Here is a 72,089-nt window from a genome sequence, read left to right as displayed (position 1 = left end):
TGTTAAGGTTTCTTTGCATCCACTGCTCTTTCATAGCATTATAGAAAAGTAGGTTTTTTTCCCCTTGTTGCTACATTCAGAAATAGTGGTCCTTTGCATTATTCACATCCTAACCAGAAACAGAACTCCAAAACAATTTTCCAATTTTAAACTTTGGCTGGGGTCAATTGTGTGATTTATAATGTTTGCATTAAAGAAATCCCTTAAATATTAAGCAGAGAGTAGAAGGGTATTGGATATGCAATTGGAATTTCTGAAGCACCAATCTACCACTTACTAGTTTTGTGATTCTCTGCATGTTTTTCTAAAGGGAGAAAGTGATTGACAGTGATATATGAAGAGACCCAGGCAAAGAACACAAATAACTTTAAAGTAAAAGATAAAGGACTTAGCCACATAGTGGTGGCTATACTAGGCTAGACACTCCACAGCACTCTTCCCTCTGGAGGAGCAGCTTCCATGGCCTTCAGCACCTAGGACTGTGATTCTCCACCAAGGACATGGCCTGTCTGTGGAGAGGATATTCTTAGTCAGGTTCTTTAGGGCAGTCAACCCGGGTCCAAGGCCATTCTGCCCCTATGAACTTTATTTTCCTGTGACTGTACAGAGAAGCACCTGTCATTCTCCCTGTGTTACGTGCTCTGGAGAAGGCAGGGAAAAACAAGTGAGCCCTTCTGGTTGTCTGGGGATGTGATGTCCATCTTTTATCACTTCACTTCTAGCCCCGTCCTGGGAACATACAGTGCACTGTAACAAATCAAAGACCACTTCTATCACCCCAGGATCTGATCATCACGTATGGAAATGGGCTTCAGGTCTTTCTTAAGCTGCACCTTAACACACATGTAAGATATTTAAACTCTCTCAGCATCTAATTGTATATATGAAATGTGAGCAGGTTTTTTGTATATCTGTTATACCTCAAGAAAGCTGTAAAAAATAAACTCAGCATCAAGTGTCTCACAAATAGAGTGGGCTTGATAATAATAATACTTAACTCACTGCTGGCAAAGGTAAAAGGTGTGAGCTTTGTTTGAAAAATGTGGACCACATCATATTGAGATGTAAGGGGATAGAGCTTTCACAGGGCTCTGGTTTGAAGGTGACACAATGATTTTATTACCCATTTGCAAACAGTATTATGACAATGAAGACTTTTGATAATACTATTAACAGATTTGACTATTGCAGGTTCTTAGATTTCAGAGGCAGTTCCTTTCCATTTATGAGAAGACATTCAATATGAGGGTTGTAGAAGTAAATGCAAAGAGATAAAGGGGAGAAATTTGATCTGCTCTAGATTTGGTCAAAGTTTTTAGTATGGTAAGATAGTTTACTTTATGCCTTTTTTTTTTTTTTTTTTGAGACAGAGTCTTGCTCTGTTGCCCAGGCTGGAGTGCAGTGGCACACTGCAAGCTCCGCCTCCCAGGTTCATGCCATTCTCCTGCCTCAGCCTCCCTAGTAGCTGGGACTACAGGCACCCGCCCCCATGCCTGGCTAATTTTTTGTACTTTTTTAGTAGAGATGGGGTTTCACTGTGTTAGCCAGGATGGTACTTTATGCTTTATGTACAGTAGTCCCCCCTTATCGGCAGGGGATATGTTCCAAGACCCTCAGTGGATGCCTGAAACCAAGCCCTATATGCGCTATGTTTTTCCAGTATATACATATATACATACCTATGATAGGGTTTAATTTCTAAATTAGGCACAGTAAGAGATTAACAACAATAATTAATAACAAAATAGAACAATTAAGGAAAATAAAGGTTACTTGAACACAAGTACTGCAGTACCATGCTGGTTGATCTGATAACTGAGAGGTCTCCTAAGTGACTAATGGGTGGGTTGAGAATTCCACATGGATACTCTGGGCAAGAGATGATTCACATCCCAGTAAGATGGAGCAGGACAGTGTGAAATTTCAGCACCCTGCCCTACCCAGAACAGATGCAATTTAAAATTTATGAATTGTTTATTTCTAGAACTTTCCACGTAATATTTTCAGACCATGATTGACTGCTGGTAGCCGAAACCATGGAAAGTAAAACCTTGGATAAGGGAAGGACTGCTATAATTGGAAACTATTGAAGGATTTTAAGACAGGAGTTTCCTATTCTCTATCTTTTTTCCTAAGACAGAAATATTTTTATTTGTCATGATTCTGTGTCACACCTATTCTTTCTGCATCTCGCAGCAACAACATTTTAGAGTTAAATTAACTAAGTTTAAATTGTATTTCATATTGACAAAAGTTTGATATTGCTATTTCTTGAGGTTTGTACATTTACCTAACTATTGTAATACCTCTCTAAAAATCATTTTGTAAGGTTACATTGAAGTACGTTTATTTTGCAATCTGCTTTTCAACATGTAATATTATAGGGAAAAGTGTAGAGACACCCATTCACCATGCTGCCTGAGGAAGTATTTCATGTCCTCCAGCTTCAAATAAGTTAAACTCTGAAATGTAAACTGAAATAGATTCAGGCACTGAAGATATTAATATCTAAGTGTTGATTCACAGATGCAAGTACATGCTTCTGTAGAGAGATCATTGTTAGATGCTGTTGGTTTTTAGATTAGTCCCTCTTCTCCAGGAGGTTACAATCTATTAGAGAGTGGTGATGATGTAACCAGGGTGGAAACACAAGTGGATCCCAGAGGCTGTTAAATTTTGCTGAATCACAAGTGGGTCCCAGAGGCTATTAAATTTTGCTGCAAATGAATCCCAGTATATCTTTGTTCTTTTGCATATAGATATCAATGCAAAAATTGCACAGGATAAAATCAAGTAAGCAAGGAAGTCTTTATTCAAAGCTATTGCAATGGGAGAGAGGCCAGAACTAAAATCTGAATTTAACTCCCCTGAAACAAAGAGTAGGAGAGTTTTTCAGAGTTGAAGTGTAGGAGGATCACAGGCCATCGGTATTTGTTCACTGGTCTTAGCCAAAGGAAAAGTGAATTTTCTCTAATATTCATGATAGGAGGTAGTTTTACAACTTGGAGCAAAGTGCCCAGGGAAGTTAGACTCCTACCCTCTCACAGAAACTGGAGATAGGGGTGCTGTCTCCCTTGATGTTTACATTTCAAAGAGACGGCTCCTGGGTCCTTGCAGAATGTATTCCTGGGTTATAGAAACAGGCTTTTAAAGAGATTTACATGTTAAAGAGGCAGAGAAGAAACTTGCCCAACTGCAAGTTTTCTAAAGAAAATCCTCTAAAAAAAGGGAAGTCAGTGCCTCAAGAAGAAGCCTGTGTAATGTTTAATCAAGCTGAGGAAAACCTTTAGGACCTCTTGGTCATACTCATGCTTGAAAGTTTTTCATAAACCATGTTATGGTCACATTTTATGTTAATTCAATAATAAAATACTAACAATACCACCACTCAGTAGAACTTAACAGTTTGCAAAGCATTTTCCTCTAGGCCATTTCTTTATGTCTTCACAGCTGCCCACTGAATAATACAGGCTGAGTATTCCTTATCCAAAATGTTTGGGACCAGAAGTATTTCAGACTTCAAATTATTTTGGATTTCAGAATATTTGCATTTTACTGGTTGAGTATCCTGATCCAAAACTCCAAAATGCTTCAATGAGCATTTCCTTTGAGTGTCATATTAGCACTCAGAAAGTTTCAGATTTCGGAGCACTTTGGATTTTGAGTTTTTGGATTAGAGATGCTCAACCTATATATAATTATTATATTGAACATATATATGAAAAACGTGATTCTGAGAAATGTTGAATGAATTAACAGAATCACGTAGCTGGTAAATGGTAGAGGATGTGTTTTCAGGTCACCTTACTCCTATGCCCTTTCCAACCTGCGCTTTTTTTTTTTTTTTTTTTTTTTTTTTGAGGCAGAGTCTCGCTTTGTCACCTAGGCTGGAGTGCAGTGGCGTGATCTTGGCTCAGTGCAGCCTCGGCCTCCTGGGTTCAAGCAATTCTCTGCCTCAGCCTTCTGAGTAGCTGGGATTACAGACACCCATCATCGTGCCCAGCTAATTTTTTTGTATTTTTAGTAGAGACGGGGTTTCACCACCTTGGCCAGGCTGGTCTTGAACTCCTGACCTTGTGATCCACCAGCCTCAGTTTCCCAAAGTACTGGGATTACAGGCATGAGCCACCATGCCCAGCCTCCAACCCGCACTTTTTATTTAAGGGAAATAGGTGGTAGATTATTCTGAAACAATGGGAAAAAATTGCTCTATCATTGTGTTTTGTGAATCTAGATTTCTATATTTTGTTTGTTTGTTTGTTTGTTAGTTTTCTTTTTTTGAGACGGAGTTTTGCTCTTGTTGTCCAGGCTGGAGGGCAATGGTGTGATCTCAGCACATCGCAACCTCTGCCTCCTGGATTCAAGCGATTCTCCTGCCTCAGCCTCCTGAGTAGCTGGGATTACAGGCATGCGCCACCATGCCCGGCTTATATTTTGGTTTTTTTAATTTTATTAACGTAGTAGATAAGCAATATAGATAACTTTGGAAGATAATAAGTAGAGAGATAGGAATGTCAATTCTCTGTAAGATATCAGCCTAATGAACCAGTTACCTTAGAAAAGGTAACTCATAATAACCAATTTTTATTTATTATAAATATCTAATAGCTCAATTATTTCTTCTCATGCTTACTAAAAATATTTCCTAGAGTTTTTGAAGTTTCTAGGGCAAAAATCTCCTATAGCATATGCCCTACAATTTAGCACACATAAAGGAAGGTGGGGATTTTTAATTCAGAATTGAGTTTTAATTTCATGAGCTACTTAACAGTTTCCAAATGGAATTTCTCTACAGCCAGAATCAAAGACAAAGATTTTCTTCGCCATTATTTCTAGTTAACTTGAAAATAATTTGAATGAAAGAGAGAAGGGCTTGTCTAAACACTAATGCCTGGAACCACTTGAAATATTTTCACCAGCTTTCCAAGTGTTCCCTGGTTCACCTGCAGACAGCCCAAGGTCATTCCCTACGCAGAACTGTCACGGCCTGAACTGCTCTCTTCCTTTATATGTGCTGAGCATCTTCTCACTGGAGATTTTCTACCATTTCTCCTTCATCATTCTTCTTTCTTAAAATTTATTGCAGTTTTGATTTCCTGCCATGGTAATGGGTTATCTTTTATGACTGTGCAGATGGGCGCTTTCATTTGGGGAAACTCTACACCATTCCTGTCGGCCTCTGGATAGCAGCTTAGAAGCTCTATTCATCGAGTTTCTTAGCTGTGTCACTAGTTTAGAACACCTTGTCATCTATTTTACAGGGTCTGAAGATGTTTTCCATTCGTAGCCAGCACAGGTTTGGAATGTTACCGAGTTAAACAGCTCAGCAAGTTTTACAACTGGGCACAGAAGAGGATGGCATCTATAATTATAGACTATAATTATAAGGTTCTTGAAAAGGTGGGATGAGACAGCTTCAGTACACAATGTTGTCATATTCTGGTATCAGAACATATTTGGTGCTTGACCTGGATGGAGTTGGAGACCGTTATTCTAAGTGAAGTAACTCAGAAATGGAAAACCAAACATCATATGCTCTCATTTATAAGTGGGAGCTAAGCTATGAGGAAGCAAAGGCATAAGAATGATACAATGAACTTTGAACTTGGAGAGGAAAGGTGGGAAGGGGGTTGAGGGATAAAAGACTACACATTGGGTACAGTGTACACTGCTCGGGTGACAGGTGCATGGAAATCTCAGAAATCACCACAAAGGAACTCATCCCCAAAACTACTGACATAAAATAAAATTTGGTGCCGGAAGTTATTCTCTAGTGACTCTAGTCACAGTGGTTCTCAACTACGAGTGATTTTTTTTCCATGGTAATGGTAAGTGGTAAATATAAATGGTAAATATCTCCAAAGATATTTGGCAATGTCTTGAGACATTTTGTGTGGCCACTGGAGGGGACACAGTGCTGGCATCTAGTGGGTAAAGACCAGGGAGGCTGCAAAACATCCTCCTATGCACAAACAAACCCTCCATGACAGAGAATTATCTACTCTAAAATGTCAATAGTTCCAAGGTTGAGAAACCTCAAAGATCAGCTATATTTCCATACCAGTATTTTATTACAATATTATAAATAGTACACTTCATAGCACTTTTCAGTATCTGATATTGTGTTCAGCTGTTCTTGCATTTCTATAAAGAAATACCTGAGACTGGATCATTTATAAGAAAAGAGGTTTCATTGGCTCAGAGGTCTGCAGGCTGTGCAGGAAGCATAGTGGCATCTGCTTCTGGGGAGGCCTCAGGAAGCTTTTACTGATGGTGGAAGGCAAAGGGGAAATAGGTACTTCACATGGCAAAAGCAGGAGCAAGAGCGAGAACTCTGTGAACACAGAGCGAGATCTCACTCATCACCAAAGGGATGGCCCAAGCCATGCATGAGGGATCTGTCCCCATGATCAAAACACCTCCCACCAAGCCCCACCTTCAACATTGGAGATTACAATTCAACACTAGATTTGGGCAGGGACAAATATCCAAACTATGTAAGAGATTTTTCTTGTTTATTTTTCTTTGTATTTTTCCCCACTTTGCCTGAATTAGTCACTTCCATTTTTTCATCACACTGAACTGTGTGCTCAATAAGAATTGTTTTAATGTTATTAGTTCCACTACTGTTGTTTTAAATAGGAAATAGGAATATTTCTATTTTTAATAGGAAAGAAACTGAAGTCAAAAGTGGGCCAAAAGGTTACAGTACAACATGGTGGCGAGTCATACTGAGATCGTGGTGTCTTAATATAAAAGTCAGTGTCTCATTCTTGCTGGTGTTTTGAATCACTTTAGGAAGGGCAATTTGGAACACTGGTTTGTTTTTAAACATCCAAGTGAACAAGCCATCTTTTCTTCTGTATTCCCCATGTTTCAAGAGACCATTATATTTCTTGACAATATTTTCCTAATAGCATTAAATTAGATGCCTGGTATAAAAGAACTATACCCAATTCTCCAGTTTAGTTCTCAGGAACATAATATGTCCTGTGGTCGTAGAAAAAAATAACCATGCAAATTAAGACTTCAAAACAATCATCGAGTATGTAAATGTTTATTCTCATATATCATTGGTAATTTGCTCTAAGAAATTTGTAGACAAGGTTTATGCATCTCATCATTCTTTTTGTCTTTTTTCATTTTAATCAAGCATCCTCTCTGCTAATGAACCTCAGTTTAACCTTGAATTTTGGTGACACCTACTAGATGGTGAATTTTTCCTGGAATCTTACTAAAGTTTATCCTGATTGAAATTCTTAGAAAAGGCTTTTTTTTTCTTTCCATGTGATATATGTAATTAGAAGGGTTAGTAGCCAGTAATGGACCATGTCTTCTTGAATCAGACAGTAAGGTACAGTTTAACATCTTCACTGTGGAACGAGCCAGTAGGATACAACTTTCTAAAAACTGAGCAGAAGCACCATGGGATCCAACCACCATTTTGGATAAAACTTCCTGTTTTAATTTACACATATATTTCATATTGCATTTGCTTAATGTTTTGTGACTTACAAAGCATTTTTATTCTTAATCTGTATGACACCCCTTTCAGGTACATAGGGAAATATATTCCTAATCCAGCGTACTTCTGTATCATGTAAATTTATCTCTGAATGGCCCCCAGTCAAAATGTCAGCTTTTGTAAGGCTGGCAGAACATTTTATACTTCTTTGCATCATATCAATGCCTTTAACAGGAAAAAGTAAATGTGTTTTTGTTGATTTATCCATTGTAAAAATTTAATACAGGAGAACTCAAACTACCTAGACAGCACGCCAGATTTGGCAAACTCTTTTAGGATTAAGCAAATTCTAAATTTTAAGGACCTCAATTAATCAATTCTCAATATATGTTTAAAGATGTAAAATCCAGAGAGTTGATATTATTAAATATAAGTCTCTCTATGCCTGGTTAAAATTCAACTTTGTTTCAATTCTTGAATTTGGTCTGTTCCTTATAATGTCAAGAGTAAAATTATAGAGAAAGCTCCCTGTTATTTACAAACATAAGAAAAAGCAAGAATTGGCTGCCATCTAGTCTCTCCAGGAATTGCTTTATTATGTCTTTTTAAAATTTTATAAGAACATATAAATGTATAAAGAGATAGTCAATCTGGAAACAACAAGCAAAGAACCAATGCTGTTAGTTTTTCTATTATCAACTAGTGTTTTTTAATAGAAACAATTTTTAACTGCTTAAAATATTTTGCCACATTTGAGAGACAGCACAGTGTCAAAGGCCATTGTGTTGGAGTAAAATGACATGGATCTGAGCCCTATTTGGTATATTAAGCATTTGTCTCTGTCTCAGGGATTCATGACAATTATACTTCTTCACATGATATTTATAAAAATCAAATGAGATAATCTATATGATTGTACTTTATCAACTGTAAGAGTATTTTAAAATGTTAGCTATTATCACTTGGAAATTTGGAGAAATTGTAAAAAAAAAATGCTTTTCATAGATTTTTCCAGTTACTACTGTTGTGTAATAAATTACTCTAAAATTTAGTGGTGTAAACCAACCACTATTTTATTTATCCGCACTTCTGTGGTTCAGGAATTTGGAAATAGCCTCACTAGGCAGCTCTCGTTTGGGATCTCTTATGCAGTTGCAATCAGATGCTGGTTGTGGCTTGCAGTCATCTAAAAGCTTGACTGCATGAGCTGTACAAGATGTGATTATTCACATGACTGGGAGTTAAGCTGGTAATAAGCTAGAACCGTGGCTAGGGCTACAGGTAAGAATTTCTTCTTGTACATTCTCCAGTATAGGGATCTCAGGGTAGTCATTTATTAGATGAAGGCTAAATTCCTCTAGAGTGAGGATCCCAAGAGAACCAGATAGAAAGTGCATCTTCTTTCCTCCCTTAGCCTTTGAAATCACTCAACACCACCTCCCCTGCATCCTAACTGGTTACAAGCAAGTCACTAATATCCAAGGGGTGAAAGGAGAGACTCCCATCTTTTGATGGGAGGGCTATCAATGATATTGCAGACGTATTTTAAAACCACCTCTTGTCATTAAGAAATTCACAGTAGACAGAGAAATAAAAGAGGGTATGTTTTGGAAAGTGAGTTAGACCACATATTGACCAACTATAGTAGGAATATTTTTCTGTTTTTAATGATATTCTGTACCAACATCACTATTTTGGTGGTTTGGTGATAGTTGAGGGACATTCCAAATTTTTGCAAAGATCCATCGGACTCTACATGGAAATTCCCTATTCTATTATTTGAGAGGTGACCTTTCCCTAAGTATATTTTTTCCCACCCAACAGGATTCACAATATCTTCCTGTAGACTTACATTTTTTTAATTTATTTGAACTTTGATGGCTTTTCATCGTCAGGAATTCCCTAATCCATAGTCAAATATTCCTAACCTTTTAAGAGTTTAATAAGCTAGTGACTTGATTCTACTATTAGCATGTATCCCTTTCAGAGGCCAATTAACCCAGTAGATGATTAGGTGTTATCTCAGGCAGCCCAGGTGGGGATTTTCCCAGTCTGCTTTGTGGCAGTTCCCCAGGTACCTCACAATCACATCTTCTCCATCTGGCACGCCTAGAGCTGACTTCCAGGTGCAGCTTGCTCTTCCAGAGAAGGATTAGCTTATTTGCATCCATATGTGCTTTGTCATGTAGAAGGACTGGCAGGGAAAATTGCTAGTGATACAATTTCCTGCCCCCAGGTGAAGCCAAACCTCTCACTGTGAAGTCCAGTGGGCATCTTTTGAGTAGGGAGCCTGCCAGACAGAAAGCTCTTCTGCTGCAATGTTCCCAGCAAAAAAACAAAAGCATGTCTTTCCTGTAAGAGCCTCAAATTTTCCAGAATTGCATTAAGGAAGTTGATGGAACTGATAGTCCTTGGAAGAAAATATGTCGATATGTATGTTTCATAGAAGACCCAAGAGAATACAGGGAGTATGTCTCCTAGTGAAATGAGATCTGGGGAGTAATGTTTTTGTGGTTGCTGTTGCTGTTGTTGTTGTTGTTGTTGTTGTTGTTGTTGTTGTTGTTTGTTGTTGTTTTAAATCCAGATCGGCGCGATCTTGGCTTACTGCAACCACCACTTCCTGGGTTCAAGCGATTCTCATGCCTCAGCCTCCCAAGTAACTGGGATTACAGACATCCATCACCACGCCCGGCTAATTTTTGTATTTTAGTACAGAGGGGGTTTCACCATGTTGGCCAGGCTGGTCTCAAACTCCTGACCTCAACTGATCTGCCTACCTCGGCCTCCCAAAGTGCTGGGATTACAGGTGTGAGCCACTGTGCCTGGCCGCTAAATCCAGATCCTTTAGTCAGCCCCTTGTTAGAGCTTTCCTGACTCTTCAGAGCCCGTTCTCCTGGCATCCATGTTGTCGGCTCTCATGGCATTTCTGAAAACACATATCTACTACCAAAAACTGGCTGGGCAAACTTCCACAATGTCTGGCAAAGACTAAGAATGCTGATGCTGTCACAAAACATTGTATAGTGTTGGTATACGAATGGTATACAACTATACCGTTGTATAGTTGGTTGGTGCAGTGGTTGCTTGGTATAGCGTTACCTTACGTTGATTATCAAAAATGATCATAATGATCACTCTGCAACATTACTTACTAGCTATGGTAAAAAAGTCAGTTAATGTGGCAGGAAGGGTTGGGGGTTTGGACATTAACACGGTATCTGATTTGATTCCAAATTCCCATCCTTCCTGGCTGTGAAACCTGGGACAAGTCATGCTACATCTCTAAGCCTTGATGTCCTCAAATATAAACTGAAGATTATATTAAATGATTGATGGAATCATGTCAACATTCAGTGATGTGCTCTATGTGAGGTACAGAGCCCCGTGGTTAAATGGATGCAGGTCAATCAGCCAATCACATGATCACATGATTCCTGATTGTGTCAGAGGATGAAGCATGTTTGGAAATGACCACAATTATCTAACTTAGTAGGAACATTAATTGTCACCATAGTTGTTTGAGTTAAATAAAATTTACAGTTTCACATTTTAAACATCATAGCAGTTGATCTGAGGATAATTTTTATTCCTTACTCAATTGGTTGAAATTTAGTTAAGAGAATGGAAATCACAGTAGGTATTTCAAGCTGAATAGGAATTAAATAGGGAATTAAAGGCTTTCAAAATGAATGAAGGGGTCAAAGGAGAAAATATCTCTAGTAAGTTCAGGAATTTTAAGGCACCTCTGCCAGCAAATCCGTTTGCCTACATTCCTGAAGCTGACGATACGCGGGAGAACATTCTGAAATCCTGGCAAATTGTCAGGTCTGCCATTTGCTAAAACCCTCACTCTGTCCACTATTGCTACATGAGAATTATTGGCTCTGTTTCTTTTCCACCTTCCATGTCTCTGTGGAATGCCCCTCACTTAGATCCAAAGGACAAATAAATTGATAAGCATTCTTTGGAAAAACATGTATATGTGAATTGGTATCAGTTTAAAAACAAGTTTGCAGACTTGGACATGCTGTATTATAGATATTTTGCTAAAAATTAGAGTCCTCCTTTGCACCACAAGTTTCCTTCTTCAGAAAAATTCAATAGGGAAAGAGCAGACTGAATTTTTTTAACATAGGTAGACACATTGATTTTTTTATTACATATTCTTCAAATTATTGCTTTGTAGTTAACAGAGAGCTGCTACCAAAAGCTTTGCTCTGAGTGGGGTGGCTGAGGAAACACAGCACTCTCACAAAGCAGTATTCTGCTGGCCTTTCTGAAGGAGAGATTCTCGGAATCTATAGCTCCTGGGCTTTGCTTTCACTGAAAAAATTGTTAGATAATCAGCCTTGAGCTAACAACTCAAATCCAGCAGGCATATGAGAACTGCATCTCAATCCATGTTGATAGTTTGATAAACTGACAATACGGTGCCTTTTAATTTATAAGACAGTGAGAGCAATTCATTAAACAAAATTCTACTGGCCAGATGCAGTGGCTCACACCTGTAATCTCAGCACTTCGGAAGGCCGAGGCGGGCAGATCACCTAAGGTCAAGAGTTTGAGACCATCCTGGCCAACATGGCGAAACCCCGTCTCTACTAAAAATACAAAAATTAGCTGGGCGTGGTGGCAGGCACCTGTAATCCCAGCTTCTCGGGAGGCTGAGGCAGGAGAATCGCTTGAACCCAGGAGATGGAGGTTGCAGTGAGCTGAGATTGCCCCACTGCACTCCAGCCTGGGCGACAAGAACAAAACTTTGCCTCAAAAATTAAAAAATTCTACCACTTTAGGTCATTTTCCTCTTAGGAAGCACTCTTTGTATATGGGGAACTGGGGTAGGGGACAAGGCATAGAATCTATAGATACTCTCATTTTGACTTTGATGAATAAGATTTTCTTATTTAACTTGTGCTAACCTCTCAGGGTTAGAAAGATAAGTCCTTTAAAAACAGAAACGCTTTGTGAAAAAATCTGTACCCATGTAGGATGAAGCCACCTTCTTTTTCAAGCAGCCCATCGTGTTTATTAAGGCATTCCACTGTGCTCCTCCTTCTGTCTGCTCTTTAAATATAATGTACAATCCGTTATGTTCTCCCAGATTCTCTAAGGAGACTGTCCCTTTCCCCGTTTCCTTATGCTCTTTCTGTATATCTATAATGAATTAACTGTCTCCTTGGATTGTCCTTGAAGGGCAAAAAGAAACTTAAGGAAACATGCCTTTGTCACTGGGAAATTGTAGTCCAATGTAATTTGGCTAGAAGTAATGATTGTAAATGAAGTTCTGAGCCACTGAAAAAATGTGGAACCATTTCAGATATTTGTCTTTGTGTTAAGACATCTGAACCAGTCTTTAAAGCCCTATTAATCAGCACTTCTTTCCATCTCAGCCCTGACTGTTGACCCCGAGCTGGCAGTGGAAGCTAAGTCCTTATGTGGAAGTGATTTAATGTTACTTTTGCATGGATAAAGGCACAGAACTGTGGATAAAGACAGAAATGGAAATCTGAAAGCTCCCACAAAGGAGAAGTTAAAATTGCTAAAAATTTTTAGTGGTAGATAATATTGCATGTGTATCTATTTCCAGTCCTGTATAAAATACAGGCAACAGAAGCTCTATAAAGAGTAGACATTATGCATATATATCATTTATGTGTCATTTATATGTATTTATTGCACATAATATATATCTTCTTTATATGAAATTATCCATAGACTCACATTACTAAAGAAAATAAATCTGAAAAAATAGTATTATTCACTTTGGCTTTTCTTTGAGTTTTTTGAGGCATTTGCCATATACATTTAATGTAAATTTTCTGTATGACAGGTTCAGATTTGGGGCTCATGGGAACTCCAGAAAGTCACATTTATCAAAGGGTATCCATTGGCCTTCAGCATCCATGAGAGAAGTGACCTAAAGCATCAGCTAATGGGACAGTTGTAATGTGCATAAGGTGTTTGAATGCATGCCAGCAAGAGTGCTGTGGGGGAAGAAAGAGAGAGAAAAGGAACAGCTTTTATTCTCTCCCTAGTCTTGCTTCACAGTGGTGTGTTTTTCACCTTCATTCAACTCTCCTAAACTTGTGTACATATTTACTTTTCCTACTGGATTATAATATCCTTGAGGGCAGAGTTAGTTTATCTTTTTTTTTTTCGTGAAAGCACTTTGCAAATGCTCCTTGTATACATTTCAGCCAATAACTCAGGAGCAGAAAGTGACTTTATTATTTGTCATTCTTAAGCTGAATGATGAGTATGCTTCGTAAATCACCATGGTTAGAGGAAAATTCAGAGAATTCGATTACCATGGTACTGTCAGAAACCTGATGTAGTCGGTGTTGAATGACGGCCTGCAAAAAGGTTCGTGTCCAAATTCCCAGAACCTTCTGAATGTGACTCTATTTGGAAAAGGGTCTTTGCAGATGTAATTAAATGAAGGACTGTTAGATGAAGAGGTCATCCTGCACTATCTGGTTGGGCCCTAAATCCAATGATGTTCCCTTATAAGAGATGCGTAAGGGAGATTTATTTGACAGAGAGAAGAGAAAGAGGCAATATGACCAAGGAGACAGAGATTGGAGTAATGCAGCTACAAGCCAGAGTCCACCAAGGACAGCCAGCAGCTACCAGGAGCCAGGAGAGGGTATGCAGCGGATTCTTCCCTGGAGCTTCTGGAGGAAGCATGGTCCTTGATTTTGGACATCTGGGCTCTAGACTATACAAGAACAAACTTCTATGAAATCACCAAGTTTGTGTGTTTGTAACGGCAGTCCTCGGAAACTAATACATCTTAGTTCTGGAGACGTCTCCCTAGAGACCACCCACCCTGCATCTGTAGAATCTGGGAGGGGAAATGGAGCTGTGGGCTTCCTGGTGTTTCCCTCTCGAATCCTTCTTCACCAACACCGCATTAGAGGACCGCTCCTCCGCACAGGTTCTGGGGATGGGGAAACGTATCTTCATTGAAACCAAGACTTTAGCTGCTGCACTATCCAGAGAACAGCTCAGCCTGAGAGCTGAGGATCAGGGAGGGGAGGTACTCTCTCTCATAACCTCCTGCTCTTTGAACTATCTGCTAGAACTCTGAATTTATTGTCTTTGGGAATTTTATCCCTGTAGGGAGACAAGGTACTCTTACACAACAGAAACTGTTTCAAAATAACATCAGAACAAATTTATGACATTGCAATAGAGGCGGAAGGTATAGTGAAAGAAATATGTGTATGAAACCAGATGTTTCTTGGAGAAAGTAAGCCTTTAGCTGGACTATGAAAGAAAATAGAGGATTTGAATAAGCGGCAGTTGGAAAAATATACATTTTAAATGGCAGCACAGGAGGAAGGATAAGCAGGAGGAATAGAAACTAGTATTGCTTGAAGGGAAGAGCAAGAGAACCATGCTGAATGGTAATTAGGGTGTTCAGTTGCCATCAAAAGAATTTGGATTTATTATTCTGGGGATCCATTGTAGTTTGGTGAGCAAGGTAACAAGGCTATAAGCTTTCAAGGAGTTATCACCAGCAGGGTGGACAGCATTGTAGATCCCCTACCACATTCAAGGCCCCCTCCTCAGCAAATGTTTCCTGACTTGTTTAGGCAAGGAGGAGGACCCCTCATCTCAGTGTTCCCTGTGTGTTACTCTACCCTACAACGGAGTATCTCTCTATGTGATCTGGATTCCTCCTAAGTCCAAAAGGCCCTCAAGACAGCCGGGTGCGGTGGCTCATGCCTGTAATCCCAGCACTTTGGGAGGCCAAGGCAGGCGGATCGCCTGAGGTCAGGAGTTCAAGACCAGCCTGGCCAACATGGCAAAACCCCGTCTCTACTAAAATTACAAAAAGATTAGCTGGGTCTGGTGGCGGGTGCCTGTAATCCCAGCTACTAGGGAGGCTGAGGCAGGAGAATCGCTTGAACCTGGAAGGCAGAGATTGCAGTGAGCCAAGATCGCGCCACTGCATTCCAGCCTGGGCAACAAGAGTGAAAGTCCACCAAAAAAAAAAAAAAAAAAAAAAAAAAAAAGGCCCTCAAGAGAAATGTGTGTCAAGTACAGACAAGTACAGAGCACAGGGTGGGCCTGACTTCTAGCAGGTACTCCAGCACCCCTTCTATTGAACGAATCAAATTTTACGAGTGACTCCTATAGAAGATTAAAGACCTGCACTCCAGCCCTACCAGCTATTGTCTCCTCTCATCCAGGAGCTGTACAAAAGGGTACTTTAATAATTTTCACACTTGGGCACACTATGACAATGGTTTCTAACTCACTTGGCTCTCCTAAGGGGAAGCATATCTTCCTTGAGTCAATGTAAGGTTGAGGAAATGCGTAGATAAAGAGCAGAGAATTGCCCATGTTTGGTGAGGACCTGACTATATTTTTTGACTTGGAAAGTGCTGAGCCTGTGTTTTCGTCTACTTTCTTCTAGGTGAGGGATGGAAGGAAACTTCCTTGAACCAAAGATTTACAGGAAGGGTTGATAGGAAACATGCTAATTGCAGTAATCTCTGGGAGACGTGGATGAGAGGTCCCTCTTACAGGGGGATGTGCGGGAGTGGGGGTGGGGAAGGGAGGAGAGCAAACCTGTCACCTTGTGTGCAATCTTTGCCTTGTAAGCTACTAGCCACAGATGAATGGAGAAGACATTTGTTATCATGGACACATAAAGCATAATTGCTACCTTTAAGGTAGTGGATGAGAGAAAGGAAGTGCATTTAAGCATCTATGCTCTAAGTTGTATTCCCTTGCTTTTATGTATCTTAGCAGTTTGCAGGTACCATCTCCGCAACCTGGAGAGCTAGCTTTATTTTTTTCCTCTCTTGCCATGGTTACCTCTTCGTTCTTATTAATAATTCAAATGCATTGCCTAACAACCAGTTCTCAAATGTCAGGATGTATTCAATCCTCTAGAAAAATAGAGAATAGTTGAAAGCTGAGAAAATTTGATGCCAGCAACACCACATTTCACCCATGTCACTGCCCATGCTGGTCATTGATATCTGAGCCTTTCTGCCTTCCTAGTTGGAAACTTTAGGGCATATAAATATTTATTTTAGAGCTGGGTTTAACCCATCCCTATACAGAGTGATTTGAAAAGCAATCTGCCTGAACACATGAGAACTGTGTCTTATCCTGAAAAATCTTGTCCTTATAATAGTCCTGTATCATCTTCTCACTGGAGGCAATCCAGGCTTGATTCTCAGTGTGACAGAAATGGCTGTACACTTTTCTGCCCGTTGCCTTTGTCTTGTCCTGGAATGAGAATTAAAAGACCATTGGTTTAAAGGGTCTCTTTGCCTTTTAAAAGATAAACAGGTTTTATTTATATGTCTCACAGAATCACACATGCAAAATGGTTCTGCAAAATACAAATATCTGTATAATGCAGGTAGTAATGTACATTAAGGATAGTACAAATATTGCTACTATAAGCATTCTAATAGCTGTCTTTTAGTGAATATGCATAAACGTTTCAGTTGGTTATATACCTGCAATAAAATTGCTGGGCTAAAGGGTGTGCATATGTTTAGCTTAGAAGAAAGAAGAAACTACCCAGATGTCTATCAATAGCTGCATAAGTAAATATTCATGCAGTGGAATATTCTAAGATAGGGAGGATATTTTGTTTTAGAACAGCAAAAATAAATCTACCAAACATAGCACTGAGTAAATAAAAGCCAGGTAAAAATATACATTAAATAAAGTTTTTTAAGCCAGGTAAACTAATTTATAATTTTAGAAGTCAGGGAAGTGCTTAACTTGAGGTGATGGTAACTAGGAGAAGGCAACTAGTGAACAGGAGAAGGGGTGGCTGGTAAAGTCTCGATCTTGATCTGAGTTGGGGTGACAGGGGGATACGTTCAGTCGTGAAAATTCATCAGCCAACACAGAGGGCAAAAAGCAAGATAATTTAACTAAATTGTCTTTTAATCAGAGTAATTGCTTAAGAATATTCCCAGATCGGGAGTGAGATTTTTTTCATGCTAAAATGAAAAGTGTTCATGTCTACCAAAAAATTCCAAAGTGTTTAAGTTAAAACAACACTATCTAACAAGTTTTAGAGAGACAAATAACATGCTTTCGCAAAAGATAGAAGAAAACAATAATTCAAAGTAATCTTGTTAAGACAATAGATAATGCACACTTCCAGTTTGTAATGACAATTAGGTTTATAGTGTATATGATACTTATGGATGTAATAAATATTTGCTATGGAACGTAAAGTGCATCAAATCGAAGTAAGTGAGATATCAACTTTGTTTTCATCTTAAGAATTTGAGGAAAGGATAATTAGCAATTAGACTTGAAGGTATGGGAGAAAGATGATAAAATCAAAATAAGCAAACAATAAAATAAATGATAGTAGAACATTTTCTAAAACAACTTGCATGTATTGTTTTCTGGAGAGGCAAAGCAAAACAAAGCATAATCCAGAGCACCTTCATAGAATATACATTCAAATTTTAAAACTTTAAAGTCCAGGTGCAAGGCCAAGAACATTTACAAAATGTGGCTTAATAAATGTTATTTATTTTTACTTATACTTATTTATTTTATTTTTTTTTTAGACAGAGTCTCACTCTGTCTCCCAGGATGGAGTGCAGTGGTACGATCTCGGTTCACTGCCACCTCAGCCTCCCAAGTTCAAGTGATTCTTGTCCCTCAGCCACCCGAGTAGCTAGGACTACAGGCATGTGCCACCACCCTGGCTAATTTTTTTTTTTTTTTTTTTTTTTTTTTTGAGACAGAGTCTCGCTGTGTCGGCCAGGATGGAGTGTAGTGGCACAATCTCAGCTCACTGCAACCTCTGCCTCCTGGGCTCAAGCAATTCTTCTGCCTCAGCCTCCCGAGTAGCTGGGATTACAGGTATGTGCCACCACGACTGGCTAATTTTTGTATTTTTAGCAGAGACAGGGTTTCACCATGTTGGCCAGGCTGGTCTTGAACTCCTGACCTCAGGCAATCCGCCCATCTCGGCCTCCCAAAGTGCTGGGATTACAGGTGTGAGCCACTGCATCTGGCCTAATTTTTGGCATTTTTAGTAGAGATGGGGTTTCACCATGTTGGCCGGGCTGGTCTTGAACTCCTGACCTCAAGTGATCCGCCCGCCTCTGCCTCCCAAAGTGCTGCGATTACAGGCATAAGCCACAAAGCCCAGCCAATAAATGTTGTTTTAAAACCAAGCAATTCTGAAATTAAGCAGAGATTTTTAAGAAGATCCTTTGAGAATTCTCTTTACATCTCTCACTACAGTAGTACCCCTTATCCTCAGGGAATACAATCCAAAACCCCCAGTAGATGCCTGAAACCCTGGATAGTACTGAACTCTAAATATATTCCTTTTTTTCCTATACATACATACCTATGATAAAGTTTAATTTATAAATTAGGCACAGTAACAGACTAACAATGACTAATAATAAAATAGAACAATTATACAATATACCATACTAAAAGTTACGGAATGTGGTCTGTCTCTCTCAAAATAACTAATTGTACTGTACTCACCCTTCTTGTGATCTGTAAATCTGATAATCTAATAACAGAGATGGCCACTAAGTGACCAACAGGCAAATGGTGTATGCAGCATAGACCCGCTGGAAACAGAACGGGACAGTGCAAGATTTCATCACACTACTCAGAAGGATGTGCAATCAGAAACTTAGGAATTGTTTATTTTGGAAATTTTCCATTTAGTATTTTCAGACCACAGTTGATGGCAGATAACAAACTATTACAGAAAGCAAACTGTGGATAAGGGGAAGATCCCTGTAACACCTAAGTCTGATCCTTTTTTTTCTGTTTTCTACATCTCAGCAGATCCTTAAAATTCTAATTACATTATGAAAAAAAAAAAACAAAATAAATGGAGGCTTTTCCTGTTTCTTTCTACTCCAAGATTTAGAGCCAGCTACTTTTGAAGGTGCCTAGATTTCTTTTGTGTGTGTGTGTGTGTGTGTGTGTGTGTGTGTGTGTGTGTATTTTAGATGGAGTTTTGCTCTTGTTGCCCAGGCTGGAGTGCAATGGTACGATCTCGGCTCACCACAACCTCCGCCTCTTGGGTTCAAGCGATTCTCCTGCCTCAGCCTCCTGAGTAGCTGAGAATACAGGCATGAGTCACCACGCCCAGCTAATTTTTTGTATTTTTAGTAGAGACAGGGTTTCTCCATGTTGGTCAGGCTGCTCTCGAACTCCCAACCGCAGGTGATCCACCCGCCTCGGCCTCCCAAACTGCTGGGATTACAGTCGTGAGCCACCAAGCCCAGCCGAAGGTGCCTAGATTTCTTTCACTAAAGGAGAACAAAAAGGTCATTGGTGCCAGCTACATCCCTGAGATTGTTTCACTTGAATAGTACTTGGAATGAGGGTCACAACAGGGGTAGCTTGACCTTTTTAAAATCATGGGGTCAGGATTGTGTTTTCTCACTTTAACTCCAATTATACTAACTCTTCTCTTACCTGTTCTAGTATCAGTTTTAAAAATCAATCTCAGCTGGGCATGGTGACTCACACCTGTAATCCCAGCACTTTGGGAGGCCGAGGCAGGCAGATCACTTGAGGTCAGGAGTTCAAGACCAGCCTGGCCAACATGGTGAAATTCCCTCTCTACTAAAAATACAAAAATCAGCCAGGCATGCGTGGCGGCGCATGCTTGTAATCCCAGCTACTCGGGAGGCTGAGGCAGAAGAATCGCTTGAACCCAGGAGGTAGAGGTTGCAATGAGCCAAGATCGTGCCACTGTACTCCAGCCTGGGTGACAGAGCAAGACTCCATCTCAAATATATAGATAGATAGATAGATAGATAGATAGATAGATAGATAGATAGATATAGATATACTCACACACACACACATACACACACACACACACACACACACACACACACACACACACATATATATATATATATATATATATATATATATATATATATATATATATATATCTTTCCCAGTTTGAGTGACCTTTCCTTTTCTAATCCCATCCTAGAAACAATGATGTTCTGGGCCATATGTTGTCATACCAAATATGGATTTAAAACATGTTGGCCAAAGTGTTAGGAAGTATAATTTCTGATTTTTTAATATGTAACTGCCATATGCTTTCTTTTTTGTCCTTCAACTCAAGATGGATGACTTTTGCACCAGGTTTTGAATGCTTGTCCTTGTCTGCATGAGTATAGCACCAAAATGCTAAAAAGAAAATACATTTTATTCTTGCCCCAAAGGAAACATTGAGAATTTAAGGGTATACGTCACTATAACAGTATTGCAAATACAGTCTGCATATACTTAGTGCTCATGATAAAAGAAAAAATAAAGCTAAATTTGAATATCCTGACAAGATCAGTAAGGACATTTATTTTATTAAAATACAAAGTTATATTAAGAAATATATACATAGAAAATACACATTACCAAAATCTCTGTACTGTTACACATTGAGACATATCTGGTTTGATGGATTTGCTTTGAAGAAATAAAACTTATTCAAATAGAATTAGACATGACTCAATCTACATCTTGAAGATGCAGACATGAAAAATAGGTCGGGAATGTGTGGCCCTGGAAGTCTTAAGACCCCAAAAGGAGGGAGGAGATAGGGTGAAGTTTAGAAAGGATTTTGTGTCAATGATAATGGCTGGAGTCATATTGACAAGCCATGACTCTGTTATCCAGTTATCAGAAAATGTGTTCAGCCAGAGAACTTCTATATGTCTCAGACATGGTGCCAGCCTGCTGTTTCTTTTGCAGGTGAGGTTTTTAACCACAACAACTAAGACAGGATATCCTAAAGTACATTGACTCACCCAGTTCCTTTCGGCCAGGACTGTCACATGAGGGCTAAAGATGAACCCTGAGCAGGATGGAGATCACTCTCCAGGAAGCTTTTCTGCATCAGCTTGGGTTGCTACATGTTGTGGCAGGTGGCTGCACAGACTACTCTGTTTGCGCCTTACCCACCACCATCAAGAGCTAGGCCCACCTCAAAAGGGTGAGATAATTGGATGGGGGTGAATAATCAAAAGGATATCAGCAAAAAGAAAAAACAAATTAAAAACAAGTAAAAAATCTTCTTTCCAGAAATAGATACCTGAAATATGTATATGCTTAGGAACTACTTTATTTCCTGCCTTCTCTGATGAGTAATTAAAGATATAAAGCTTGTAGGTATTAGAAAACCATGTCATTCAAGATAGTCCTTTGTGCCCTAAGAAAAAAAAAAGTAATGCCCAATCAGAAAGTAATAAATTCAAAATACCACCGGCCCTGCAATGAGAGTTAACCGTATGCATAAATCCAAAGCGAAGTTTCAGAGTCCCCTGGCTGTCTTCATCAAGAATCAAGCCTTTTTTGAGAACTTAGCATGATAATTCACTCTTTGCTGATTTAGTTCTCTGCCTTTTTGAAATGGAAAACGAGAAGACCCAATTGAGTTCTCAAGGAGTGTTCTCAACTGATCTTCTCTCAGTGCCTGTCTCTGACAGTTTGATTCTTCCTAGACGCAGAGCCAATTCAAGGTTAGATACACAGGCTGTTTACTGGGGGAAATGCCTGTGACAGATAAAAAGGAATGGAGTAGAAGAAAGTTGAGAGAGCCTCAGACAGTGAGGCAGGATGATAGCTGTGAAAGAAAAGAGGGAAGGAAGAATTCCACATTCCACATTCCACATTCCACAGCCCACTTTTGCAAAAACTTCAACCAGGCCAATGAAGTGTCCCTGATCAAAAGCTGCTTGTTAAAGGACTTCTGAGTTAGGCAAAAATGGGCCTGTAGTAATAGCCCCCACCATGCTCAGTCATTGACTGAAAGCAGCCCAGGAGAAGCATGGTCTCAGCATGAATGCAAGGGAGGAACCCAAGTGGTGGCAGCTGGTGCTGTCAGTCAACGGTGCTATCAGCAGCAGGTTCTCTTGATGGAGATCTTAGCAGTGCATTTCCATTGCTCCTACATCATCTCAGACATATGCCACAGTGTCGTGGGGATTCTGGATCAAATCGTGTTGTATGCTGAGAAATCTCAAACATGACAAGATGTTAATGAAAATTTTGTAAAATATGTTAACTGAACCTCTGCTTTCTGAAACAGTCTATGCAAAACATAATTTAGCATTTGCTAGATTATTCATTGTCTTTGTTTGTGAGATGAATTATTAGACCCGTAGGTAACACAGTAATGTCCTCAGGGACTACTGACGCGTATCAGCCCTTCTGCTAAATGGTGTAAGTCTAATAACTCTGCTCGTAACATTTTTGTCATTTTGTAGTTTCATAATCCGCCCCTCCCCAACTACCAGATGACCATCTGTTACTGCTTTCCACTATTACGTGTTCCTACCTCTACAAGTCCCATCTGTTTAGGGTTAATTTTTTTTCTTATGGAAAATTATAATTGCACCAAAAAGCAGAAAAAAAACAATACAAATGAATGGATTCCCACATAACCATGAAACAGCTTTTGCGATCTTCTTTCATTTGTACTCCACCCACATACCCCTCCACTAAAATATTTAGAAGAAAATACCCAGACATCATATTAATGCTCTTAAATATTTCAGTATGTATTTTTTCAATATTACATCATTTTTTAAAATAAAACCACAGTATCATTGTTTTAGTCTGTTTTATGCTGCTATGACAGAATATCTGAGACTGGGTAATTTATAATGAACAGAAATGTATTGCCTCATGGTTCTGGAGGCTGGGAAGTTCAAGATTGAGGGGCCAGCATCTGGCAAAGGACTTCTTGCTGTGTCATCCCATGGTGGAAGGTGGAAGAGCAAGAGGGAATGCACAAAAGAGAGGGCAAGAGAGGGCCAAACTCACTTTTATAACAAACCCATTGTCACAGTCAAGAGAGGGTGAGAGAGGGCCAAACTCACTTTTATAACAAACCCATTGTCACAGTCAAGAGAGGGTGAGAGAGGGCCAAACTCACTTTTATAACAAACCCATTCTCACAGTCAAGAGAGGGTGAGAGAGGGCCAAACTCACTTTTATAACAAACCCATTCTCACAGTCATGAGAGAGACAATAACAACATTAATCCATTCACAAGGGCAGAGCCCTCAAAACCTAATCACCACTCAGAGGTCCCACCTCTCAACACTGTTGCATTGGGGATTAAGTCTCCAACACGCGAACTTTGGGGAACGCATTCAAACCATAGGAATCACTATCAAAACATCTCTACAAAATTATTTATCACCAAATATCCAAGCAATATTGATATTTCTCCAACTGGTTCTTAAATTTTACATTTGCCTTTTCAACAAAAAGCTGGATCAGATTCATATATTGCAGTTAATTGACATGTCTCTAAGGTCTCTTTTAATCCATGTTTCTCTTCAACCCCTTTCTGTCTCGTTTTGTTGGTAATTTATTTGTTGAATATTTCTGATCATTTGTCCTACAGGGTTTCCATCTCATGGATTTTGCTGATTTTACTCTGTGAATTCATTTTAATATGCTATTCATTATTCTTTATTTCTTATAAAATGGTTGTTAGATCTTCATCTTTGAACAAATTCTCTAGTAGATTCTTCAGGGTTGGTTCATTAAAAAAAGTTCCCAAAAATTTCAAAAGTTCCTAAGTTTGACAATAGGTTTTATACTTGAATGACAGTTTGGCCAAGTATAATGCACTTTTCTCTGTTTTTTTTCTTTAAGCATCTTAATTATGTTACTCCATTGTCTTCTGTCACAAAATTTTGCTATTAAAAAGTCTAATGTCAAACTTATTATGGTTCCTTAATATGTGACTTGGTGTTGTTGCCTGGATGCTCAAAGGTTTTTCTTTATCAATAAAGGCCAATGGTTTTACTATAATATATCTCAGAGTTGACCATTCTGGTCAATTTTCCCATGTCTGTGATGTGTCCTTTCAATATATAGGTCCACATATACTTTTTTTTTTTTTTTTTTGAGATGGAGTGTCACTCTGTTGCCCAGGCTGGAGTGCAGTGGCACGATCTCGGCTCACTGCAATCTCCACCTCCAGGGTTCAAGCAATTCTCCTGCCTCAGCCTCCCAAGTAGCTGGGACTACAAGCGCGTGCCACTACGTCCGGCTAATTTTTTGTATCTTTAGTAGAGACAGGGTTTCACCATGTAGCCAGGATGGTCTCGATCTCCTGAACTTGTGATCCGCCAGCTTCGGTCTCCCAAAGTTCTGGGATTACAGGCATGAGCCCCTGCGCCCGGCGGTCCACATATACTTTTATTTCAAAAAACTTTCCTCGAATTATTTTTTCATTATTTGTTCCATTGTATTGTGTCTATTTTCTCTCAAACTTCAGGAATATTGAAACTTCTCTGCCTATTTTATATCCAAGCACTTCTTGAGATGATGCTTAAACTGGTTCTTGGAACATGGCAAGGAAGCAGGATAAAAGTAAGAAAAGTGAGAGCCTTCTAGGGAGATCCAACTACATGTACAAAACAGAAGAGCTTAATATGAGTAACAATAGCTATTGAATGAAGTTTGATCTATGGCAAGGCTAAAAGATGTGGAAGAGAAATCAAACTGGCGAGTGACAGGATCCTGTTTGCTGTCAGATTACACTTTGATGTCAGATAAGTAGGTTTTGAGTTTTCTCAGAAAACTAATAAGGATTTTAAGGTGTAAATAAATATTTTAGCAACATCACATTGGTGTCAGTGAAGAGATGTCTCAGAAACAAGTACATGAATTTTAAAATAGGCAACAAAAAATATAAATACCTGTTTTGTGACTGGAAATTATAAGCAATTTGTATGAGTTTTATCATTTATCCCTCACAACACATGTTTAACAGTTTTTACTGTTCCCATCTTCCAGATTAAGCACACACACTGAGTCATAGCACATTAAAGCAAATTATTCATGAAACATCAAAAAAGCGGTTGCCTGGGCTCAGAAGCCAATAGCAACTAACACTAAGTCCCACATTTGTTTCATGAACTATGGTTAACACTGGAATCAGCCATACAAAAAATGAAAATAATACAAAGATTTGTGGACAAAGTAAATTGATATCTAGAAAGAATGTGGATATGGAATGAACTGGACTGTATAAGATTGAGGGAGAGGGAGAGAAAGGCATGCACAATGATTCCAAGGTTTCAGGTGAATAGCCCAGGGCAAAATTGTCTTGTAATAGGTTGTCAAGAAAATAGGAGGTGAAAATGAAGACAACAAATATAGACCGTTTTGCAAAGAAACTTGACAGGGGAAAAAGAGGGCAAAGACGGTGGGTAAGTATATATTGGATGGAAGATGTTTTGTTCTAAATAAGAGAGACAACCTGAGTTGTCCACTAAGTGCTTGTAGAGAGGTTGGAATTGGGAAATCACAAAGGTGGAGAAGGGGGTAAGGCTGTGGGGGAGCTGATAGCAGATGGTGGAGAAGAAGAAAAGAGGATCTAGAACATAAGCAAAGCAATTAGTATCACACACAAGCAGAAAACAATATTCTCTTCTACAGAGAGTATAAGAAAATATGTTGATCTCCTAAAAAGCACCAGACATCCTAGTAAGCTCTTACAAGCACACACACTAACTACTCCATTAATCCTTACGACACAATGTCTCTGCTGATGTTATTCTCCACATTTTATGAATCAGCGTGCCTAGTAATTACCAGAGTCAGGCTTCAAACTCACTCTGTTCTGATTATTTCTAGTGTTAGTTTTTGGGAAGGAATCATGACACAGGGAGACACCTGAGTTCAAGCTCCAAAACTCACATTCACTCTTACCTTGGACAACGGAATCACATCTGAAAAACCCCAATTTCTCATCTGCAAAACAAATAAACAAGAATTAGGGTTTCTTCCTGTCCCAATAAACTTTTTTTTTTTTTTTGAGACAGTCTCACCCTGTTGCCCAGGCTGAAGTACAGTGGCATGATCTTAGCTCACTGCAACCTCTACCTTCCAGGTTCAAGTGATTCTCGTGCCTCAGTCTCCCAAGTAGCTAGGATTACAGGCGCGCACCACCACACCCAGCTAATTTTTATATTTTTAGTAGGGATGCGGTTTCACCAGGTTGGCCAGGCTGGTCTCGAACTCCTGACCTCAAGTGATCCGCCTGCCTCACCCTCCCAAAGTGCTGGGATTACAGGCATGAGCCACCTCACCTGGCCCCAACAAACTCTTATATGAACAGACCATATGTTTTTCTCATGAAAAATATATTCTGATAATGTGTTTATTCATAAGTTATAATTTGCTTTTGTTTTAGATGAAAATGACTCCATGTCTATGAATTCAGTTTACCATTATCATTACCACCACTAAATCTTAGGAATTATTTTGATAAAATATTAGAAGTTACGTTAAACATGATAGTAGAATTGAGTCATTTTTATTTATTATTCAAAACTTGAATAGTATAATTTCTAAAGAGTTACTTTATTTTCCCAGGCAATTTTATCACTAAAAGCTACTAAAATATATTTTTACCTGTGAAAATATTATTTTATTAAAATTTTCAGTTAACCTTTCAGAAGTATTGTGTGTGCACGCATGCATAACGTAACACTAATTCAGATTTCACCCAAAAATATCCCTCCAGGGTGTGTTTGTATGAGATTTTACCAAAATTAAAATAAGCATTCTTTATTAGTGAAACCAAGAAGAATATGTTTCCTGACTATCCTAAAACTTCTTTAAAAAAAACAAAAAACAAAAAAACCTAAACTTTGCATGTAACAGAAAGCAGAAACCTCTGCAGACTAGCATCACCTAAAGCAAACCTTAAAAGATGAGGATAGTGCAGCAAACGAGTAATGAACCATACAGAACTTGCTTTGAGAGGCACCCAGTTTGAAAAGAGCATTGTCAAACTGACAGAGCATTTGTCTCAGTAAATATTCTTCTTCATTCCTAAACCATTCAAGCATAAGAAGGTGAACACAGACAGCAATCTAAAAGTCTCTAATGAATATTTGTAACACACAAGCTGAAAAATTCTTGATCTACCTGCCCTTTGTGAAAAATAACAAAAGCTGGAGAAATGGGGTTAAAAATGAGGGAGAGGCTTCCACTTCCAGCGATGATAGGCCACTCTGCAGCAAAATGGACCCTTCTCCAAGAAAATTTTTAAAAGATGAATAAAATATAGAAAATATCATGTTCACGATACCAGAGACCTACCAAGGCAGCCAGGACTCAAGGAGCCAATTTGCTGGAGAGACATGAGGCCCAGAAAAGTGAATTCAATATTCTGGGCCATTTTCTCCTCAGACATTTGATGATTTATAAGATGCACAGAGCAAATAGATTTTTTTAATATCCAGAATAAAGAAGGAACATGCCCCAACTTGTTTAATGAGGCCAGACTAACTTTCGTATGAGAATCAAAAAAGGACATTGCAAGAATAGTGACATTACAGACTAATATCCATCATGAACATAGTTGCAAAATTGATTGCAATAATTGTATAACTACATACAAAGATAATACACCACAATTAAGTTGAATTTATTCCAGGAATGCAAGATTGTTTCCACATTAGAAAAACCAAACAATGTAATTTACCACAATAGAAGAAATGAAAAATACAAAACATTCTTCTCAATAGGTGCCAGAAAAGCACTTGAAATTCATTACAAAATTTTTTCAGCAAAGTAGAAACAGAATATAACATTAATTTGATGTTGGGGATCTATAAAATACCTACAGTAAACATCATACTTTTTGGTGAATTATTAAAACCTTACCTCCTAAGATCAGGTGACAAGGTACTCACTATTACCACTTCTATTCAACGTTGTAATTCAGGTCCTAGGCTGTGAATTGAGGTAAGTAAAACAACTACCAAAGCATAGGGACTGGAGAAGTAAACATACCTCTAGTTAGTCACAGACAACACAGTTGTTTACATGACATATTCAAAAGCTGAAAAGCTCTTAAAATTAATAAATGACTCTGGAAAGTTTACTCGATACAGTCAGTATGAAAAAGTTTAATTGTTATACACCAGAAAGAAATAGAAATGAGTTTCCTAAATGATAGTTATAAAAGCATAAAGAATACTTAGGGATTAGCCAAATAGAATATGTTCTATATTTCACAGAAAATTGAAGACACTATTAAGACAAAATACAAAAGAGCTAAACAAACAAGACACATGTCTATGAATTTCAAGACAAAATATTATAGAGATAATAATTCCTTCTAAACTGATGTATGCATTCAGAGCAATCCAAATGAAAATCCCAGCTGGATTTTTATATTGTAGAAATTGAAAAGCTGATATTAAAATGTATATGTAAATGTAAAAGCCCATGAATACCCAAGACAATTTTGTAGCTAGAAAGTGGAAGCATTCACATTACTAGATATTAAGATGTATCATAAAACTATAGTAATTAAGACAACATGGCATAACACAAGGATAGAAAAAATATTCCAATCAAATTGAAAAGAGAGTTCAAAAGCAAAGCTACACAAATATGGTCTCATGGATTTTAACAAAGTTGAGACTTAAGTGAAGTGCAAGAAAAGAATTGTCCTTTCAATAAAAGGTACTATATCACTTGGATTTCAATGTGGAGAAAATGATTCTTGAGCCTTCCTCACACAATACACAAAAAGAACTAAGAGATTTTGAAGATCTTAATAGTAAATGCAGAGTAATGAGACTTTTACAATAAAATAGGGGAGAAAATATTATTGATCTTGGGAAAACAGAGAACAGGAGAAGATATTTTCAAAGCAAATCTCACCAATGACTCACCTAGAACACTTCCATGTGAGTGTATATTCAGCCAATACAAAAACATAGACAACACAAGAGAAAAGTAGAGATGCATTTTATCAAAGCAAAAATATTCAAGAGGCAAATAAATAAATTAATATATATTAAAACTCATCAGTCATCAAGGACATGCAAATAAAAATTAAAACCACAATGATATACCACTGTACAGAGACTGCGATGGCTAAAAGAAAAATACTGACATTCCTAAAATGTTGGCAAGGATGTAGAGCAACTAGAAATATCACACACTGCTGGAGGGAGTACTAATTGGTGCATTCACATTGGAAAATTCTTGGGCAGTATCAAACTAGAATTATTTTGTGCATATTGTAGGATTGAACAAATGAGTAATAGATTTATATCATGGGTCATGTTTCTTGCTATAAAAGAAAAATCTTTGGGAGGCCGAGGAGGGTGGATTGCCTGAGCTCAGGAGTTCGAGACCAGCCTGGGCAACACGGTGAAACCCCCTCTCTACCAAAATACAAAAAAAAAAACTACCAGGCAGGGCAGCATGCACCTATAATCTCAGCTACTCAGAAGGCTGAGGCAGGAGAACTGCTAGAATCCAGGAGGCGGAGGTTGCAGTTGAGTGGAGATCGTGTGGCTACCCTCCAGCCTGGGCGACAGAGCGAGACTCTGCCTCTAAACACACACACAAAAAAGAAAAATCTGTGCTTTCAGCAGTTTTTTACTAAAAGGGCCCAAACTCAATGACATACCAGTAGAACTAGGTCCTAGATCTTCGTTTTAAAAAGTCATTCCTCTTTGGAAGGAAACTGAGCTCCGAAGGAAAATGATGGGGTAGCCACCACATGAGCCTGGAATAAGAGCATTGCCAGAAAACAAGGCAGACTTCAAAAATTGATGGAGACATGATAAAAGAACACAGAAGGAAGCTTGAGGTACCTTCCACTGACCAGATCTTGATAACTTAAGCATCAGAAAAATAAGATTATAACCCATAGACTGAAATAGGAATCCATGAATCCATTCTGAGAGCAAATAGATACACACTAATTGTGAGAGAAGGAAAAGGCTCTTCCACACAAGACTATTCCAACAACCAATAGAGAAAAATTGATGGAGTTAGAATACCACCATTTACAACCATCATAGTAAAAACTGATTCAGGCAAGAATCATGAATGGTTGCTAAATTTAAATTAAATGTTTTAATAAAAAGGATGTTTACACCGTCTTAAAGTATCTCCCTACACCTTTTAGTTACAAAATAAAATAGGCCTATAATGGAGAAAAGAGATAACCAAGTAACCAAAATTAGTGTCACAAAAAGAGGCAAAGCATCGACAAAAAAAGCCATTATGAGCTTCCCAGTGTAACTGCTTGAGAAGAACATAGCACTTATGTAGTATTCAAGCCCAAAAGCATAATCTCAATCTATTCATGAGGAAACATCAAAGAAATGCAAATTGAGGAATATTCTACAAAATATCTGGCGTATATTCTTTAATGAAAGACACAGGGCCGGGCGTGGTGGCTCACACCTGTAATCCCAGCACTTTGGGATGGACCACCTGAGGTGAGGAGTTCGAGACCAGCCTGGCTAACCCGGTGAAACCCCGTCTCTATTAAAAATACAAAAAAATTAACTGGGCGTGGTGGCCCCGCGCCTGTAGTCCCAGCTACTTGAGAGGCTGAGGCAGGAGAATCACTTGAACCCGGGAGGTGGAGGTTGCAGTGAGCCGAGATCGCGTGACTGCACTCCAGCCTGGGTGACAGAGCGAGACTCTGTCTCAAAAAAAAAAAGAAAGAAAGAAAGAAAGACATAGGTAGGCCAAGGAGCTCTATATTAAAGGAAGCTGAAGAGACATAACAATGAATGCCTATGTTACAAGCCTGCACATTCTGCACATGTATCCCAGAACTTAAAGCAAAATTTTAAAAAAAGAGACGTAACAAATAAAAGCAGTATGTGATTCTGAACTGGATCCTGTACTAGAAAATATAGCTAAAAAGGATATTATTGGAGCCATAGGTGCAATTGGAATATGACCTAGATATATGACTAGGTAACAGGGATGTTTGATGTTAAATTCTCTTAAGTTGATTACTGAGATGTGATTGTGCAAATAAATATCCTCCTTCATAAGAGATATATACAGAAGTATTAAGGGGTAAGTAGCCTGGTTTCCTCATGCATGTAACCTATTCTGAAAAGATTCAAAAAATATAATGTGTGTAATGTACAGATAAATGATAGATCAGTGATTGAATAATAGATCATAGAGAAAATATATAAGAAACGTTTTTCATTTCCACCACTTTTTTCTCTGACCCAGTTCACTTCTTCCATTTTCTAATTTTAATTTTCTTGTTTTTCTGACTTTCTTTAATGCCTCTTACTAATTTTTATTCCATTTTTTTCTCTTTTAAGACCCTTGTAATTTATTAGCCATTTCTCACATCGTCAGGTGTAATTTCTTTCCTAAGTTCAGGCAACTCTGGTGAAAACCCTTCCTTTTTGTCTATTTTTTTTATCTTAGGTTTTGAATATCTGATTTTAGGTGTTTTCTTTTTAAAATTTTTCTAACGTTAGTTTGGAGTGTTATGGTACGGCTTTATTCTGTTTCAGGGATTGTTTTGTTAGAAATTTTCATCAACTGAAACGTGTTGATTCTCAATTGCTGTCTTCTTACACTGGTTTTGATGGAATTGGTCCCATTTTCACGTTTTTTAAAGGCATTTTGTGTGAAAAATTCCTACAAGAGTTCCTCTGCTGTCAGAGTGATCAGCTGTAGGCTCCTTAATGAATGACATGTGTCTGGTGGTTGTGATAGGAAAGGGAAACAGTTGGCATATCTCTTCACTCTATTTCATGTCAACATTATCATGAAATTATTTCTCCATTTACCAGTATTTCTGCAGTATACTCCCAGGAAGTCAAAATATATTGTCATTCTTAACTTTAGTAATTTTTAAAATATGTATTACAGAATTAATAAGAAAGAATGAAAGATAAAAAAATTACAAATATTATATATAAGAATACGTATTAAAGAATCAGCATATCAGACTAAATAATAAAATATAAATTATATAGGATATATAAAGTATATATTAAATATTGCAAAACATAAAATATATACTTATATTTATATAATAAATATGCATTTATGCTTAAATTTATAGAATAAATATATTATTATATTTATATACTAGATATATAACTATAGATAATAGATATATAGCTATATTTATATAAGTATATAATTAAATATTAATATAAACATTTATATAACAAATAGAAAATAAAAGACAAGATATTTCACATAACAAGTGTACCACGTATTTAATCCTTTATTTTTGTTAGATCACAGCCTATTTTTTTAGGTTCACAGGTTCACACTTGAGACTGTGAATAAGTCTGATACATCCATTTTCTAAGTAATTCTATGTCTTGATATTAACTTCATTCTGTAAGAAACTTTGTTTATTAGAGACTTCAAGGTTGAAATCCACTCCTTCAGAATCATAGTGGCACTATTCAGTTATTTCCTAGGACCTTGTTTTGTGGTTGAGATTTCTGAAATTATTCTAATTCCTTTTCTTCTTTTCATGATCATTTTTTCCTGCTTTGAAACTTTTGTGGGCACTCCTATTTAATCAATGAAATGCTTACGTGAGAGTCTTTTCTATTCATTTTATTGAGAACATGCTGCACATATATAATCGGAACAACTAGGTCCTTCTGCTCTCAGCGAGGACTTCATGTTATTGTTTTGATAATTTATTCTTTTCCTTTCTTCCTCACTTCCTTGAACATCAATTATTGTGTTTTAGAACTCCTAGAATAAATCTATAAAACAACATTTTTAAGAAAAAGGAAGATGGGCATTACTCTTACTAACTATGTAGAAAGAATTTCACTTGTGGTAAACTCAATAGAATAAAATACAGATGATCCCTGACTTAATGATAGCTCAGCTCACGACTTTTTGACTTTACAATGGTGCAAAAGCAATATGCGTTCAGTAGAAACCATACTCAAGTACCCTTACAACCAATCTGTTTTTCATTTTCAGTGTAGTAGTCAATACATTACATGAGATATTCAACCCTTTATTATAAAATACACTTGGTATTGGAAGATTTTGCCCCACTGCAGGCTAACGTAAGCCTTCTAAGCACTTAAATTAAGTTTAAAGTAGGCTAGGCTAAGATAGGATGTTTAGTAGGTTAGATGTATTAAAGGCACTTTTGACCTACAATGTTTTCAATATACAATGGGTTTGTTAGGAAGTAACCCCATAGTACACTGAGGAGCATCTATAATTATAAAAGTAGCAGAGATTAAGTTTTATGTGTGAGGACTTCGGAGAGTGACAGGTCTTAACATGGCAAACTTCAAAAATATATGGTAAAATTAAATATCCAACTGAAAGGAAGGTGGTATTAAGAAGAGTCACCTCTCTGATGAGGCAAAATGTGTTTCTTTAACTTTTCCATTTTTTGCATTAAGTGAAGTCTCCTTGTCAGACAAATTGTTCACAAAAATATATGCAGAGACAGAAAGAATGTATCATGCGTTTCATCCACTGGCAGGAAAATGTCAGCAAGATGAGCTGGCAAAATGGTTTTTAAAAACCTGAACTCTTAGAGGTGCCCAAATGCAAAGATGCAATAGAAGCAATTTTTAACTTCTATTCCTTCCTCTCTTTCAACACTTCTTTAATAATAATGGGGGTTTGTAACATTAATAAGTGACTATGATTCATAACCTAGGATAAGTCACATTTTCACTGCATAGTCACTTACACAAAACAAATGTTATCTATTCGTTGGGCTCCCATTTACATAATGTTTCTTTCACGTGGAATGTTGGCTGTGTAAACAATTACAATAAAAATAAAAGAATATTTTATTCTTACTGGAAGAAGTTATAATTATCTTACCGGAAATTAAAGACTGCTCAAATTACAAAGTTTTCTTTTCTTTTCTTTTCTTTTCTTTTCTTTTCTTTTCTTTTCTTTTTTCTTTTTTTTTTTTTTTTTGAGACAGATTTTCACTCTTGTCACCCAGGCTGGAGTGCAATGGCATGATCTCAGCTCACTGCAACCTCCACCTCTTGGGTTCAAGCAATTCTCCAGCCCCAGCCTCCTAAGTAGCTGGGATTACAGGTACCCGCCACCACACCCAGATAATTTTTTTATTATTATTATTTTTTAGTAGAGACAGAGTTTCAACATGTTGGCCAGGCTGGTCTCAAACTCCTGATCTCAGGTGATCCATCTGCCTTGGACTCCCAAAGTGCTGGAATTACAGGTGTGAGCCACTGTGCCTGGCTCATTTATTAATATATGAAGTCAATATCACAAATGATTTTCATATGGAAATATCTTGAGTTAGTAAAAGTCAAGCACAGAGCCCAGAACCTGGCACAAGGCAGACGGTGCCCAATAACTATGAGAATTGTTGTGTAAAGAATTAATGTGTTAAGAAAGAAACATAATAAATGCATTGTGTAATTATTTTTCCCTCATGGTGGATAAGGTAAAGGTGTTGTCTATAGCCTAACACATACTTTACCAATTTGGATCTGTTCTTCGAAATCCCCCAATCCAGTTAAAATACTGGTTTTTTTAGTGAGATACCAGAAATACAAATAATATTCAGCAAGAAAAGAAGCAAGTGAAGCATTATAAGCCAGCTAATCTCCATATAATCAAATAATTAAGTTACTCCTAGGTGAATATCTTATTCTAAATTGGAATATGATCTCTGTACAGCATCATTCTTTCCCTCAGGGTATATTGGTTTGACTTACAGGGGCCTTGAACTAATTGAGGCTTTTAGATTTTACTCATCGATATGTAAACAGAAAATAACATTTTGAGCCAGGGCTTTAGATCTTACCTATGCCTGGTGATAAGTAGATGATTCAAAAATGAAAAATAGCGTCCCCTGAGGTAATGATCTCCCTGTTCATTCATTCATTCTTTTATTCTTTTTCAGTAATTAATGGGTTATTATGGGCTCACACTCAGTTTCTGAAGATACAAAGTGTGTAAAAGAAGACCCAGTTTCTTTGCCCTAGTGGAGAAACAATTCTAATCAGATAATTAAAAAAAGAAATGTACACATATAAACGGCATGGAATGCATGCCCTGAAGAACAGGTGCACGGGGTATGAAATCATAAACGGATGAACTCAACCTAAGAGCTGGGGAGAGCTTCTCTGATGAGAGACCTTTGAGTGGAATCTGAAGGGCAGCCACACATAAGGGTGTGAGGATAGCCAGGGTCAAGACTGCAGGTCAAGGCTGCATGGTACCTGTCCAAAACCACATAAAGAATTCCTGCACTGAGTTGCAAGTTGGACTAGCTGATCTTTACATTTCCTTACGAATACAAGATTATGTGTTTCTTTATGTACCTGAGGAACTAATTTTGTAAAAATGCAATTGATCATTATTTGCAGATTGTGCCTTCGTGGATTCGCCTGCTTGCTAAAGTTTATTTGTAACCCTGACACCAGTAGTCCGGGCACTTTCATTGCCGTTTGCAGACATGCATACACAGAGCACTAAAAATGTGAGTCACCCAAAAGGCACGTTCCCGGCTGAGGTCCATCAAGGCAACTACTCTGCCTTCTTGTTTCAGCTCTCATGCAGAGATAACCAGAGGACGGAGTGGGTAGGAGCCGTGGAGCAAGAGCAGGAAGTTCTGCCTCTGGGCCCAGTTGGACCAGGTTTGAGGGCCAATTTTGGCACCAGTGAGTTGAGAGACTTCTGCAAGTCATTTAACACTTCTGAACCTTATTGTCTCTTTTGTAAAATAAAGAAAATAGGCCGGACGCGGTGGCTCACGCCTGTAATCCCAGCACTTTGGGAGGCCAAGGCGGGCGAATCACGAGGTCAGGAGATTGAGACCATCCTGGCTAACACAGTGAAACCTTGTCTCTACTAAAAATACAGAAAATTAGCCGGGCGTGGTGGCACGTGCCAGCTACTCGGGAGGACAAGGCAGGTGAATCGCTTGAACCCAGGAGGCGGAGGTTGCAGTCAGCCAAGATTGCGCCATTGCACTCCAGCCTGGGCGACAGAGCGAGACTCTGTTTCAAAAAAAAAAAAAAAGAAGAAGAAAAAAGAAAAAAATGAAATTAGATTCTACCAGGATGAATTGTTTGTAGGATTTAAGATTAAAATCTATGTGGGAGATACATACATTTTCCCTAGGTGCAATGGTTCATTGCAAAATCCTTGTTTGCTGCAACTTTATAGAACATAACTACCAGGAGTAATGAGAATTGACTGTAACTAAGTTACTGTTGGACTATACCCCAAAATGGAAAATAAATTTCTCCATATCCACACTCATATAATTAAGTGATTAAATACATAAATAAATGGGAAACAAGAAATAAATTTCCTGTGCTGAAGAATTCCAAATAATTTATGTAGATACACTGTCCTCAAGAAGGTGGAGCCTATATCCCCACTTCTTAAGTGTAGATTGTAATAACTTCCTTGAGAAGAGTTTAGTTTCAATCTTCTGCATGTGGCTAACTGGTTATTGCAGCACCGTTTACTGAATATGGAGCCCTTTCCCCATTGCTTGAGTTTATCAAGGTTATAGGATACAAGATCAATATGCAAAAATTGATTGCATTTCTATATGCTAACAATGAATACATGGAAACTGAAGTTTAAAATATAATACCATATACGATTGCTTAAAAAGTAAAACACTTTAGGCATAAATCTAACAAAACATGTAAAAACAAGAGTTTAGGGCCAGGTGCGGTGGCTCATGCCTGTAATCCCAGCACTTTGGGAGGCCAAGTCAGGCAGATCACTTGAGGTCAGGAGTTCAAGACCAGCCTGGCCAACATAGTGAAACCCCGCCACTACTGAAAATACAAAACTTAGCCAGATGTGGTGGTGGGTCCCTGTAATATCAGCTACTCAGCAGGCTGAGGCAGGAAAATCACTTGAACCCAGGAGGCAGAGGTGGCAGCGAGCTGAGATAGTGCCACTGCACTCCAGCCTGGGTGACAGAGCGAGACTCTGACAAAAAAAAAAAGACTTCAGTATGAAAAGGGGAAAAAAGAGTTTTAAAAACCTGATGAACACTATACTATCTCAGGTGATCTAGGTCAATATCAGCTGTGAGAAGTCATTATAGTGTATACTCTTGGTATGATGTGATGAAAATGGCACTTTACCTCTGGGATCTACTGCCCCCAAAACTCATAACCTCAGTTTAATTATTATAAAGACATCAGACAAATCCCAGTAAAGGAAAATACCTGACCAGTACTGTTCAAAATTTCAAAGTTATCAAAAATAAGCAAAGTCTCAGAAACTGTCACAGCCAGCCGGAGCCTAAGGAGACACAATTGGTCAGGCACAATGGCTCACGCCTGTAATCTCAACACATTAGGAGGCCAAGGCAGGAGGATCGCTTGAGCCCAGGAGTTGGAGACCAGCCTAGACAACAAAGCAAAACCTTGTCTCTATAAAACATTTTTTTTTTAATTAGCCAACTGTGGTAGCACGTGCCTGTAGTCCCAGCTACTTTGGGACCTGAAATGGGAGGATTGCTTGAGCCCAGGAGGTTGAGGCTGCAGTGAGCACCACTGCACTCCAGCCTAGGCTACGGAGCGAGATCTTGCCTTAAAAAACAAAAACAAAAAAAAAGGAGACAGGACATCTAAATGCAATGTGGGATCTGGACTGGGATCCTGAAACAGAAAAAGTATGTTAGGTAAAAACTAAGGAAATCCATATTGCACTGAAATCCAAAGCTAAGGAATCCACACTGAATGAAGTATGGACTTTAAAAATAATAATGTATTAATATTGATTTACTAATTATTACCAATGTATCACATTAATGTCATAAAGGAAACCTGGACTGGTGTATATTCTATCTCCTCAATTTTTCTGTAGATCAAAAACTTTTTAAAAATAAAATTTATTATAAAAATTATTTTAATAAAGAATTATTTGTAGGCTACACATTTTTTAGTCTATTAGCAAGCCATAGAGTACCCTAATGTGCCCTTTGTGTCTTTTGTTTATTAGTTTATTTATTTGTGATTTGTTTTGTTTTTGATGTAATATGAAGACTGGATAAAAGTAGACCAGGGCTAGGGCAGCTGCTTAGTGATGTCACTAAGGATCCCTGTTCTTCCATCTCACAGGCCCACCATCCTTTGCGTGCTGTGTTCATCTTCCTAGTGGCAATGTAGCTTTTGCTCCTTCAAGCACTATCTGTTCTCCAAAAGAAGAAAAAGGTAAGGGACAGAAGGGGAAAGGGGGAAGACCAAACCCGTTCTGTTCCTTTCTTAGACAAGACTTTTCTCTTAAATATGTGCCTCATGGACCAAACTGACTGCAAGGAGTTTAAGAGAATGGGCTGTGTAGGGGATTTGGGTCAGCCAATTAAGAATGATGTCCACAGGGCACAATAATAAGAAAAAGGAGAGCTTTTGGAAGAGAGACTGGGGCTGGGAGCAGTGACTCACACCTGTAATCCCAGCACTTTGGGATGCCGACATAGGAAGATCACTAAAACCCCAGGAGTTCGAGATCAGCCTGGGCAACGTAGGGAGAACCTGTCTCTGCAAAACACAAGAAGAAATTAGCTGAGCGTGGTGGTGTGGACCTGTAGTTCCAGCTACTTGGGAGGCTGAGGTGGGAGGATGACCCATGATCCTACCACTGCATTCCAGCCTCTGGGTGACAGAGTGAGACCTTGTCTCAAAAAAATAAAAATAAAATAAAGGACAGACCGTAGTCTGGAAACAAGCTCATGGTGGTAGGACTAGTTGGGAACTCTGCTTATGGTGTAAAGGGGCATATTACTTAAATCTTTTGGAGGTAGATCAGACCAGACTTCCTAACAAATTAGGTGTGGGTAGGGTATTTAAAAAAAAAAAAAACAAGAGATTAGGTTTTTGAGTGAATTTCATGTCTCCTCAATTACGATGCATTCAAGGTTTTAAGGGAGATCATGGATCAATGTTAAGTTGATCCATTGATTTCCCAGAATAATTTGTTCCACTGGTCTGCTTTCCCTACACTCTTCAAAAACAAAAGATGTTCTTTTTGAAGTCCTGATTTTTTTCTTCCTGTTTTGTTTTTTATTAACTGCTACACAGAATGGAAACTTTATGAATAAAAGATTAATGTCTCAAAAATTAGCTAGAATACAGCAATTACTCAAGAAATAATTAGTAAGTTGAATATTTTATAAATAAGACATAAGATAAAATTGTACTAAGAAGGGCCAAGTCATGTTCATTTAAAAGTACTCAAAACTGTGTCATGGAAAGGACTTTGAGATCTGAAAGGGCTTGCAAACATCTTATGGCACTCCTTTCCAGAAGAGAAACATGAGATAAGAGAAAATAAATGAATAAATAAATAAATAAATAAATAGCCTTGAATCACATGTCACAAATATGAATTAGATCAGTGGTGCCCAGACACACATTTTTTAAAAATATGCATGCAAAATAAGACTCCTCATGAAGTTGGCACAAAACTTCTCAACTTCTTAACAGAATTTTAGGAAATCAAGCCCAACAATATGTAAAAAGGATAACACACCATGAGCATATGTGACTTATTCCAGCAATACAAAACGGGCTTAGCCTTCAAAAATCTATTAATGTAATTAAACATATACACAGACTAATGAACAAAGCCCACAAGATCACTTCAATAGGTAGAGAGAAAGCTTTTGGGGGAAAAAAAATCCACTCAGAACAGATGCTGGTGAGTCTGTGGAGAAACAGGAAAGCTTTTACACTTTTTGTGGGAATGTAAATTACCTCAACTATTTTTGAAGACAGTGTGGTGATTCCTCAAAGACCTAAGGAAAACCATTTGACCCAACAATCCCATTACTGGGCATATACCCAAAGGAATATAATCATTCTATTATAAAGATACATGCATATGTTCATTGCAGCACTATTCACAACTGTGCAAAGGCATGGGATCAACCCAAATGCCCATCAATAATAGACTAGATAAAGAAAATGTGGTACATATACACTATGGAATACTATGCAGCCATAAAAATGAATGAGATTATGTCCTTTGCAGGGACAGGGATAGATCCAGAAGGACATTATCCTCAGAAAACCAATGCAGGAACAGAAAACAAAACACTGGATGTTCTCACTTATAAGTGGGAGCTGAACAATGAGAACACATGGACACAGGGAGAGGAACAACACACACTTGGGCCTGTCAGGCAGAGGGGTGCAGGGGGAGGGAGAGCATCAGGAAAAACAGCTCATACACGCTGGGCTTAATACCTAGGTGATGCGTTGATAGGTGCAGCAAACCACCATGGCACAGGTTTACCTGTATAACTAACTGCACATTATGCACATGTACCTCAGAACTTAAAATTTAAAAAAAAAATCCCAAAGAACGTGCAAGAAAATAAAACTCTCAGAAAACTAGGCATAAGAAAACGTCCTCAATCTGTTAATGAGCACTTATTTTAAAATCCTGAAAAATATGCAAAAAAGTTTTCAGAACTAACAAGTATTTCAGCAAAATTTCAATACTAGCAATGGATAACCAGAAATTGAACTTCTCAAAAGCACTACTTACAATAATATCAGTACAACTGGCCCTTGAACAATGCAGAAATTAGGGGCACGAACCCCCTCTCCCTGCACAGTCAAAAGTCCACATATAACTTTTGACTCCCCCAAAACTTAGCTACTAATAGCCTACTGTTGACCAGAAGCCTTACCAATAACATCATAGTCAATTAACACGTTTCGTGTATTTTATGTGTTATATATACTGTATTCTTACAATAAAGCAAGCTAGAGAAAAGAAAATGTGTTAAGAAAATCATAAGGAAAGAGAGTATATTTACTATTCACTAAGTGGAAGTGGATCATCACAAAGGTTTTTTACCCTTAGAGACCTCACATTGAGTAGGCTGAGGAGGAGGAGAAAGAGGAGAAGTTGGTCTTGCTGTCTCAGGGGCAGCAGAGGTGGAAGAAAATCTGTGTATACATGGACCCACATGGTTCAAACCTATGTTGTTCAAGGGTCTACTGTACTTAGGAATAAAATTGGTATAATATGTATAAGATCTGTACACAGGAAACTATAAAACATGGCTAAGACAATGAAGTACAACCTAAAATAAATAGAGAAATATCCCATGGTCATGAGAAGAGGTAATATTTTTATGATGTAAATTTTTCCCAAATTTATCAATAGATGATATAATCAAATCCCAAACGAAATCCCTAAAGAAATTTTTGTGTAGAATTGACAAGCGAATTGTTAAGATTATATAGAAATGCAAAGAAATAGATTATCAAAACAATTTTGAAAAGGAAGAACAAAGTCAGGGAATTAACACTATTTGATTTCAAGCATTATTACAAAGATATATTAGTCAAGACAGTGCGGTATTCATGAAAAGATAAACACATAAATCAATGGAACCCAAAACAGAAGCCAAAACAAATCCATACATATGTGGCCAATTCAGTTTGGAATGATAATCTTTTCAACAAATTATGCTGAAATAACTGGATGGCTAGACTAAAAATAATAATCTTAATTCAAAAAACATACATAAATTAACTCAAAATGGATTATCTACTTAATGGGATTTTAAAACCATTAAAATTTAGAAGAAAACACAGGAGAAAATCTTAATGGCCTAGGACTGGGCAGACTTAAAAATATTATACAAAATGTAGAAACTATAAAATTAAAAATTACAAAATTGGACTCCAAACTTTTGCTTTGCAAAAGCCATGGAAATGAAACTGTCAAAAACAGACTGAGGGGGAAGATTTGCAAAGCATATATCTGACAAAGGACTTGTAACTAGAATATATAAATAACTTTTACATCTCAATAGTATAAAGACAATTTAGGCTTCATCAAAATTAAAAACATCTTCTCTGTGAAAGACTCTGTTGAGAAAGAAAAGAAAAGCTACAGACTGGAAGAAAATATTTGTAAATCCCACATCCAGACTACATACACATTTCTCAAAACTCAACAATAAGAAAACAAGCAACCTGATTTTTTAAATAGGCAAAATATTTGAACAGACATTTGACTAAAGAAAATATACAGATGGAAAATAACTCACAGAAATATGTTCAACATTATTATTCATTGAGGAAATGCAAATTCAAATGATGTGGTACAATGATGACATACTCAGTAAAATGGCTATTTTTTTTTTTTAGAAAAAGCTTTATCCTATCAGCATTTGGTAAGGATGTGAAGCAACTGAGTTCTCGTACACTGCTGGTTAGAATGTGAAATGGTACAACCACTTTGGAAAACAGTTTGTCGGTTTTTTTAAAAGCTAAACTATGTTACCAGACTACACAGCCTTTCTACTCCTAGGTGTTTACCCTACAAAAATGAAAGTGCATGTTTACTCAACAGTTTGCACATAGTTGTTCAGAGCAATTTCATTTGTCATAACCAAAAACTAGAAACAACCAAAATTTCCGTCAGCAGGTAAATGGATAAACAAACTATGGTAAATCCATATAATGGAAACTATTCATCAAGAAAAAGAAACAAACTATTGATAAATGCAACCCATGGTGAACCTCACAATAATTATGCTAAGTGAAAAAAAAAGCCAGACAAAAAAAGTTCATATACTACAAGATTCCATTTAGATCGACTATCTGGACTAGGCAAATCCATAGAAACAGAAAGTAGATTATTGGCTGTTAGGGGCTGGGTGAAGAAGAATGGGAGGTGACTGCTTGGTAGGTACAGGGTTTCCTTTTGTGGTGATCAAAATCTTTGGGAACTAGATGATGGTGATGGTGGCAAAACATTGTGAATATACTCAATGCCACTGAGCCATACACTTTGAAATGTTAGAATGGTGAATTTTACGTTATATGTATCTAAACACAAATTTTAAACAGAATATATACTGCAGGATTCCATTTACATAAAAGTTTAGAAAATTCAAGATAATCTATAATGACAGAAAACATTTCAGTTGTTACCTAGACACTGTGGGGGTAAGTGAGGAATATGAAGGGGTGAAATGAAACTGGGGTGGGGAATGATAAAAATGTTTATTATCTCAGTTATGGAAATGGTTTCATGTGTGTGTGTATGCATAAACCAAAACTTAAACTTTACACTTTAAATGTGTGACCTTTACCTCACATAAATTAAAAAAATAAAGAGTGGCCTGCCATTGGGAGCAGTGCATAGAAGGACCCTGACCCAGGAAAAAGGCAGCTGCCATCAAGGAAGTGAAAAAGAGATGTGTTTCAAGCATGTCTTCCCTCAAAACACATCTAGAATTGACCAATCTCTCTTTATCACCATGGCTACCACACTAGTCCAAGCCTTCATCATTTTTCTTCTTTATTATTCCAAGAATCTCTCAAAAGTTCTCCTGTTTCCAAACCTTGCTGTTCTCATCTAATTTTACCGCAGATATCAAAGTGATCCCTCTAAAACTTAAGTCAGATCATGCCCTTCCTGTCTACAAAAGCTCTAATGGCTTCTCATCTCATCCCAAATAAAAGCAGTTCTTGATCGGGCTTGGTGGCTCACGCCTGTAATCCCAACACTTTGGGATGCCAAGGCAGGTGGATCATTTGAGGTCAGGAGTTTGAGACCAGCCTGACTAACATGGTGAAACCCCGTCTCCAAGAAAAATACAAAAAAAAAATAGCTGGGCATGGTGGCTACTCGGGAGGCTAAGGCAGGAGAATCGCTTGAACCCAGGAGGTGGGGGTTGCAGTGAGCCGAGATCACGCCGCTGCACTCCAGCCTGGGCAACAGGGCAAGACTCCGTCTCAAAAATAAAAAAAGCAGTTCTTAACAGTGGTCTTCAAGGTACCACATGGTCTTTCCCTCCCTCTGTCTCGTTTCTCCATATGCAGTCCCATTTGTATCACCAGTGGTCCTCATACCGGCCTCCTCATTGATTCTAGCATATGCCATAGGCACCCCTTCCTTAGGCTGTTGCTCCTTCTCTTTCTCCTACCTAGGATTTTCTTCACCCAAACACCTGTGTCGTCTTTCCCCTCTCTTCCATCGAGTCTTGGAAGCTTCTTCGTGAAACCTTCCTTGGCTTCCCTCTCTGTATTTTCACCTTTCCATGCACACATCCTTCCCTGCCTTATTTTTCTCCCGTGCCCTTATCATCATTTAACATATAATTTTCCTTATTTGCCCTGTTTGTTACTTGTCTTTCACCACCAAGTCACTCTCAGTTACTGTTAGAATGTCAGCTCCAAGAAAGCAATTATTTCAACCTTTAATTTACAGTTGTAACCTCAGATCCCAGAACAGTGTTCAACACATAATTGTTGGAGTGAAAGAATTAGTAAATGAAAGAATAAATGAATGAACAATAACTAGTGAGTTGAGGTTGAAAATTCAGAGAGAGGTAAGGTGATCCAGGACTCACAGGACAGGTGCTGAGGCCTAAATCTCATTCTAAATGCAGTGAAGAGGCATCAAAGGTATTAAGTGGGAAACGATAAGATATAATTTATATTATAAATTTATACTTTATAGCAAGAGAAACAACTGGGAGAAGCAGAGAGGAGGCAGTACGTTATTTGTGGCTCCAGTCAGGTGATGGTTGAGAAGCTGTAATAAAGAGGTACATTGTCAAACTGGTTTGAGGCCATTGATGATGGCAGCAGAGATTGCTTTCAGGATGAGGAAATCCTCTTTAAGGATAAGTAAAGGGGCCAAACGCTGCCTGAAGATGGGGGTGGGAGGCAGAGACTAAAGACGACCCATTGCATGTAGTGACATGGAAGTCACTGCTAACCCCAGTATCGAGGGAAAAACATTAAGGCCACTCACAGAAAACAAATCTCAGGAAACCAACCTGAGAATTCATGGGAAATCAATAATGTGGATAATTCAGCTTTGAGAAGAGATGGTACTGGTTTTTAAATCAAAAATATATTGATCTCACATGGAGGTTGGAGAAAAACAGCTGGCGTATCAAACCCTGGTCCCTACATATGCCATCTTGCAAACAAACCTCAGTCCAATTTTACCCTTACTCTAGGCAAAATGCCCTTGAGAAATGGGAAATAGGTTAACCTTCCCTAAGTAACTCATTCTGTTGTTTAACCCTAGCTTTCTGAACTAATGCCGCTAAATCCTAGGTAAATCCTCCATATTGCAGGCTATTTTAGCACCATAATCTTTTCTCCCTGCAGGATCAAACCAACTATCTCTTCAAATAGAGTCAAGTTTTGTTTTGCCTTTTTAGTACATTGAATATAAAAGTCCAAATAAGAGCCTGGGAGGGTAATTCTGTGTGATTATATTTCTTTATCACTGATTTCAAAAGCCCACATCAACCATAATTGGCCACGTTTTTGAAAATGCTACCTCATATTGCTTATAATTTGTTAATTGTTTCTCATATATTTTTCCTATAAATTTCCTGGATCTGCATACTTACTTCATTTAAAGGTTACTCTCAGATATGCTTTCTTATGTAATATTCAAATCTTCTCCTCTGAGCTTTGATGTTACCAAAATTATAGTATTTCAAAAAATGAAAGAAACAATGCCACAGTAAGCAATGATCTCAGTGTCCTGAGATCACTGATCAGTATATTCTTGTATTTTGCTTTCCTCACCCATATTTTATACTGTATTTGTTACCTCCAGATTTTACTATGTTAGGAAGTTGAACAAATTAATTTACTTCCTGATTAGAAGGCTCGATCATGTAAAAAGGAGATATTTTCAATATCCAATTTTCAATATTCAATATTTCAATACTTAAATAATTATTTGAATCAAATAAGAATAACATGCAAGTCCTCTTTCTATTTTATTCATTCCTGTACCTGGCACATAGTACACACTTAATGAATTTGTGGTGAATGAATGAGGAGTGAATGAAGGCATTTCACAAACTTTTGGCAGAGTGTGTGATGGTGTCAATATTCTGATATTAAAGGGGTAATGGTGTGATATGATTTGACTGTGTCCCCATCCAAATCCCATCTTGAATTGCAGCTCCCACAATTCCCATGTGTTGTGAGAGGGCCCTGGTGGGAGGTAATTTAATCATGGGGGCTGGGTCTTTCCTGTGCTGTTCTCGTGATTGTGAATAAGTCTCACAAGATCTGATGGTATTATAAGGGCGGAGTTGCCCTGCATAAATTTTCTCTCTGCCTGCTGCCATCCACATAAGACGTGACTCGCTCCTCCTTGCCTTCCGCCATGATTGTGAGGTCTCCTAGCCATGTGGAACTGTGAGTCCATTAAATCTCTTTCCTGTATAAATTACCTAGTCTTGGTTTGTCTTTATTAGCAGCATGAGAATGGACTAATACACAGTGGCAGGAAGAAGTCACTGTGTGTGTTTCATTTAGAGGTGTGTGATTTGTTTGAATCGGTGCTGTCCTATAGAAATTTCTAAGATTATAGAAATGTTCTACATTATATTGCTCAAAACTATATCCTTAGCTACATGTAGCCATAGATCTCTTAAAATATGGCTTAGTGCACCTGAGGAACTGGACTTTTAACTTTATTTCATTTTAATTAATTTAAATTTAAATAGCCACATAAGACTACCATAGAGGACAGTGCATCTTTAAATGAATCAGGACATGTTTGGCCTGGATAAAATATTTGGATTCTTTTTAAAACTAAAAGCATTTTCCTGATAGGCCTATACAATGTTAAAAAAAAAAAAAACTAATTTAAACGCCAATTTGCGGTGTTTAAAACCGATAAGTTTTAAATATCAGAAAATATCAAAGACTGAGGCAGGAAGAGACTCAGGTCGCCTGGAGAAACATAGACTTTGATGGTCACTCAGCCCTGTTCGCTCCTCCACCTCAGTTATTGGTACCTCTGCCTCGGGATTTACCAAGTTCACATGTTTCTGGAAGCTTTAGGGCTGAGTCTTAGCAATCTGAGTGTATCCATCTTCTGATGTGCCTGGCACAGAGTAGCCATTTAAGTATCCAGTGAATGTATACACAGCAGAAGGTAGATGCTACTTTTTTCATTAGGTACAAGTAGGTCTATGCTGCTTATTAGTGAAATATCACATGCATATACACAAATTCCATAATTAGGCTTACCACATATCCCAAGTTGACCTAGACAATACTAGTTTAAACTTACTGTCCCCATGTCCCCATCTGGCTCACACTCTGTTTCATTCTCAAACGTATCACTTTGGATTATATCAAAACCCTACTCTTTATCAACTTTCCGCAGCTGTATTTGTTTGGATTGCTACATTTTGAAGCAATCAATATATTACTATTATTATACTTGAATTCTCCTTAGGCTGATTATTATAAATGTACATTAAAAGCATTTCTTGACTCACTGCAGTATGCTTTCATTAAGTAATAATACTTAAAGTTATTAAGTATTATTACATAATAATAATACAATAATAATTTATAGTAATTAATTATTATATTATAACCATAATTAATATTATAACATTGAAATATAAAATTAATATAGTGACACAAGATTAAATAATATTTTTAAATTAAATTATACTTAATAAAATAATATCTTAAAAATACTAAAATATAAAAACCACTTGATTTCACTAAAAGCTAAAGATCTCGATGTGTCATAATTTAAAAGGAAATATGTACAATATTAGGACTGAATGATGAAATTAAACCCTCGCTGGCATCCTGTGTGTTGCAAAGAGCACCAGAACAGAGTTGAGAAACCACATGAAACCAGCCACCGCATGTGCATACTTGAGGCTGCCCTTCACCTGCCCCTGCCCAAGTTACCTGGCACATCAAACCAGAATTACAATTCCTGCATTAAACATTGTTCAAACTAATTTGAAATGTAATAGCACAGTCACATCAATATAATCAAAGAAGTGCGTTTTTTACAGATGAGGTATAATCATTTTCTAATTACTAATTAAGAACTCTCCGTAGTTTATTAGAAAATAAAACCTTAAAATTGTTTGGTGAATTACACAGTGTGAATTAGCCCAGTTGCCTTCTGGGAGTCTTCAGGTGACGGAAATACAAATAATTCACTGTGAAACCCTGCACTCTAATTAGTATTCTGAAACCAGAATTCACACCACCATGCTTTATACCTTCTCATATTCACTACCAGTTTATCTAATCCCAGTTCCAGAGGAGAATGGTATTGATTCTAGTGGCTCTGCATGGTTGCTTTGTTGTAATTGCCAGCAAATAACCAACCTTTGTAAATACCTCTTATTCAAGAATGGCTACCCGGCACAGCAGTAGTGGCTCACATCTGTAATCCCAGCAGGTTGGGAGCTGAAGCAGTAGGATTACTTGAGGCTAAGAGTTCTATGCCAGCCTGGGCAACATAGTGAGACCTTGTCACTATAAAAAACAAACAAAAAAAGAATGGTCCCTCTGCACAGTGAAGTTTAAAGTCCAGCTAAATAGTTCCTGAGAAGTCAGTTAAGTAGTTGCCTGTATTTAAATGTCACACGGGCATTGAATGAGCAGTAGGAATACTTGCGTTCTATCTCTCATACCTCTCACTGAGCCTCCCTCTCCCAGTTTCCTTGTGTACAATATTGGAATAATTACCCCAGAATAACATACCACACAAGGTTTGAAGGGCCAAGAAATGAAATAAAATATGTGGAAGTGCTCTGTGAGACTCACTCTGCACATATAATTAAATATGTTAAGGTTTTTGTTAAGTAGAATTGTCTTGTAATGATATATGTCCTTTCTCTAGGAATCAGAATGCACAATGGAACTGATGAATATTCATTGCCATCTTTCTCTATGCAAGATATGGTTCCAGATGCAGAAGATAATGCAAACATTATTGTATTTGTTGGCCTCAGCCTCTAAAAGCCTCATAATTTACTAAGAGGAAGTTCCGACTTAGTAAGAAAATGCCTCGCCCAACATCTGTTACAAAATAAATCTCGTATCTATCTTGTTGAAAGGGATTCTCTATATTTCACGTATGTCCTGTGAAAAGAAATTTTAATTTCTATCTTTTTTTAACTTTTATTTTAAGTGCAGGGGTAAAAGTTCAGGTTTGTTACATAGGTAAACTTGTGTTATGGGGATTTGTTGTACAGATTATTTCTCCACCCAGATATTAAGCCTAGTACCCATTAGTTATTTTTCCTGATCCTCTCCTTCCTCCCATCCTCCACCATTTGAAAGACCCCAGTGTGTGTTGTTCCCCTTTTTGTGTCCACGTGTTCTCATCATTTAGCTCCCACTTATAAGTGAGAACATGTGGTGTTTGGTTTTCTATTCCTGTGTTAGTTTGCTGAGGATAATGACCTCCAGCTCCATCCATGTCCGTGCAAAGGACATCATCTCATTCTTTTTTAGGGCTGCATAGTATTCCATGGTATATATGTACCACATTTTTCTTATCCAAATCATCATTGCTGGGCATTTAGGTTGATTCCATGTCTTTGCTACTGTGAATAGTGCTGCAATGAACATACACAGGCATATGTGTCTTTATAACAGAACGATTTATATTCCTTTGGGTATATGGGTATACACCCAGTAATGGGATTGCTGGGTCAAATGGTATTTCTGTCTTTAGGTCTTTGAGGAATCACCACAGTGTCTTCCACAATAGGTAAATTAATTTACACTCCCACCAACAGTGTATAAGCATTCCTTTTTCTCCACGACCTCACTAGCATATTATTTTTTGACACTTCAATCATAGCCATTCTGACTAGTGTTAGATGGTGTCTCACTGTGGCTTTGATTTGCAAGAAATTTCAATTTCAAAAAAATTATTTTGAAACATATTTTTACATGTGTAAATCAATTTAAAATATCTATTCTCATATATTACAATATGTTTTATGCCTGTATATGTAGATTAGATTCTAAAACTGATGTGTGCTAGCATGCATTTAGTCCATAAACATTTAGTGCAATTAGCATCTTCTTTTGAATTTGGCTATTTTATTATTCCATTTTTTATTTCTATTTACTTTACAGAAAGTATTCTGTGACTATTTTAAGCAGCTATAATGGAGATTTAAATGTTCTTGCTTTCCTTAGTACTGTGCAATACAGATTAGTACTTTTTTCCTGGTACTTTAAAACACTTTAACTTCTTTTACCCTGCTTCCATTATTTTCATCATGCCACCCATGATTTAAAATCTACAAGATATTAGGTTCATTGTTGTGTGTTGTCGATAGTCATTTATATTTATTCACAAGTTTACTCTTTTGGGCATTGGTCATCACTTCCTGAATCTCCATGTTTCCATCTAGGATCATATTCCTCCAGTGTGTCTAACCTCCTTTATTATTTCTTTTAATTACAACCTTCTGATGACAATTAGTTTCAGTTTTCATTTGTCTGAAAACATCTATTGTGCCTTCATTTTTAAGGAACTTTTCACTAGTATATGGATTCTGAGCTGGTCGTTATTTTAATTCCCTACTTTAAGGTTATAATTCCTGGATAAAGAAAATGTAGTATATATACACCATGGAATCCTATGCAACCATAAAAAAGAATGAAATTATGTCTTTTGTGTGAACGTGGATGGAGCTGAAAGCCTTCATCCTTAGCAAACTCATGCAGGAACAGAAAACCAAATACCGCATCTTTTTGCTTATAGGTGGGAGCTAAATGATGAGAATTTATTAACACAAAGAAGGATACAACAGACACTTGGTTCTACTTGAGGGTGGAGGGTGGGAGAAGGGAGAGGAGCAGAAAAGATAGCTATTGGGTGTGGGCTTAATGCCTGGGTGATGAAAAAATCTGTATAACAAACCCATGTGACATGAGTTTACCTGCGTAACAAGACTTTATCTGTACCCTCGAACCTAAAATACATGTTTTAAAAAAAAAAGAAAAGACAAGAAAAGAAAAAGAAATAAAGTTGTTATTCCATTGTCTTTGGGCTTTCATCATTTCTGTTGAGAAGTTGGCCATCACCTTCCTTGGAAGGCATTCTTCATCTATGGCTTTGTTAATATGACTCTTAAAAAAAAAAAACTTTAAGTTCTGGGATACATGTGCAGAACGTGCAGGTTTGTTACATAGGTATACATATGCCATGGTGGTTTGCTGCACCTATCAACCCATCATCTAGGTTTTAAGCCCCACATGCATTAGGTATTTGTCCTAATGTTCTCCCTCCCCTTGCCCCCCAACCCCCAAAAGGCCCCAGTGTGTGATGTTCCCCTCCCTGTGTCCATGTGCTCTCACTGTTCAACTCCCACTCATAAGTGGGAGTTGAATAATAGGACTCTTTTTCTATAGCACTTTTTTTGTTCTGTCTTTGGGTTTCAGCCATGTTCCCATTATGTGCCAATATGTGGCTTTTCTCTGATTTTATCCTGCTTAGAATTTACTGAGCTTCTTGAAATTGTGGGTTCATGTTTTTGAAAATTCTCACCCTTCACCTTTTCAAGTATTGCTGCTGGCCCATTTTTTCACATCTCCCCTTTTGGGACTCCAATATTTATATGTTAAGCCTTTTGAACATGTGCCACTTTTCACTTATGCTTTGTTCTGGTTTTTTGAGTGTTGCTGTTATTATGATTAGTTTTCCTCTTTATAGTTTACTTTGGTATTTTATTCCACCCTGCCTTCTAATTTTTTAGTCCTGTATTTGCTCTTCAATCTGCTGTTAAAACTCTCCACTGAATATTTAGTTTTCAATGTATATTTTTTGGTTTATAATGTCCATTGAATTTTTTATCAATTTTAATTTTTTGTTGACACAGTCTATTCTTTCATCTATTTTATCCATTGTTTTCTCTCTTTTCTTGTACATACTTTAATAGTTATTTTAAAATACTTTATGCTAACTCCAAATCTGGATCATTTCTAAGTCTGAGCCTCTCACCAACATTTTTCCATCATAATAGGTCATATTTGATTGCCTCTTTGTGCATACAAGTTTTTATTGTACATTGAATATGGTTTATGAAAGAACCATTCATAATCCAGATATTATATTATCTTCCACTAGAGACAGATTCCCATTTCATGATAAAGTAATTAATTGATTGGCTCAAAACAATTGTAAATTAATCTGGGTTGGAGCTAGGCTGCCGTTTGCATAAGACTTTCTCTCTTTGGTTCACTTGTATTCCTGAGGCATGGGTTTCTAAAATTTTAGATTAATAGCCTGATGGGTCTGTTCCCTCACCCCAGGAAACTGTGGGAAATCTCTCTTGCCTTCAGGGTTTCCAGCCTAGCCCTGTAACACAAAATCCCTGATAGTCTCAAAATCTGCCCAAAAAAAGTATTTCTGGAAGGACCAGCTTTGTGTTTCCTCCCAGATGGATCTTTATTCTCTTTGCACATCAACACTGGGGGACTTTTCACTCTCTCTCTCAAAATACTTTGAGCTAGATCCCCATCTTTCATTATGTATTAGGATCAGTGCAAAATTCCCATCGAAAAACACACGCACAGCTAGAAATCAGTATCTCACCTCTGATATATTCTCTCCTCTCTGGAATTTTGGTTCATCTAATCCAGGATGCTTCCACAGCACTCTGATACCTTCAAAATTTGTAAATATTTTATTAGGCATTTTTATTTTGCAGTGATCACACTTGCGTGCTCTGAGCCATCACATTATTCTTGAAAGTGAAAGTCATATTGATCTCTTTCTAATTCTGGTCCAACATATTTTGCACATGTCCTTTAAGACAGTTTTAAAATTAAACCTTGATTATATTTAAACTTTGGAGTCCAATTTTATAATGAATGACATCTTTAACCTCAAATTTTCATTGAATGTTTTTCAGGAAATTTTTATTATTTCAGCAGGTTCTCTAGTAGAGAGAAACTGATACCAGAAGTATTTTGGGCTTAGCTCTCATTCCATATAGAATGCTCACTCACCAGATCACCTGGAGGGTTGTAACATTGCCTTAGACAAGATATTAATCATAGAATTATATTAAGATTATGTGATATCCTTTCCATCAAACTTAAAACAAAATTGAATATATCATGTATTCATCATTAAAAATTGTGTGGTGATGCCCTCCAGGCATCTAAGAAAGAAATCTAAATACAGAGAGATAAAATAAATTGCCTAAGAGTACAGAATTACCTAATGGGAAACTTAAAAAATAAATTAATTCTGATTTCAAGGACTATCTTTTTTTTAGAGAACTGATTCTTCCCACTATTTTACTCAACAAACGCCCCCCTAAAAATAAACTGATGATTCAATCCTATTGTGGAAAAGTAGTAACTTTGGATCCAGTTTCATCAAATTATTCATTCCAAAACTCCAATTATAATCAACAAATTGAAAAGCTAAGAGAAAAGTACATGTGTGCCAGTAAAAGAAATAATCAGCAGAGTAAACATACAACCCAGAGAATGGGAGAAAATATTTGCAAACTATGCGTCCAACAAAGCACTAATATTCAGAATCTACAAGGAACTCAAACAAATCAGCAAGAAGAGACAAATAATCCTATCAAGTGGGCAAATGACATGAACAGACATTTCTCAAAAAAAGAAATACAAATGGCCAAAAAACATGAAAAAATGCTCAACATCACTAATCATCAGGCAAATACAAACTAAAGCCACAACAAGATACCACCTTACTCCTGCAAGAATGGCCACTACTGAAAAGTCAAAAAACAACAGATGCTGGCATGGATGTGTTGAAAAGGGAATGTTTAAACACTCCTGGTGGGAATGTAAATTAGCACAACCTCTATGGAAATACGTATGCAGACTTCTTAAAGAACTAAAGGTAGATCTACCATTCCATTCAGCAATCCTACTACTGGGTATCTACCCAAAGGAAAAGAAGTAATTATATCAAAAAGACACTTGCACATGTATGTTTATTGCAGCACAATTTACAACTGCAAAGATATGGAACCAACATAAGTGCCCATTGACCAATGAGTGGATAAAGAAAATGTGGTATACATAAACCATGGAATACGACTCAGCCATAAAAAGAATGGAATAATGTCTTTTGCAGCAACTTGGATGGAGCTGGAGGCCATTAGTCTAAGTGAAGTAACTCAGGAATGGAAAACCAAACACTGTTTTCTCACTTATAAGTGGGAGCTAAACTATAGGTATTCAAAGGCATAAAAATGATATAATGGACTCCAGAGACTCAAAAGTGGGGGCAGGGGTGGAACAAGGGATTAAAAACTACATATTGGGTACAATGTACACTACTTGAGTGACAGGTGCACTAAAATTTCAGACTTCACTGCACAATTCATTCATGTAACCAAAAACCACTTGTACCCCAAAAGCAATCAAAATGAAAAGAAAAGTTTTTAATTTTAAAAGAGAGAGAAGCACATGCTCTAATCTCTGTAATAAGTCAGATGAACAAAATCCTGAAACAAGAACACTATTCAAGATGCGAAAGCATTTCTACTAATTGAGAACAATAAAAAATTTGCTAATTCATAAAGAGTTACTCATAAAAAGAAGCCCCCCTCTTTGGTGTTGAGAGTATATTTAAAGAGACCACAAATGAATTTTAACAGATACCCCAGGGGCAGGTGCACAAAAGGAACTTTATTTTTTTTTTTAAGTTTTTTTTTTCTTTTATTATTATACCTTAAGTTTTAGGGTACATGTGCACATTGTGCAGGTTAGTTACAAATGTATACATGTGCCATGCTGGTGTGCTGCACCCACTAACTTGTCATCTAGCATTAGGTATATCTCCCAATGCTATCCCTCCCCCCTCCCCCCACCCCACAACAGTCCCCAGAGTGTGATATTCCCCTTCCTGTGTCCATGTGATCTCATTGTTCAATTCCCACCTATGAGTAAGAATGTGCGGTGTTTGGTTTTTTGTTCTTGCGATAGTTTACTGAGAATGATGATTTCCAATTTCATCCATGTCCCTACAAAGGACATGAACTCATCATTTTTTATGGCTGCATAGTATTCCATGGTGTATATGTGCCACATTTTCTTAATCTAGTCTATCATTGTTGGACATTTGGGTTGGTTCCAAGTCTTTGTGAATAATGCCACAATAAACATACGTGTGCATGTGTCTTTATAGCAGCATGATTTATAGTCCTTTGGGTATATACCCAGTAATGGGATGGCTGGGTCAAATGGTATTTCTAGTTCTAGATCCCTGAGGAATCACCACACTGACTTCCACAATGGTTGAACTAGTTTACAGTCCCAACAACAGTGTAAAAGTGTTCCTATTTCTCCACATCCTCTCCAGCACCTGTTGTTTCCTGACTTTTGAATGATCGCCATTCTAACTGGTGTGAGATGGTATCTCATTGTGGTTTTGATTTGCATTTCTCTGATGGCCAGTGATGATGAGCATTTTTTCATGTGTTTTTTGGCTGCACAAATGTCTTCTTTTGAGAAGTGTCTGTTCATGTCCTTTGCCCAGTTTTTGATGGGGTTATTTGTTTTTTTCTTGTAAATTTGTTTGAGTTCATTGTAGATTCTGGATATTAGCCCTTTGTCAGATGAGTAGGTTGCGAAAATTTTCTCCCATTTTGTAGGTTGCCTGTTCACTCTGATGGTAGTTCCTTTTGCTGTGCAGAAGCTCTTTAGTTTAATTAGATCCCATTTGTCAATTTTGGCTTTTGTTGCCATTGCTTTTGGTGTTTTAGACATGAAGTCCTTGCCCATGCCTATGTCCTAAATGGTAATGCCTAGGTTTTCTTCTAGGGTTTTTATGGTTTTAGGTCTAATGTTTAAGTCTTTAATCCATTTTGAATTGATTTTTGTGTAAGGTGTAAGGAAGGGATCCAGTTTCAGCTTTCTACATATGGCTAGCCAATTTTCCCAGCACCATTTATTAAATAGGGAATCCTTTCCCCATTGCTTGTTTTTCTCAGGTTTGTCAAAGATCAGATAGTTGTAGATATGCGGCGTTATTTCTGAGGGCTCTGTTCTGTTGCATTTATCTATATCTCTGTTTTGGTACCAGTACCATGCTGTTTTGGTTACTGTAGCCTTGTAGTATAGTTTGAAGTCAGGTAGTGTGATGCCTCCAGCTTTGTTCTTTTGGCTTAGGATTGACTTGGCGATGCGGGCTGTTTTTGGGTTCCATATGAACTTTAAAGTAGTTTTTTCCAATTCTGTGAAGAAAGGCATTGGTAGCTTGATGGGGATGGCATTGAATCTGTAAATTACCTTGGGCAGTATGGCCATTTTCACGATATTGATTCTTCCTACCCATGAGCATGGAATGTTCTTCCATTTGTTTGTATCCTCTTTTATTTCCTTGAGCAGTGGTTTGTAGTTCTCCTTGAATAGGTCCTTCACATCCCTTGTAAGTTGGATTCCTAGGTATTTTATTCTCTTTGAAGCAATTGTGAATGGGAGTTCACTCATGATTTGGCTCTCTGTTTGTCTGTTGTTGGTGTATAAGAATGCTTGTGATTTTTGTACATTGATTTTGTATCCTGAGACTTTGCTGAAGTTGCTTATCAGCTTAAGGAGATTTTGGGCTGAGACAATGGGGTTTTCTAGATATACAATCATGTCGTCTGCAAACAGGGACAATTTGACTTCCTCTTTTCCTAATTGAATACCCTTTATTTCCTTCTCCTGCCTAATTGCCCTGGCCAGAACTTCCAACACTATGTTGAATAGGAGTGGTGAGAGAGGGCATCCCTGTCTTGTGCCAGTTTTCAAAGGGAATGCTTCCAGTTTTTGCCCATTCAGTATGATATTGGCTGTGGGTTTGTCATAGATAGCTCTTATTATTTTGAGATACGTCCCATCAATACCTAATTTATTGAGAGTTTTTAGCATGAAGGGTTGTTGAATTTTGTCAAAGGCCTTTTCTGCATCTATTGAGATAATCATGTGGTTTTTGTCTTTGGCTCTGTTTATATGCTGGATTACATTTATTGATTTGCGTATATTGAACCAGCCTTGCATCCCAGGGATGAAGCCCACTTGATCATGGTGGATGAGCTTTTTGATGTGCTGCTGGATTCGTTTTGCCAGTATTTTATTGAGGATTTTTGCATCAATGTTCATCAAGGATATTGGTCTAAAATTCTCTTTTTTGGTTGTGTCTCTGCCCGGCTTTGGTATCAGAATGATGCTGGCCTCATAAAATGAGTTAGGGAGGATTCCCTCTTTTTCTATTGATTGGAATAGTTTCAGAAGGAATGGTACCAGAATATAGCTGAAGACACACAGGTAACCAAAGGCGCTACTTGAACAGCTTCATGTGCTCTTTTCAGTACAACTATTTGTTTAATGAGATAAAATAAATCTCAGGTCGTGATACAAAAATTAATATTCTTCACTTTGTATTATCTAGAGGATTGCTTGTGGAAATGGCACAAAAGAAAACCAGATAGCAGGATTTAATTCCAGCTTTGTCAGTTGCTAACTGTGTAAATGTTAGCAAGTCTGGATTTTTTTTTTAGTTTCTATTTACTTCTTTGTAAAATAGAAATAATGAACACATTCCCTATTTACTGTATGAGATGCAAATGAGAGTGAATCTATGAAACAACTTGTGAACTGCGTATCACTACACATAACTGACAAGTTAATAAATGAGAAATTCGTTAACTTCATAGAATTCTAGACCTGTCCAAAACAAAAACACTTTTATTTGTATTGCTTTTTCTTCATTTGTACTACAAATACACAAGCAGTAATCAAATCCACTGGAATACAGAGATTTCAATAGGGTTGGTCATTCTGTCTGTGTCTTTTTGCAATGGATTGAATATTCAGGCCCATCCCCTTCCCCTAAATTCCTATGTTGAAATGCCAGCCTCCAATATGATGATATTAGAAGGTGAGGTCTGTGGGAGGTAATCAGATTATGAGGTTGGAGCCCTCTTGAATGAGATCAGTGCCCATATAAAAGAGACTCTGAAGAACTCTCTCATCCTCTTTCTGCCATGTGAGGGTACAATAAGAATCCAGCACTCTGCAGCTTGGAAGAGAACCCTCACCAAAGCTTGACCACGCTGGCGTCCTGATCTCAGACTTCCAGCCTCTAGAATTATGAGAAATAAATTTCTGTCGTTTGTAAGCCATGCAGTCTATGACACTTTGTTACAAAAACCCAAAGAGACAGAGATGCTCTTTCTGGCAAAGTAAAGAGACAGTTTCCTTGACCAATACTAAGATTTGAACATTCCATTAATGGTAAAATAACTTGTTCTTGTTAACACTAGATCAACTATGTATAAATATGTTTACATTGAGTGTGCAATGACTACTTTATGATATCATCAATTGGAACTAAAGTACTTGTAGTTGGCAGCTAAAAATAGGTGCTGCTTCAATACAAGCTTGTGAAAAATAAAGTAGAAACAGCAAAGAGTGCCTGGGAAAGACACTCAGTAGAAACAGAGCAGAGGTCTTGGGGAGGGGTTGATGTCATTTTACTTTTAGGTTCTGCTAACAACTGGGATGAATTACTTTAGGGAACAGTTCAAATCACAGAAACTTGGTACACTTTCTCCCTCTAAGAGTATTATTGAAGTTTTACTAAAAACTTTACCTGTTCATAGTATGGTAGCTATTCTGTCTTTAGAATCTCAGAAATACCCAGAAGTAAGCACAAATTTTCTTCAAGAAAATTATCTTGCTATTATATTAGAAGATAAAAAGTAAATTCATACGACTTTACACTGATTTGTGATTGTAAAGATAAAATATAAACCATTTCTGAGGCCAGCTTTAAGCTGTTCTCAGATACCTTCTTCCTCTTCCTCTTCTTTGTCTTCCTCTTCTTCTCCTTCTTCTTTTTCCTCTTCTTCTCCAAGCCTTAGAAATTAGAATCAACCATCTGGTTTTGCTTTGGGAGTGGTGTATAATTCCTACTGGAAGTACTTCACTGGTGGTCAACTCTCCAACCACTTGCTCTTTCCTTGGAGCTTGTGGAAGTGCCAGGCTGAGCCAAGACCTGAAGGACAGTCACCCCAGAGCCTCCTAAATCTGCAGGGGACCTTGCATGAGTGCAAAATAAACACTTGCTCTTTTAGGCCACTGGAATTTGGGGACTGCCTAGCATTTCATTGGTTCTCAAGGGGTCATCAGTCAAAATCTTAAAACCTAAATCTTAAATATTAACTTAAAGAAGGGGTAGTAAGGAAAATTATATTACAGGCTGGAAAGACAGCAAGCCACATTATGAAGGAGCAAAGTATTTGGTCAATGCTCATGTCTGATAACCTTTGAGACAGTTCATGTACCTAATTATATTGTAGCTCTATGGGAAGTAATTAGAAAACAGAATGTTAATGGCAAGAGCTGGTCATTTTTGGATGGATTTGACAAAGTACTTCAAGAGAGATCAGCTCAGAAAAGAACTTCCATCTGCAAGCAAGAATAAAAAGCAATAGAGAGACACCAAGATTCTAGGGTTTACAAAGTCAGAAGCGGCACCATCTCCAGCTAGTGAAAGATGAAAGTGTGAAAACCTCTTTCCCCTCATTCTCATCTCGATCAGTTTTCTCCCACGTTGACATAACAGCAATATTTGACACTCTTCACTTGGCTTCCCAATCACCCCACTGTCCTGTTTCTTCTCCTTCCTCACTGACCTCTCTCTTCAGTTTCATTTATGGTTCTTCCCCATCTCCCAGACTTCTCTGAACACTGTAGGGCCACCAAGCTTTGTCCAACGATGTCTTCTTTGCCTATGTATACACTCACTCCTTGGAGAACTCATGGTTTTAAATACCGGATGCATGCTGACAATTCCCAGCTTACACCCCAAACTCTGTCTGCTTGACATCGTTTTTGTTTTTGTTTTTTTATTTGAAACAGGGTCTCACTCTGTATCCCAGGCTGGAGTACAGTGGCAGGATCTCAGGTCACTGCAGCCTCAACCTCCCAGGCTCAAGCAATCCTCCCACTTCAGCCTCCTGAGTAGCTGGGACTACAGTCTGCACCGCCATGCTCAGCTAATTCTTTGAACAAATGGGAGTTTTTTGTCATGTTGTCCAGGCTGGTCTCAAACTCCTGGGCTCAAGCAATATGTCCACCTCGACTTCCTAAAGTGCTAGGATAAAAGGTGCCCGGCCTTGACATCTCTATCTAGACTGCAAACAGGAACCTCAAATTTTCTGTGTCTAAAACAGAATGCCTACCCCCCACTAAACAAACAAACCAACAAACACCTAATCCCCTACATTGGCTCTTCCAACAGGCTTCCCAATTTTAGTAAATGGAAATCCCACCCTTCTGGTTTCAGTGCTTTAAACCTCGGTTCCTGCTTGTCTCCTCTCCTTCTGTCACAGCCCATGTCCAATTCATTAACAACCCAATTAGCTCTATTTTTCAAAATATATCAAGAATCTCAGCCCTTTTCACTTCCTCTTCCATTAACGCTTCACTGTAAGCATCTCTTTCCGGGATCACCATCACAGCCTCCTAACTTTTCTCCCCACTTCCTCCCTTGGCACCTCCTGGAATCTATTCTCAACATATCAGCCAGTGTTTCATTCAAAACACAGGTCCGACCCTATCGCTTCCCAGGCTCGACACTGTATGATGATTCATTCCCAATTGACATACAGAAAAATCCCATGTCCTTTTTTTTATTCCTCTATATCCTTTTGATCTCTAACTTCACCATTTATTCCTCAACCTTCACTTACTCTACTCCAGCCAGAGTGGCCTCCTTGCTTTTTCTCAAACATGCCAGGCAGGCTCCCACCTCAGGGCCTTTGCAATTGATTTTTCTCTTTACCTAGAACATTATTTCCTCTTTCTGTTCCTTCTCCAAATTTTTGCTCAAATGCCACCTTCTTTTGTCTCTTTTCTTTGCTCCGGTATCCCCAGCAACCAGGAGAGTGCCTGGCACATAATAGGCTTCCATTATATGTTTGAAAATCTACACACAGAAAGAAAACACATTTAGTATCAACCATCCTTCTCAACACATTCAAAAGATACTAGCCCAGAAATGTTAGTGGAGAGACTGAGCACAGGTTCCTGATGGCCAGATGATAACCCAAAGCAAGGAGACGTGGCTGAAACTGCCCAGCCTGTGTGGGTTTAGTGAGTCTGCATTGGAATCCATGGCTGCAGGGCTCTTTCCACTCCAAAGCACTTCACATACACACACACAAACATATGCACGTGTATACACGTGTGTGTACATACCTAGTTTGTAAATGTCTTCAGAACCAACCTGCCCTGGGTGACCCTGGGACAACAGACAGGAGCCCCTCAGGTCCTTGTTTTCTTTATAAACTCAATATAGGGGCTGGAATCAATAATACCCAAAAATACCTAATTTTCCATCTAAGACTGAAGAATAAGATATCCATTTTATATTCCAGCAGTGCTTTCAGAGTTCAATAAAGAGACAGACATTTGCACCCTTAAGCAAATATCAGTCTCTGGATCAGCTTAAACATGTCACAAGGCCTGCATTTGGCTCAGTAAATCAGCTACTGATGACCCTGCTCTTCCTACACTGCTTTCTCCTGAACCAGGAAAATTATTCTTCCTAATATTTCAAGATTCTCCACACTCATGTTTTAAGATGTTTTTGCAAATTGACCTGCACTAGTTTTGAGATGAGATTTCCATTTCAGAATTCATATTGCCGTTTAAGGAAAACTAAATCCTCTTACAAATCATGTGTCAACAACCTGAATACCATCATGGCTGAATGTAACCAACTTAAAAAGATAAGTGTGTTCCTAGAACAGAGTAAAACGGCTAACACCATCTCTTAGATGATATGCTCTGATAGACAGGGACTTAACATTACTTGGAAGATCTCGATCTTCAATCTTATCTTTTCTGCTAATGGATTCTCCCACAATAAAATAGGATACAGAATTCAGGACTAAAGGAGACATTTTAGTCACTACTTCTCTTGCTGTTTGTAATGCTTTTTTTTTTCTGTGTTCGCAGCTCAGTATATGTTTTCGTTTAATGTACTCGGATATCAGCAAATCCAAACTCAAGTGCATTTCCCATTAAGTAGGATGCTATCTAGAGACACCCAGGCTTCCTTTAGAGTTAGTCATCCAAGCAGATCCAGTTAAAGTCCATCCAGTTGTGCTGACCATCCTGCATACAAATCCCGCTTCATACACCGGCTGCACTGTTTGCCATGAACACTGCAGTGCCAGAATCAGTGACCTAGAAATGCACATCCATTGCAAGTAAGCTGTAATAAGCAATCCTCACTTGCACCCTGTCGTTGTTATGGTAGTATGTGCCCAATATACTCAGTGCCTAAGAAGAAAATGCCACATGAATATCCAATTGTCCCAATTCTGAGCTCAATTAGGGTAATTATAAATCACAGCCCCTGGTGTGAATAGAATATATGATGCTCAAAATGATGTTCATTTGGAGGTACCATTATATTCATCTTATAACCATCCTGTCCACATAAACATCCTTCCTTTCCTTAGTCTAGGAAAAAAACCCATCAAACTCTCTTTCTCAGTTGAACTAGGGGAAACATTTTACTCTAATTCTCTGCTTTGGTGATTTCACCTTTAAAAGCTCAAACATTTTCCTTTTATGTGCATTCCTGCACTGCTGACATTCACCTCCTTGTGTATCTCTTTGTTGCAGCAGGGTCATGACATCTAACCTTTTAAACAATCTATATAAAGCTGCAGCAAGTTTGCAGAAATGAACCAATATCGCTGGCAAACAGGACTTGAGAAGTTAATTTTCTGTTAGCTAGTGAAGTCCATTGAATGCTATATTTCCTTTTCACTGTTCTCAATCATTTATTTTACATATCAAACCTGAAGTGAAATTTGTTGCATTTCTCTGGCAGCTGGAAGGAATTTCACATACAAATTCCTGCTGTATTTATTGCCTTGCCTTATGTATCTAGTGACTGACTCCAGGAGAATCAGTTCAGGAAATTTTACTAGATGTGGTCTTGAAAGGAGCCATTACCCACAGCCTTTCACCACGTGTTTGCTTTTTTTGTTGTGTAACCAAAGGAATCCCCAAAGAAAAACTCTTTTAGCAACAAGTGGGCTTTGAGGAATCACCATGCTGTTTTCCACAATGGTTGAACTAATTTACACTCCCAACAGTGGGATAAAGAAAATGTGGCACATATACACCATGAAATACCATTTAAAAAGAACGAGATCATGTCCTTTGCAGGAACATGGATGGAGCTGGAGGCCATTAGCCTTAGCAAACTCACGCAGAAACAGAAAATCAAATACCACATGTTCTTACTTATAAGTGGGAGCTAAGTGATGAGAACATGTGGACATATAGAGGGGAACAACACACACTGGGGCCTACCAGAGAGTGGAAGGTGGGAGGAGGCATAGAATCAAGAAAAATAACTATTGGGTACTAGGCTTAATACCTGGGTAACAAAATAATCTGTACAACAAACCCCCATGACACAAGTTTACCTATATAACAAACTTGCATATGTACCCCTGAACTTAAAATAAAAGTAAAAAAAAAAGAAAAAAACAAGTGGGCTTTTTTTCATTAACCAAGTGGTGCACAGCAGCAGCAGTGTAAAGGCAATAAACCCTTGCCCTTTTAAATTACAATTTCATCTTATAAATATGTGAATATTGTCCCAAATTAATTCTACTTTCTTCAAAGATATTTGGCCATTTTTTTATCCCCTGTAATATCTTTTTTAGCACAGGGTACTGAGAAAGGAGCAAATATGGAAAGAAATGCATGAGTAAATGAGTGAACAAATTATGTCTGTGTTGACTTCTGGGATGTTTTTATTTCTCATTTTCTTCAAGGAATACTCAGCTTCTTTACCAGCTGGTTTTGCGGAAGGGGGTGAGTGAGATTGTATGCACACACACATACATGTACATTATTTTATATCTTTACTTCCTACTATAATTTAGTTCTAATCTGCAGGACTCCCTCATTGTACCTTAAGTGACAGCTTAACAGCCTTGTCATCCTCATCCTCATTTTCAGTTCCCACCAGCCCCTTCCAGAGCCTCTGCCCAGCTTCTCTGCAGATTCCAAAAGCAGAGGAAGCCAAGCAATGGACAACTTAAGATTCACATAAAGTGTGACATGAGCTCAGCAGAAGGGATGAGAGCACTGCAGAGAGAGAAAGATGGCTAAGAAAATAGTTCCTAGAAAACTTTCATTAGATGCAGTCATCACTATGCTAATATTTTCCCACTGTATAGCCTTTTTGTCCCCAAATTATTTTTGTAGAGATCAATTAATTAAAACTCACAGTGTTTTAGTCATATCACTTGATTTAGTTTGTGCTGACTATCCTGAAAATTGTCATAGGAACAAAATAATGGAGTTGCAATAGCCATATTTCTGAAGTAATTTGAATGGGAAATTCAAGTAATTTCCCATTTCTTGAATTTTATTCCTATTAATAAAAGACACTGCATTACAAGAGTCGAGTGGAAGCAGGAAACACACTTCTATTTTGCATCTGTCGAAACAGGACTCAGAGTTCTTTAACACAATAAGAAAAGACAAAGGACTCAGTCAACCAGGTATGAAAACTTAAAACATTCTTATCCCCAAGCCAATCTGGATATGTCTTTTCCTTAAAAAGCAAAGAAAGGGATACAAAATAAATTTTTAATTTTACGGCACAGATAGTTGTTCCATACGAACAATTATACATGAACTTCCAAATGCCTTGTCTCCCCCACCATGAAAAACTCCGTTTAAAGTTGCTGTCTTTTAAATTTTTTTAAGAAATAGAAATATGAACTCAACAAATAAATAGCCAAATTAGGATGAATTGAATGTGTTTGAAATGTTGAGAATCTATTTACATTTTAATAAGATATTTCCTCCAGGCAGGTCTTAGATAAATCTCCATAGAGATGAGGCTAGGACACAGAATTAGGAAGAAAGAGGCGCCCTTGACAATCTGGAGGGAAAAAAAGATAAGCAGAGTGGTGTTTAATAGAAACAGACGTGGATGTAATCTCTTTAAGAAGAAAAAAGCTGTACAACTATAACATAGAAGGGAAATGCCTTTGGACAAGTATAATGGAAAAGCCTGGGGAGCTTTGGAACTCAAGCTAAGAATGACTCAGAGTTTTCTAATTCAAAACCTAACAACTGGTGGGTTACGTGGATAACTTGAAGAAAGACATGGTGTTAAGCACAATATTTTATTTATAAGAAAGATTAATGGGAATTTCTGGAAGTGGCAATAAAGGTTGAAAAAGGAGGGTTTTTCCAAGGATCTAGAACTAGAAATACCATTTGACCCAGCCATCCAATTACTGGGTATATACCCAAAGGATTATAAATCATGATGCTATAAAGACACATGCACGTGTATGTTTATTTCAGCACTATTCACAATAGCAAAGACTTGGAACCAACCCAAATGTCCATCAACGATAGACTGGATTAAGAAAATGTGGCACATATACACCATGGAATACTATGCAGCCATAAAAAATGATGAGTTCATGTCCTTTGTAGGGACATGGATGAAGCTGGAAACCATCATTCTCAGCAAACTATCGCAAGGACAAAAAACCAAACACCGCATGTTCTCACTCAGGTGGGAACTGAACAATGAGAACACATGAACACTGGAAGGGGAACATAGCACACTGGGGCCTGTTGTGGGGTGAGGGGAGAGGGGAGGGATAGCATTAGGAGATATACCTAATGTAAATGACGAGTTAATGGGTGCAGCACACCAACATGGCACATGTATACATATGTAACAAACTTACACATTGTGCACTTCTACCCTAGAACTTAAAGTATAATAATAGAAAAAAAAAAGAACTTAAAACAAAAAAAAAGAAAAAGGAGGGTTTTTCAGCATCAAAATGTATAAAGAATCCTAGTCATGGACCTATACGCCAGTCTGTGCATCTCTAATCTATAACTGTTGACAATTGTTTTCCATTCTGGCAGGAAGCATTGGAGTTAACATTATGGAAAACCTATTAACTAAAGTTTGAGCCCTAAAATATGTTAATGGAAGACATAGGATTTATCTTCATTTTTTAAAATGACCACTTATATTTCTACAATGTTTTGCATAGCTTAGAATATTATGAAATAGACCTACAATTGCCATTCTACTGTAGTCACCAGCTGATAAAGGGTTAGTGGTTAAGTGACAAGCAGAAATTTGGGGAATGTTGGGTAGAAGAAAATGTCTCCAGCACACATCAAGTCAAAACAGCACTCCTTCACTCTTCAGCGTATTCTACCTTTGAGAAAATATTTCCTTTCCTTGTGTTTTATATTTTCCTTAACGTTTAGGAAACAAGACTTTGTGACTCAAGTCCTTCATCTTCCTCTTTGAAGGAAAAGAGATGGACAGAGAAGCTGTCGAGAAAACCCTTTACACTAAGTACAATTCAGCCGTAAAAAACAATAAGATTCTGTCATTTGCAACAATATGGATGGAACTGGAGCTCATTATGCTAAATGAAATAAACCAGGCACAGAAAGACAAACATCACATGTTCTCACTTATTTGTGGGATCTAAAAATCAAAACAATTGAACTCATGAACATAGAGAGTAGAAAGATGGTTACCAGAGGATGGGAAGGGTAGTGGGGGGATAGGGGGTGGTAGGGATGGTTAATTAGTAGAAAAAAATCGTTAGAAAGAATGAGTAATACCCAGTATTTGATAGCACAACAGAGGTACTATACTCAATAATAATTTAGCTGCACATTTTAAAATAACTAAAAGAGCATAATTGGATTGTTTATAACCCAAATTATAAATGCTTGAGGGGATGGATACCCCATTTTCGATCATGTGATTATTACATATTACATGCCTGGATCAAGACATCTCATGTGCCACACAAATGTATACATGCCCTACGTACTCACAAAAATTAAAATTAAAAAAAGAAAACCCTTTACCTGGGGTTTACCTGCAAAACCTAAAATAAAGAGTAAAAAGTAATGATTCTGACTCTTCTATATCTTGACAACTTAGCTCTACATCCCAGGCTAGAACTCGGCCAGAACTCTAAGCCCATCTCTCAAAGCTGAACCCCACCACTGAAAGTTATTACGAAAAATTGTGCAGAGTAAATCAACTAATCCCAGTGAATCAACTAATCCAAGGCTGTGATCATTTTAATAACTCTCCACAAAGGCTCAGAAAATTTCTCTACCCATGAATTTCTTCTACACAGCTGTGATTATAATGTGATACAAAAGCAACATCCTTCAGCTAGTGCAGTTGCCAGGAGAGAGTGGCAGAGCCGCAGAGTGTGGGGTAGACCCTACATCTGAATCCATCAGCAAGCCGTGCTTTCTGCCTCTCAACACAGGCACAGCAAGAGTCTTCAAAGGAGAAAGACAACTGCAGGGCCTGGTAAACCAAAATGTCTCCTTAGCTAGCAAGCATTTTGTGAAGCACAGGAAAGAGGAGCAAAGCCCTATAGCACAAATTTATTTTTTTAATCCAAGTCAATTTCAAGGATACACAGATTCAGAGTAAATTATCTTCACATGATAAGTATTATCATATTATTATTGCAAAAAGGTTCAGAAACTCCAAAGAAATTATTTTAAGGTAGTTATAAAATTTCGAGTTAAAAACTTCATCCGGCCGGGCGCGATGGCTCACACCTGTAATCCCAGCACTTTGGGAGGCCGAGACGGGCGGATCACCAGGTCAGGAGATCGAGACCCTCCTGGCTAACACGGGGAAACCCCGTCTCTACTAAAAATTAAAATTAAAAAAAATTAGCCGGGCGTGGTGGCGGGCGCCTGTAGTCCCAGCTACTCGGGAGGCTGAGGCAGGAGAATAGTGTGAACCCGGGAGGCGGAGCTTGCAGTGAGCTGAGATCGCCCCACTGCACTCCAGCCTGGGCGACAGGGCGAGACTCCATCTCAAAAAAAAAAGAAAAACTTCATCCATCCTTTTAAAAATATAAAGTGGATGTTATCTGTTATAAAGTAAGATATGGACATCCAGGGTGGAACAAACTAGCCAAAGAGCACAATTCCAGAACCTGTATTAACAGAGATTATCTCTCTCGTTTAGATTTTTTCTTAAATATTCTAAGTTGCTTTGAAGGAGGCTTCCTATTTCCATGGCAGTTTGTTTAATTAATGGTATTGTATGTCTGCTGTGCCTAGCACTTGGCTACTTATTGTAAATCCTTGTAAGGAAAGTAAATGGCATTTATGATAAGAGCCTATCTGCCGGGAACGGTGGCTCACGCCTGTAATCCCAGCACTTTGGGAGGCCGAGGCGGGTGGATCACAAGGTCAGGAGTTCAAGAACAGCCTGACCAACATGGTGCAACCCCGTCTCTACTAAAAATATAAAAATTAGCCGGGCATGGTGGCAAGCGCCTGTAATCCTGGCTACTCAGGAGGCTGAGGCAGGGGAATCGCTTGAACCCGGGAGGCGGAGGTTGCAGTGACTCAAGATTACACCATTCCGTTCCAACCTGGGCAACAAAAGCAAAACTCCGTCTCAAAAAAAAAAAAAAAGAGCCTAGCTGAGGACACACACACACACACACAACGCCGTGTGCGCATCTGTTTAACAGTCCAAGTGTGATGTCGCTAGAGAGTCAAGTGGGAATGGGAAAGGTTCCTTCCATACAGCACCTTGTAAAACAAAAGGCAGGGTGTGCAGTGAGCCTGAGAAAGATCAAAGAAGATTTCTGCGACATCCGTGGCTGGAAGCAGGAGCTGCTGCATTGAGAGGAGGTAACAAGGTTGCTTTTAGACATCCTCAGTTGGTGGCTGGGCAACCAGCTACCACCCAGAGCCCTGAAGCTGCCATTCTCTGATCATCAGAAATCTTTGAGCTGGAGAGCTGAGAGGTTCCTGCGAGGAGGAGTGCTTGAAACCATAAGAGTGTCAGCCCAACTGGCTTATTAGCTCACAAAATGAGACACCACAACATCGTTGCCACCCATAAAGAGACTTCCTTTCGTGTTTACACAGTCTAGGGAGCTTTAAAAGTTTAACACTTGACTGCATATATGCAATATATGCACCTTAGATTCGCTTATTCAGGAAACTGTAGCTTCCCTCAGTGCCTTTTTTTCCACTCCTTCCTCTCCACTTTCTACTAACAACCTTGTTATGAATCCCACCCTCAGAAAAAGAGCTATGCCCAGCCGATTTGCCTGACTCATGTTCCCCACATAGCTTGCAGGGAAGTGGCCAGACGATGGATTTTTTAGATTCAGGGGATATGTGTGCATGTTTGTTACATGAGTATATTGTGTAACAGTAGGGACTGACTTCTAGAGTATCCATCACCCAAATATTGAACATTGTACTCAATAGGTAATTTTACAACTCTCAAACCCTCCCAGCTTCCTCCTTGTGGAGGCCCCAGTGTCTATTATGTCCATCTTGATGTCCGTGAGAACCCATTGTTTAGCTCCCACTTATAAGTGAAAGCGTGTGATATTTGATTTTCTGCTTCTGAGTTAGTTCACTTAGGATAAGGACCTCCAGCTCCATCCATGCTGCTGCAAGCGACATAATTTCATTCTTCCTTATGGCTCCATAGTATAGGATATTTATTAAGTACATATTGTGGTCTGTAGAAATCACCAAGGAAAATATCATGTATAGAAATATAATCAAATATTTTAATTCAGTAGTTACAGTTACAGGCTTCTTGTAAAGATACTTAAGCCAGGATTCCGAATTCATATTAATCCTTCCTCAAAAATTAGTTGCTGTTGTCTACAGCCATACCACCCTGAACGCACCTGATTTCAGAAGCTAAGCAGGGGTCAAGGCTGCTTAGTCCTGGGATGGGAGACCACCTTGGAATACCAGATGCCCTAGGCTTTTAAAATATATATATATTTGCTCTTAACAAGTGGTGCTGTTCAAGTGAGAAAGGACCTTTGATATCACAGCGGGGTCTTTGTGGCCTGGCACTTTTGTGTCCTTGACATCTCCCTTCCCCCAGTCAGTGGAGAGTCTGTGAGCACCATGTTGCTAAGCAACCAGGAAGCGCTCTTGGACAACGCGGACTTCTCCTGTCCAACCAAGGCAGGGGAAATCTCACAGACAGCAGCAGGACACAGCCTGCACACCAAGCTCGGGAGGAGCTGGGCAGACTCCGTTTACACAGGCAAGATGTTTTTAAAAGAGATACAGAACCAAATGAATAAGGAAAATATCAAAGTGCATATAAGTACCTCCTACCACATAGCCCGTACAGAGAGCATAGCAACAACTGAATTATCCTCAGAAAATGTCACGTTAGCGGGGAGTATCATCTTGTAAGAACTCGGATATCCAATTTGTTTCTGAAGCTTCCTAGGCTCTGCCATTTTTTTCAGCAAATAGTCTCAGTAGGCCTTAAGCACGGAAGCAGACAGAACTGGCAACGCGTCCCCTCCCAAACTGGTTCCTCTCCCCAGTCACCTCTGCCACATCCCCTGTGCTGTCTGAATTTAGTGTACATTTACTCTTGGTGGTGTTGTTGTTGTTGTATTTTATTTTGCTTTCATGAGTGCTTAATTTGTGCTTTCTTCAATTAAGCAAGTTTATGTCACAACACTGCACTGGTGCAAGTAAAACCGATCATGTTCCTTTCTGCATCCATCACTGGCAGTAGCCATCACTATCATTTTGTGCATTAATTCTGCTCCTTTTTTAGCACCTTTCTTTCCTCCACGTGGGAGCCAATTTTCCATCTGCTATCATTTATATTACATTAGAAGAACATCCTTTCACCTCTCTTGTAGTACAGGTCTGCTGCCAGCTTTTATTTGTCTGAAAAAGTCCATTTTGTGTGTCTGAAAGTCTTTATCTTGCCTTTACTTTTGAATAATACTTGGGGTTGGATTTCAGATTCTAAGTTTACAAGACTGTTTCTCTTCCTCTTCTTTGAGCAGTGAGAAAATGTGATTCCATTGTCCTCAGGCTTACATAGTTATTGATGAGACATCTGAAACTGTTCTTATCTTTATTGCCCAATATGTAAAGGGTCTTTTATTTCTGATTGCTTTTTAAGACAATTTTTTTCTTATCACTGTTTTTCAGAAATGTGTTTTTTAAATTCCTTTTTGATTAATTAATCTGATTGTGTTTATTTCCTATCTTATTTCTATGCCTTCAAAATGGTTCTAATTCTATAATATTATGTACATATTTTGTATCTCACTTTTTTCTTTTCTTTTTTAGATTGATATATAATTGTACATATTTTTGGAGTACACGTGATATTTTTATACATATGTCCAAGTGTAATGAACAAATGAGGGTAATTAGGATACCCATCACCTCAAATGTTTATCATTTTTTTGTATTGAACATGTTTCAAATCTTCTCTTGCAGCTACTTTGAAATATATGATAAATTACTGCTAATTATAGTCACCCTACTGTGTTATCAAACACTAGAACTTATTCCTTCTATTTAACTGTATGTTTATACACATTAATCCAACCTCCCTTCCTCTTCCCTTTCAGTACCCTTCTCAAGCTCTGCTATCATTCTACTCTGTACCTCCATGTGATCAACATTTTTGCTTCTACATGTAAGTGAGAACTTGTGATATTTGCCTTTCTATGCCTGCCTTATATCCTTTAACTTAATGACCTTCAGCTCCATCCATGTTGTTGCAAATGACCGGATTTCTTTCTTTTTATGACTGAATAATATTTCGTGATATATATATATATCTCATGATATATATGTATATAAATGGTATATATATGTACCATTTTTTCTTTATCCATTCATCTGCAGTGAACACTTATATTGATTCCCTATCTTGTTTGTTTATAATGTGACTCTGTTTTCTTTTTCATAATTATCCTGCTTGGGTTCATTAAAACTTTTAGATCTCTGGTTTTACAGTGGTCATTAATTTTGGAAATTTTTCAGCCATTATTTATTCAGAAATTATTTCTGAGCCTCTGTTTCCGAGGACACCAAGTAAATGTAAGTTCAATCGTCTGATGTTGTCTCACAAATCACTGGGATTCTGTTCTTTT

The 72,089-nt window shown here is 38.0% G+C and overlaps 1 long non-coding RNA gene across 1 annotated transcript; it reads right to left on the bottom strand.

The window, feature by feature from the left end:
• Nucleotides 1–16,628: 16,628 nt before the first annotated feature.
• Nucleotides 16,629–69,926, bottom strand: LOC134808770 (uncharacterized). The gene is made up of 4 exons (XR_010152458.1): nucleotides 69,846–69,926; nucleotides 52,655–52,725; nucleotides 26,201–26,242; nucleotides 16,629–16,714 (listed from the first exon to the last, which is right to left on the bottom strand). It is a non-coding gene; the product is annotated as an uncharacterized LOC134808770 (long non-coding RNA).
• Nucleotides 69,927–72,089: the final 2,163 nt, after the last annotated feature.

Source organism: Pan troglodytes, chromosome 18, assembly GCF_028858775.2.
Source record: "Pan troglodytes isolate AG18354 chromosome 18, NHGRI_mPanTro3-v2.0_pri, whole genome shotgun sequence".
In the NCBI taxonomy this organism is placed as follows: Eukaryota; Metazoa; Chordata; class Mammalia; order Primates; family Hominidae; genus Pan; species Pan troglodytes.
Note: the sequence above shows the minus strand (reverse complement) of the source record. Positions and strands in the feature narration are given on the sequence as shown.